The sequence below is a fragment of the Gossypium hirsutum genome, chromosome A06 (assembly GCF_007990345.1).
Source record: "Gossypium hirsutum isolate 1008001.06 chromosome A06, Gossypium_hirsutum_v2.1, whole genome shotgun sequence".
Lineage (NCBI taxonomy): Eukaryota > Viridiplantae > Streptophyta > Magnoliopsida > Malvales > Malvaceae > Gossypium > Gossypium hirsutum.
In genome coordinates this window covers 10,082,188-10,154,276 of record NC_053429.1, presented here as the reverse complement: position 1 = coordinate 10,154,276, position 72,089 = coordinate 10,082,188, and the positions used below count along the sequence as shown (strand labels likewise).

Here is a 72,089-nt window from a genome sequence, read left to right as displayed (position 1 = left end):
TTTTATATAATTTGGGATTCTTTTTATATTTAGTGGTTATAGATTTTTTTTAAAGTATTTGTGCGTATAAAGAAGTTTTATAATAATGTCTTTAGTCATGAATATAAATTTGAGTTTACATGGAATATGTAAGGCAAACCAGTATTATTTTATATTATTATAATTGTGTGTAAATATTATGTGTGTGTGTATATTATATGCATATCAATGATTTTGAGGATTAATACATGATTATAGTTTGTGTGAATAGGTGTTTATAACCATTATTCAATAAGATATATTTTATAGTTTTATTGGTGAAATTATGTTTTGATGGATATCCTTGAAGTTGTTTCTTTTTCTTTTTTCTTTTTTGTTATGGTTATATATTCAACTTTATGGGTGCTTTGGTGCAAATTCATGTCAACTATATACATATTTAAATATTTTGGTTTTAAGTTTGGTTCTATAATTTTAGGTTTTGGCATCTTATGGTTCCAAATATTTGGTTAAATTATGATGATATGGTTTATTGTATGAATTGTGGGATATGCCAACTATTATGATTTTTTTTTTAGATTTATTGGCTTGAAAATAATTTTCAAGTATTCATGTGAATATCTGTTTAATCAGAAATACAACTTCGAATTTACATGGTAAATTTAGGGTAAGTTTTTCTATTTGATTATGAATACATATATATGTATGAATTGCTTTGGTGTTTTTATCCATGCCAAAATTATGAATACATGTACTTGTTAATTATTTGGCTTTGAACCACTATATTATTTTTGTTTGGTTTTAATATATATGGTTTTGGAACAAAAAAGAAATAGTCAAAAATTAAGGTTTTTGGTTTTTTATTGCATTATTAAGACAACCTTATTTTGAGTTATTTTGGAGTCTATAAAGCAATAAAAAATAGTTTTGACATTTGACTATTGGGGAAATTTTAAATATGAATATTGGTATGTTTATATATATTTTAAAATAACTTATTTGAAGCAAAAAGTCACTAAAATGTTTTTTTTTGTATAAATTATTTTGTTTTAAAATATAAAATGTTGTGTGCATGTAACTTAAGTTATGTTAATATTGATTGACCCAAATGAAAGTTAATAATATTACATGTGCAACTATGGTAATAAACATGTGACAATTATTCAGTTTTACATGTGAGTAATAAATTGGTCGAAAGGAACATTTATTGTTCGATATGTTCTTATTATCAATGTTTGATTACTATACCAAGATATCACTTACAAAGTTAATATTTTGTCCAAAAATAAAATATTAATAGAGTGTCTGATATCTTGAGATGAGGTTTACCTTTATTCAAATTATTTTGGTTTAAATTTAAAGCCTTATGTGAGGTTGTTTATGGTTTATGATTTATTCAACTATTATTATATTTGTCAACATCATTGTATGTTGTTTTGGGATAAATATATATACATATATATACTATTATCTTTTAATTTGATTGAAAGATGAAATTAAGAAAAATATTTAGAAACAAATAAATTCAGATTTTGGCTTTGGATTTTAATTAAGGATGTCTAATATTTTAAATAGATTAGTTGAAACAAAATGCCGTCAAAGTGACCTCTTTTGCGTAGATTAGTTTGTTTAAAATATTAAGATGATTACATGTTTTTGTGATTCATGCGTTTATTAATGGACCCAAAGGTAAGTTAATATTTGGTAGAATTTCAACAACAATTTGTGGTGATAAATGTGTGACAATTATAAGGTAATTTATGTGAGCAATATGTTAGTCCAAAGATTATTTCATTGTTTGTTATAATTTATTATTAATGTTTGATCGCTATAACAAGAGTACCGCTTACTGTTAATATTACTGTCCAAAGACTTGATATTAATGTTGTGTTTGGTATCTTGATATGGGATTAGCAATTATCTTGATATTATTGTTTACTTATGAATATTGATGTGAGCTTATTTTTTGTTCTATATTCAACTAATTCATCTTCTACTGCCACAATATCTGCTAATATAAATTCTATACCCATGCTTAATGGGTATAATTTCAATAAATGGAAAAGGCACTTACTTATAGTGTTTGGTTGTATGAACATAGACATTGCACTAAGGGAAGAACAACCCGCACCTTTCAATGCGGAAAACACCCCTTATGTTAAAAGGGATTTTGAGAGGTGGGATCGTTCAAATTGCATGAGTCTAATTATCATGAAGCACAACATTTTAGAAGCCTTTAGGGGCATAGAATCTGAAAAGATTACTCAGGCCAAGGTTCACTTAACGAAATTGAGAAACATTTTGCTAAATATAATAAGGTTAAAATGACATCATTTCTAACTTCTTTGATGTCTATAAAGTATAAAGGTCAAGAAAATACTGAGTGATCTAAGGGCTATGAGTTTTATGATCCCACAATTAGGAATATTTTTTAAAGGGGAATTGCAATATTCTTTTAGGATGTTGAGTTTGGAGGGAGAAATAAAGTTAGAGACATTGCTTTTAATGAGGAATTGAATTCTAACTCATTTCCTACTATCACTTTTGATGATGTTTATGCTCTCATACCTATTATTGATTAAGAAGTGAATCTAGAACCTCAATAAAACAATGTTGAACAACTCCTTATTCAAGATGAGGTAATTGTTCCAAAAGAACAAATTCGACAACCTCAAGAATGAATGTCATTAAAAAGGTCCACTAGAGAAATGGTTCTAATAGCTTTAGTAGAATATTTTGAAATTAAGCTACATCAGATGAATATTAAGTTAATGGTTTCTCAATGGTAACATTGATCATACATTTATATGGTGCAATTAGAAAGCTTTGTGTCAATGATGCAAAGTTAATGATTTGCAAATAACTTCATCTATGGGCTTAAGCAAACTTCTTGTCAATAATATTACAAATTTTACCAAATGATTATCTCATTCGGTTTAGAGATGAATTTTATTGATAATCGTATATACCATAAGTTTAGTGGGAGTAAGGTTCTATATTTGGTTTTATATGTAATGACATACTGCTTGTCAATAATAAATATACCCTCAATCAATGCCCTAAAAATGATTTTGAAATTACAAAAATGCATTAGATTTTTTATATTTTAGTAGTGGAAAGTCTAATGTACGTTCAGGTTTGTATACATTGGAATATTGTGTACACTATTGGGATGTTAGGCAGATACTTTAAGCAAACCTGATTTGAACCATTGGATAGCATCCAAGAGGGTTATAAGGTATTTTTAGAGAACAAAAGATTACATGATCACATATCAGAGGTCTAATCAATTAGAGATCATCAGGTATATAAACTTCGATTTTGATGGAATATGGATACAAAATTTTGTCACTAAGGTTCAAATTGTGAAAACAAATTGTAATATTTTATTCCAATAGCAACAGGAGTGCATCAAAGTCAAAACACATAGACTTTAAGTTCCTGGTTGTTCAAATAAAAGTTTAGAGTGGCTAGGTGCCTATAAATCATATTAGGACAAACTCCATGATTGCGGATCCGCTTACTAAGGAACTACACCTAAGGTTTTATAAGAGCACATTGCTCATATGGGTGTAATGTCATTTAAAGGATATTTGGTTTTAGTGGGAGTTTGTATTTTTAAATGCTTTTATGTTATAGACATGTTTTCAGTTATTTCAGTTTAAAGATATTAAGTTTATTTTCTACAGAAATAAAGTTTATTTGGTTTATTCACACTCTGATTTTGGTAAGGTTTGATCTCACTAAGGAGGACCAGTTGGAAATAGACATGTTTAGATCATATTGCATATAATTTCCATGCTACACATCCATACTTGATCTATGTCATTTGATTGTGTTAATATACATGATTAGGGATGGATTTAGTTACGATATATGTAACGAAAGTCACCTTGGTTCTATGTTAACATAAATAATGGACGAGATTGTTCAGAATACCTTTTGGATATTGTAACACCCCAAACCTGGCCTAGACATTATGGCTATATCTAGCAATGTCACATGATAGTGTTTGTGAAACCTCGTTGTTACGATGAAACTTTCCATGTTAGTGTCTTTAGTAAACCTTTGTTATAACTTAGGAAGTCATCTTTATTCATTTAAAACATTTGTTTTGAAACATCCCTTGTTGCAGAAGCTTTAATAAAACAGTCGAAGTGATCATGTGTTTAGAAAATACTTTAACTTTTTGAAAATCGAATTTCTTACGACCAGCAAGTATAAATCCATAAAGTAAAATAAGTAAATAAAAACCCAAATTTAAAACCAAAGTCCCAGAGGGTCCTTAAATTACAACCCAAATAAATTGCAATCATGGTAAAATCTTGGTTTATTTAATCATCAGGGACTCCCAAGCGCACAAATTATCTCGAACTAGATAATTGAAATTTATTTGAAAGGAGAAAAAGAAAGGTAATATCTATCCCTAAATATTAATTTCTATTGCCCATTTATGCGCTGGAGAGACCGTTTCTTATTTTGTGTTGAAGCAATTTATAAATCATAGGCTGAAACAAAATTATAAATCATAAATTGAAAACCCTGAAGTCCAAAAATTACTGTGGTCACCGCTGAGTCCTCCGTCACACCAATCCGTTTAAGTCTGGGGATTACCTGTGCACATTAAACAAAAAAGGGTGAGTTTACGTAAACTCGGTGTGTAATCCCGCAGAAACAAACAAACAATTAGTATTCACAGTGCATAGTTGAACACTCTTGGGCCTAAGCCCTTTTCAATATCAGTGACAGTTTGGGCCTTGGCCCATCTCAGTACAGTGTCAAAAATGCAGTAGGGCCTTAGCCTATCACAATATCAGTAACAGTAACAGTTATGCAATAGCAAAATCCTACCCAACCAGCCTCTACACACCATCTTCGTCCAACCCTAAACTCTATGTGGGGAATCAACCCACCCATCCCTACACTCCAAGTAGTACCGAATGCGGCACAAAACAGTAGTTTGTAGCTGAGCTGCAAGTAAATTAGGCTTAAAGCCTCCGAATAACAACCCCCAACCGAATACAATGCAACATACAATGGATGATATGCTATTATGCAATTTCAGTACATATATTCAGTTTAGATATTAACATGCTTAGAACAAATATCATTCAGTCAATTTCATACATATAAGGGTCTAAGTAGCGCTTACCGACCTTACAGTAGGTTCATAGTCGACTTGGGCGACCCGTGCAACCTTAGAAACATTTTGATAAAAATGGGCTCACACGCCCATGTGATCTGCCCATGTGGGCCCACACACTCATGTGGCCCACTCGGCCCAAATTGGCCTTGGCCGTGTGATCCATTTTTAATGTAACCCATGCTAGCTAAATATTCATATATGTTTTTACTATTTACTTATATGTTCATTCAGAGCTGTCTACTTGAGTCATTGTCACTAAATTATTTATATCTCGAGCTACAGAATTCCAAATTAAGATCTTCTTTTTGAAACTAAACTCAAATATATTTTTACCATAAAATTTTCAAATTTTATAGTTTATCAAATAAGTACAGTAAAATCTTTAAATTTATCTCTATTCTACTGTTTGGCAACTTCAACCTTTCCTTACTAAAAATTATTTATCTCTTAGTACGGAATTTGGATGATGTTTCCGTTTGTTTTTCTTGAAAATAGACTCACTAAGGATTTAAAGATATAAACTTTAATTTTATATTTTATTCAACCTCTACCTCAATTTGCACTATTTTTTATCATTTTTTAAAATTAGACTACTGCTGCTATCCAAAACTATTTTAGTGCAAAATGTTGATTTCCAAGTTTATAACACCCTTATTTCATTTCTCTACAATTTTTTTCGCATTATTTTCTCTTATTTCTCTTATTTCTCGATAGAAAGCAATTTCGGGTTTTCGCTGAATCATGTTTTCTACGTTTCGGGTACACACCTGGTATCGTTTTTGATGCGTCAACACTTCTAAGCCTCCAGAACCTAAAAATTGACCAACATATCTCCAGATTAATCACTTAATTCATTTTTAATCAACTAATTTCGGAAGGAACTCAACTAGAAACCTAACAAAACCCTTACCTCGCTTGAGTAACCACGACTTCGCGCAATCACAGTGTCGATTCAAAACCACCAGCCCCTTGATTAACTCCTAAACACCAAAAAGGAATCCCCCTTTTAGAGATTAACCAAGAACGATTAACAATAGGCAAAACCGTTACTTACCGAACAAGTGCAACCAACGATGAACAACTGAATCAATTGGGAAAAAAAGAAAGAAACGGAAGGGGAAAAATAATGGAAATTTCGGCAACAACTAGGGGAAAGAATCTACAGAGGAGAGAAAAGAAAATGTCAGAAAAAGTTTGGGGAATTAGAGAGAAAACCGAAACTCTATTTTTTTTTGCAACAAAAAGATAATCAGATTATTTTCTGATAATATCTCCCCAATTATCTCTTAAAATCACTCCCTATTAACCCACTAAAACACAACTACTCAGAATTTTGCCCCAAATATTGTCTCCACGCCATCATAGAGAATTGAACACAGGATCTCCAACACTCCAATACTCCACTTAACCACCAGACCAGCAAGCCCATTCTAATATAAACTTACCAACAATTAAACTTAAACCATTTGCACAATGTTAAGACTTTATTTATAAAAATACCAAAATTTTCCCAAGTAGGGCTTGAACTTGAGACCTCACACACACACCCAGAACACTTAACCACTAAAGCAAATACACACTTATGTGTCACACATACACTAAATCAAAAAATTAAAATTTTGGGGCGTTACAGATATGATAGTTAAATTTTGAGCTCATAAGGTTATATAATGACATGTAATTATAGAGTAATTAGTATATATATGTGGTCCAAGTGGGAGATTGTTGGAAAATATGAACATCACATATATAATAAGGGTAATTACACTTATTATTTACTATCATGATAGGTTAGCCAAAATTAAAAGTGATCTAATTTAGTTAAAGTTTTATTGGGCTTTAATTATTAAATAAAGTATGAGTCAAATATGTGTAGATACTCTAGTAATTGAGGTTATAAATATGCCAAGGTTATAAATATTAAGGCTATGGTCCCCAAATTACACATAAGATATCTTTTCTAATATCCCATTAGTAGGAAAGAGAGAGCAAATATTCTCTAAATTTCTTGTGTACTAAATTGGAAGATCAAATCCCCAAGATTCGGTAAAACTTCAAGGAATTCACGGATTCAGGTACGCTTTTGCATCTAGTTTTGTTCTTGATTTATTCTTAATGATTTGACATGATAGGTCTTGGTTTATTCAGTTTTATTTTTAGATTTATTTTACAAATCTAACATTAATCACTATTATAACCTTTGTTTAATTATCATTTAAGGCACTTATTAATTTTAAAATTGATTTCTCTTCACTTTAATCACTAATCAATTTAGTCCACGTGCTATTTTATTAACTGGTTTAACTTTATACTAATTAATAACTCCTTCAATTTTGTATCTGACACATAATTATTTATTTTAATTTTGGTTAACTCAATTTAATAAATCCAGTCCTTAAACCAAATTTTCCGGCAATGCTAAAACCTGATCGTTACACTTAATTCGTTCAAGTAATTTGGATAATATATGTTTATGTTAGCCAATTAGCTTGCGTATTACGGTTTTCATCAAATGGCTATAAACTCGATGCCCATATCGTGTCCCTCCAATACACCATTTATCTCTCCAACACGCTAAAGCACCTAAGTGCCAAACTCAATATAGCATCCCTCCAAAATACCGTGTCAACTAAATGTTAGGCCCTAAGGCATGATTCATTTCTAATTTGTATATGTGTGTGTATATATCATACATGAATCTCATTACATTATTGAACTTGAAAATTACATCATATTCTAACATTTACGTTATTTAAAATTTTTCGAAAATCATATTTCAACCATAGTTCTCATACTCAATAACATACCAATAGTCCACACATGGTCATCAAGAATATATCATTGTTTTCTTTCATGTTTAACATTATCAATTCCATCAGATATTTCATCTCAACCAACATATACAAAACAACTATTAACACATCAAACATTTCCAAGTTATTAAACATAATATTTCATTTTATATTATTAATAATCTTGACATAAAGCTTAATTACTTAATAAATCGTGTAAAGAAAATGAATTAGATAGCAAAAACTAGAATATTGCTAACCATTAACGGCTTTAGCTTTTCCTTTGTTTCTCAACATACTGATGTTGTCTTTAGCTACGTACGATAAATTCGAAAACGAATAATTTAGTTCCACACCTCAACCATTGAAACATATCATTTAAACATGAAATTCAATTTAGTCCTTCAAGATCCAAAAATCTAAAAGAATCATATCTTACGATTTACCCAATCGAATCTAATTTTGACTACATAAATATAGTTCAGGAACCTCATATTACTAATATTTTCTATTAAGTCTTAAAGTTTTTATCCTTAAAATTAAATCCCCAACAACATGCAATCAATCACATAATCTAAACTTAATTCACCACTTCTTATTATAATCTCAAGATGTGCTTACACAAGGTAACTTAATATTCAAATTTCTTGAGTTTCAACTCCAATTCTACTAAAACTCTCAACTACCTTAATTAAATTCTTAATAATATCAAGATTCAAATGTTGGGACATACTTATCTACTAGCATATATTAAGAATCCATAAAAAAATTAAAGGAAAATTCCTTCTTGCCTTGTGAATTATGCACGGCAATGAAAGAAAAAAACTCAAAGAATTTTGTAACACCCCAAACTCAGCCTAGACGTTATGGCTAAATCTGGGAGTGTTACGAAGAAGGTTTTAAAATCACATCTTTTAAGTTAACCCGAATCGTATTATTTGTTTGCCAAACGGAGTCTTAATATCAGGAAAAAAATTTTTGTTTATAATCTTATTTGAAACCATTATAAGTTATCAATAATTTGCAATAGAAGTTTGAAAATTGTTTTATTCAAAAACCAAGCTTGTGTTTCCGAAAAAACCATTTGTTTATGTAAAATGTTTTTGTCAAACATTGAGGGAAAGAAAGCAAAACCAAAATCCAAATCCAAAAGTTAAAACCCTACAGTCTAAAGAGTCCCAAAAATTATAAACTCTCAAGAAAAATCAGAATTTAAAATAAAACCATTATTACTAATAAAAATAGTTTTTCGACGAGTGGTCATCGTTGAGCTTCCATCGCACTAACCCGCCTATACCTGAGGATTACCTCAACAAAACAGAGAAACGGATGTGATTTTTCGTAAACTCAATGTGTAACCCGACAGATATAGCCATGCAAATATATACAGAATTCTCATATGCAGAACAGATACAGATACAGACTTAAGTCCTTAACAAAAATATATGCCAGAATCAGATAATCAAATTAGATATACAAAATCCTACCCCCATCCTCTACACACCATCTCTGACCATCCCATCACACCATGTGGGGTATAAAATGCCCACCCAACCCTACACACCATATAGTGTCTATACGACACATAACAGAAAAATATGCAACCAAGCTGGCAGAATATAAGCGAGAGGTCGCCGTACAGATCATTTCCTCCACATATACAAATCCCACCCCAAATACAGATACATAATACAAATTACAGATATAGCAGAATTAACATATATCGCATGTCATATACAGATATCATACATGCTTATACAATCAATCAGACATACATATCAGTTTTAACTCTCATCAGTCTATCAGAATAACAAATATTATACAACAGGGTTTGGTTAGCCTTTACTGACCTATGGAAGGCCTATAGTCGATCTGAATGACACGTGTGATCTTAGGAAAATTTTTAAAATTTTTAACCCACATGCCTGTGTTGGCCCACACGCCCGTGTGGCCCATATGCCCAGATTGCCCTTGCCCGTGTGGCCTACACGGCCTGACCTAAGACCCACGGCCACACTCTTACCGTCACAGGATCCTGTCTTGCACACAGCCAGTCACACGACTGGGCACATACTCGTGTGGCGTCAACAAGCTACTATTTTTACTTTCGCTGAACTTTGTTTCTCGTGATTCCGTTACACACCTAATTCATTTTTTATGAGAAGGCAATCTTTAGACCTCTGCAACCTAAAAACAGAATACCAGAAACTGATTTAGCAGTTAAATTAACGAATTCATCAACAATAATCTGACAATAACTCGACTTACCGTTGACGAAAACCACAGCCAACTCCGTTCAAGCAAATAGAGTGGAACTCACTATTCCCAGCCTTCTCCTATACAACAAGTTCACAGAAATCAAATTCCCTACAACACCATTATGCCATTACAAAAAAAAAATGAATCAAATCAGCTTAGGGAAACTGTTACCTAAAGACAAAAGTAACCACTCCTACCCAAATCACACGAAGAACACCAAAATCTGAAGTGCAACGCGAAGAACAGAAAAACTGTAAACATACTTGAAGGGAAACGAAAAAAAGAGAGAAGAAAGAAGTAGAGGAGAGACAAAAAGATGAAAACGACAAAAAAATAGAGGAAAGGCAGAAACTGATGTTAGATTTTTGGAAAGAGAGAGAAATTTTTTTAAAAAATAAAATAAATATAACCAATTTTGCAACCTTCTCCTATACAACAAGTTCATAGAAATCAAATTCCCTATAACACCATTATGCCACAACAACGAAAATGAATCAAATCAGCTTATCGAAACCGTTACCTAAAGACAAAAGTAACCACTCTTACCCAAATCACACGAAGAACACCAAAATCCGAAGTGCAACGCGAAGAACAGAAAAAGTGTGAACAGACTTGAAGGGGAATGAAAAAAAGAGAGAAGAAAAAAGTAGAGGAGATGAGAGATAAAAAGATGAAAACGACAGAAAAAAATAGAGGAAAGGTAGAAACTGACGTTAGATTTTTGGGAAGAGAGAGAAAATTTTTTAAAAAATAAAATAAAATAAATATAACCAATTTGATTAATATCCCCAACTCCCCACTAACAATCGCATCCCATAATATCCTCCCCACTAACCACATCTAATTACTTCAGACTCCTAACTCCACCGAACCTTTTAACAGATAACACCTCATGCTTGCTCAAGGATTTGAACACAAGACCTCAAGCAAGCTAATTCTTTACCACTCAAACTAACAAGCTCATTCTGATATAAGTTTACAAACAATACTACATAAGCCCACCCCACAAGGATAAGGTTTGGATAAAAAACAATAGAATTTGTCAAATGTGAGACTTGAACCCAAGACATCATACACACACCCAGAACACTTAACCACAGAAGCAAATACATATTTGTCAAAATTTGCAGAAACAAAGTTAAAAAATTTAGAACGTTACAAAATTTCTTTCTCTCATTTACTAGTTCGACTAAGGAAATTGAAGAGAGGAATTATGGCTTTCTAATTCTCTCTCCCATTAATATATGAATAGAGAAAGGATTGTATGAAATAGGGATATTATCTCTTTTCAATAGTTTAATGCCATACCAGTAATTTCATCCGAAATTAATAGAGTTTTATTTAGATTTGATTTTTTTCAGAACAAAAATCCTAAAATTCATGATGAAAATGTTGATGTGGCATTAAACTATTATGGATATTATCCCTTTCCAATAGTTTAATAGGGATATCAATAATTTCATCCTAAATTTCAAGATTTTTATTTAGATTTGATTTTTTTCAGGACGAAAATCTTGATATGACATTAAACTATTGGAAAAGAGATAGAGATGATGTGGCGACACTATTTCATACAATCCTTTCCCAGATAGAGAATGGATTGTACGAAGTAGGGACACCACATCATCATGTATCCCTTTCCAATCATTTAATGACATTTCAACATGTCATTGATACATAATTTTGGTAATTTTTTTAACCCGAACTCAAAACCTTAAACTCAAACCCTAAACCCAAAACTCGAACCCAAACCTTGAATCATGAATCCTAAACCTCGAACCCCTAAACACTAAACTATGAATCCTAAACTTGGCCTTTTGATTTAGGGTTCAAGGTTTAAAATTTAAGGTTCAGGTTCAAGTTTAAGGTTTAAGATTTTGAGTTTAGGATTTAGGGTTTGGGTTTAGGATTCAAGCTTCAAGATTCGGGTTCAAGATTTAAGGTTCGGATTAAAAAATTGCTAAAAATATACATCAATGACATGAAAAACATTGTTAAAATATCATTAAATAATTAAAAAGGGATATAAGATGGCATGACATCCCTATTTTTTACAATCTTTTATCTTGAATTTATAATTAAAATGGATGATAATTAAAAAAATAAAATAAAATAACGAAATGTAGTAGTAATTTCTTTGACATAAATGCAGAACCAAGAACTAAAATAATAGAATAAAAGTTAAGTTATCTCGTTCTGACAACATGGTGAAAGAAAAGGTTTATGTAAACATATATATTGATAGAAAATTTACTAGTTTTCTTATCTTTTTGGGGTTTGATCTTTGCTCTCTCAATATATTTTTAGTTATTTATTTAAAGTATTTATTCAAGTAAATTGATGCTGAATGGCATTAACCCCATTACCAGCTTTAGGGTTTTTGTTTTTTTTTTCATTTGAGAAATAAAAATGCAAAGAAAAAAATAAAATAGACATCATTTTATTTGACTATTACTGTACATTAACTGTAACAAAGTAAATTACTATATATACATACGGTCGTTCAAAAGGCCTCGAGGATTCTTTTAGGATCCAAAATTAAGGAAGCAGAAACATGGCGGATGATTTTTTATAATTTGACGTGGAACCCAATTGGTACCCTCTGCTTCTAATTAATTTCAGGCATTTTAATGAACGAACGAAGGTCCTGAAACAACAATTTTTTCCCATCATTTTCTATCTAATCAAACAGGAGGAAAGTATCTCAGAGATGAAAGGCCGGGAAAAGGAAAAAAACAATTACCTCCAGGGAACATCTTCAGCAATCAACCAGTCACCTTCTTTGTCCTGATAAGTCAGTTTAAAGCTCCTCCGGTTCTCATCAACTGATCCAAAAATGAAGGGAAAGTGGGAAACTAACAGTTCAATTCATGAAATTAAGCAAGATTTTTCCATTTTGGGTTCTTACAGATATCAAACATTGTCATGAGTGTGGTTGTAAGCGTTTCAAAGGATTGATGGATGCTGATGTCAATTTTCCTGGCAATTACAACTCCTTCCATCTTTACCTTCACGTACGTGGAATTTGAAGCCCTACCCCCGCAGCACCCATTCTCCGCCGCTGTCATGTGGTTGTGAACTTGGCAGCGTAGCTTCTTCCTCCTCCAGGTTTTCACAGGCGGCCACCCCACTAGACCCTTTTCATAGTTCCTGTAAAAAAGAAAAAAAAAGATTTTAAACCCCATAAATGAACGAAAAATTCCCAAACAACAATACACAAGTATTTGCAAAGGGAATCACTTGAAACTGGCAGCGGAAAACTCGTCTTCGAGATATCCATGATCAAAGCCACGTTTTTGCTGTTAACATTAATGTCTTCATATAAACCCAGTTTTAGCAGAGGCCGGCTCCAAGTGTCGGAACCTGGAGGAGCGAGTCCCAGTTGGAGTTCCATGCACATTAACACAACTAAAAACAAAGATAGCCCTTTAAGTACAATAGAATAGAAATCTTAAAAACAAGGAAAGTGCAATTGCTATTATATATATATATGTATATGCTACGGCGTGAGAGAATCAAAGCGAAGACAACAAAAGAAAGAAGGAAATCTGGGTTACTTGGTATCAAAGTTGGGATATTAATTAACAGAAGATGAAATGGTAGCAGATATTGATGGGGGAACATTTAGCAGACAGAAGGTAAACATTTGGTGAAGTGGGTCCAAGCTTTGCTTCACTTTTAGCCGACCATTTGTTCCCTTCTGCTGCTTTCCTTTGATTCTTTCCATTGTTTTCTGCGTCTTTTCTAACTACAACGCTAATCCCTAAGATTTTACGCCCATCAAAACTGGGATTGTTTTTGACGGTGGAGAAGGGGACCAAAGATTTTGCAGGGAATCTATTTATGATTCAGATGTCTATTAAGTTAGGAAAATTGGAATTTTCATACACAACAAATTAATCACTTTAGTATGAAAGTAAATTAATTAAAAAAAACTTGGGTTCAACATCTTTAGTCCTTTTAATTTGCAATGTATACATATTTTAAACATTCTGGATAGAATTTCATATATAAGATCTACAGAGGCATTCTTTTATATTAGAGTATAGTACACTCTTAAATGGTGGAAAATTTTATATAATAAATTTACAAAAAAAAAAGGTTAAATTGACTTTTACTGTTTGTATCTCTCAATTATAAAAGTTTTTATTTTCATCACCAACATTATTGAAATTGAATTTTTTTTGTCACTCATCGATTAACTCAATAATAGAATGTTGATGTGACATTTTTAGATCTTAGCTATATGCAAAACAATCAAGAAGTACTATCTTTGCAGTATAATGTCTTTACTTGAATGAAACAATTCATATTACACTACGAATTGTTTTAACCTAAAATCTAGAGTTGCACTTAAGAAAAAAAGAAAAGTTTTGTAGTGATAAGTTCACTCACAATTTTAATGGAATAAATTCTCACATTCAACTCCAACCAAAGATCTACTTATAATGCACCAATAGGTGTTGATGCATGGGAATAAAAATAAACTTATGATAAATTAATCGAAGGCTTCAAGGTGTGTAACTATGTCATTTCTATTTGCCCCACCTATCTTTTGGTGTGCAAAAGAGTTGTCAAATTAACCTCAATGATACAATAAAGTTCAATTACTATCGATGTTTTGTGATGACGGAAACAACCCACTGAGCATTGAACAAAGCATAGCAAGAGAATCAATTTTTATAAAAAAATTTCTACAATAATTCTTTATAAAATTGTTTAGGGAGGACCGGCCCTTTCGGGGGACGTAGATCCGATCTCTCAACAACAGAAGGTATTGTCCCTCAAAGGAAGGTTTTGCCCCCTCTATGGAGAGTCGTGTACAGTTCATAGAGGGGGCACTTCAGCTCAAGTGGTACCATATACCCTAACAGGTGACCTAATTGAATAGGTTAGGGGTACGAATCCCACCAAGGGTGGACACTCACATTGCCTCTTCGTGAATGGTCATACGTTTACATATGGTCGAGGTGCCTCCTTTCGTGGAGGGGGAAAAACCCTTCCCCGAGGGGCAATACCTTCTATTGTTAACGGTCGAGTCAATATCCTAAAGGATGACACTTTGAAGACTTCTCCTAGAGGAGTCAATTTCGTCGTCAACAATAAAAAGCTAGGCAAAGTGGTACCATATACCACAAGTGACCTATATTCAATAGGTTAGGGGTTTGAATCCCACCAAGTGTGAGACACTTATGTCGCCTCTTGGTGAGTGGTTGTACATCCACATACGATCGAGGCACCTCCCTCCGTGAACCATACATGGCTCTCCGCAAAAGGGACACAAAACCCTCCCCTCAGGAGATAATACCTTTCATTGTTGAAGGGCCAGATCAGCATCCCTAAGGACGAAACTTTGAAGGCTGCTTCCGAAATAGTAAATCAACCCTCAACAAGAACAATCTAGGAATATTGGAATATGGAGGAGAATAGAAAAATACTTTTATTTCTAAGTTTTTGGTTTATCTCTTAGTTTTTTCTAATATGAAATTTCTCTCTTATTTATAGGAGTTCTTGTGTCTCTTCATAGGTGAATAAATATCTTAATGGATAGTCATATCTTTTAATAATATACATAATTATTCAATAGATGTCTACTTAAATAATCAGAATTCTTTATTAATAATCAAGTGGCATAACTTTTGGTAACAAGAGCCTAACTCATCTCTGTGAATAGTGACAACTCTTGGTTAATAATCAAGTGATATAACTTTTGAATCACTTATAACTATTTAATAAAGCATTATAAATATTTGAAAATGTTCCAACAGTAGATACTTATGTGCCTTTATAAATGGAGTGGAACCCATAAATTTGTCATTGAATCAAATTGTGAGAACGACGTTCAATGGGTAAAATATCTTATAAATTTAGTAAAATGTGCTTCTAAACAATGATACATTATCAACCAAATATCAAAATATCGTGTTCTAATCAAATGAATCAAATTGGATAATATAACATATTTGATTACATGCTAAATAATCTTACATATCAATAATCATATTATTAAAGAGAATCTTACATGTTTGGAACCAAATGCCCATTAAAAATATTAATTTATAAAATGAGTGTTGAGCCCAATTTATGCCCAGGCCCACAAATATACAAAATTAAATAAAAAAACAAACCCAAACTACAAGGCCCAAGGCATGAACAAATTTCAGCAAGCAAACAAATTTCAGCAAGCAAAGGAGTTGCTATTTGCAACCGAAGCAGTCCCCAGGTTCCGTACGACGCGCGAATCTCCGCACCGTGCGCCACTCCACCTCGCCACGTCAGAGACGTACACGCCCATGAACCTGCAAACAAGTGAAATAGGTTGTGAATCGGCTATAAAAGCCTTAGAAATGTATTGTAAAGGGGACTTTTTTTTTATTGGGTTTTGTTTTCACTTTCTTTTCTAGAGAAACGAGTTACGTTTTTGAGTACCATAAGCAAACTAAAATCAATCAAGATCAGTCAAGAATACTCCAAAGGTGACTCTTTTTTTTTGTTTTTTTTATTTTATTATTCTGTTTTTATTTCGACACAAATACGAGGCAAAGAGAGAACGAGAGGCTTACCGGAGTTATATCACGTTCGCACCGTCGGTGGGCTTTGTCCCATTCGTCGCGGTCAGATCCTGGGGGGCGGTTGTAGACCAGAATATCAGCCTTTCGGCTGAGGGGAAAAATGGTGAAGCTGAGAAAGTTGTAAGCTTTCAAATTTTTTTTCAAAAAGAAGACAAAAGGTTAAAATGTATTTTAAAATAAAAAATGATTTAAATAATAAAAAGTTGAAACAGCATGGGGAAGGGTAAAGGGATAGCGTGTTTTGACTGGGTCCACACGCATTTTACCCTTAAATGGGTAATTTGCGTGGCCAGTCCTTCATATTTGCGCCATTCTTATTTTGACCCTATTTGGTTTTTCATTTTCGCCCTGAAGTTTTCGCACCTTTCCAATTTAGTCCGCGCATGAGTGTTGCTTTTGGGGCTGGGAATATTTTCTTTTTTAGCCCTTATATCTTTGCACGAATTGCTCTTTAGTCCTTTTCAATTTCAATGTTTTTGTTTGTTGATTGTTTCTATTTCAATTAAGTTTTTTTTCCTCCCTTATTTTGATTTATACAATTAATTATTACTTTAAATTCATTTGGCTTCATTTTTTTATTTTTTTATTTTTTTATATACATACATTTTAAATTACTTTGATGAATTAAGTTGTTTTTGTTTTTTAAATTATAAGTTTCTTTTTTTAAATTTCTTTTATATAATATTATTTTAAAATTTTGTATGATTTTACATTTAAATAGCTCTTATGTGTTATTATACATATAATTTATGATAAAATTAACTCTGTGCCAAATAAATTATTACTTTCATATTATTCTATATAAATGTTCTCTGTATATTTATTTTATTTATATATATATATATATATTTTCCTCTTAAATTTAGTATACGTATTTTTTTTTCCCTCTTTTTTAAGTTGATTCATGTACAATTGGGTCCTTTGGGATCCTATTTTGATTGTATATTTTGTTTGTTAAATACCTCCATATTTTTTTATATTATTTATTTTTAATCTTTTATGCATATATATTATTTTTTTCCCCTTTATTTTTATTTTGATACAATTCAAGCTTTCATTCAAATTATTTACCTTAGAATTTTTTTTTTTAAAAAAATCATTTATATATTACTATATGATATATCATTTCTTTTATTTTTTCCCTATTTATTTTTTTAAAATTCTTATATTTATTACCTATTTAAAATTTTCTTATAGTTTATATAGTTATATTTCCAAATTTTATTTTTCCTATTATTTATTTGATTTTATTTTAAAAAACTTGTTATATTTTATTTGGGTGATTTATTTGAAACTTCTTTTAAAATTGGTTTCTTGTGCATTTCCCTATTATTTTATATTATTCATGAGATGTTATTGTCACGTGTTTTATTCCTTATGTTATCAAGTTTTTTTATAAAAATACATTTAATTTATTTATTACATTTTATTTGAAATTTTAAACAAGTCAATGTTTGGTATTTAAAGAATTTAAAGGATCGTGCCCTAACGTACTGGGTTTCGTTTTCTTTGTTTATTTTGAATATTCGAATATCCTCTTAAAACTAAAACGCACGTTTTAAAGGCAAGATCACATTTGAGGGGCAAAAATGTTGTATCCTAACGTACTGGATGTAATGTTTTACCTCAAAGTGAGATGGTCTTTAATACACATTTGGCTTACCTAAATGTTTTAAAAGCCAATAAAATGATGATTGCATTTTGAACTCTATCTAAGTCTTTAATTTTCGACATTTAAGACACGAATTAGTCGATTAAGTACCAATTTTGGGCATGTCAATGGTGCTAATCCTTCCTTGTACGTAACCGACTCTTGAACCCGTTTTCTTAAAATTCGTGGACCAAAATGTTTTATAAGTTGGCCCAATTGCACCTCAAAAAGGATTGGTAGCGACTCCCAACTTTCGTTTTCAAAAGTCGACTTCCCGTTTTCAAAAAAGGGTTTTGACAATGAGAATTTGGAACTAAAACTTTGGGTAAATGAAATGGAATAAACTTCCAAGTTTCTATTTATGCTATTAGTATCTGTTGAGCTGTAGCTTAATTTGTTGCAAGATATGAATTCAGATACGCAATTTTTTTTTCATTCATAAATAATTCAATGGTACACAACAACATATATAATTTATTAGTAGTACTTAATCCTGACCTAAACTACGATTTTCCTATAATTAATTAATTCATTCAAAAACTTCTCCCCGCCAAATCACGTTTTTCTTTTAAGAGATTCCACTAGCTAAATTTTAAAATTATTATTCAGTGTAGATTTAGAGTGAATGTTGATAGCTACTTTAAATATATATATATTATCTAAATTCGTATTATTTATTCGCGTGATAGATGTAGATTTAAATTCAATTACTTGAATATATAATACAAAATGCATATAATTTTAGTTTTATATGTATAAAATGAATTTTAATAGATTCAAATTTTAGTTTTGGCAAAATTAGATATCAGAAAATTTATTCAAAATTTTGAAATTGTTCTTTTTAAGGATTTGAATATAATAAATAAATTCTAAATTTTAGATAAATTTATAAATTTAAATTCAAAAAATTTAAAAAATTACAAATACTCAACCTGTTGTCAATTCGTAATTTTTTTGTTAAATAAAAAATATTTTTGGTTTTAAAATTATTTTAGCTTGAGAATGTAAAGAATGAAAGAAAAGCATGATGAGAATGCAACCCACAGCAAAACTGCCCATACCATTTACACGTTGTGTAAATTGGTTTTTTTCTTTTTTCTTTTTTTTTTCATTTTTATTTTTTTTTTACCATTTCACCTAAAATGCTAAAAAAATAAATTTATCAACTAAATTTAATTGAAAATATAAAAAAAAATAGAAACACCCAAAAATTCAAGATAATAATTTTTCATCTTTTTTCATTCTTTTAAAATTAACCCTCAATGTCACCAAAAAAAAAGTAAAACTGAAAAAAAAACCAAATTACACGATGTGCAAAAGTTGAGGGTTAATTTCTTTTTAAAATCAAGACTAAATTGGCATAATTTATAAATGTTGAGGTTTGAAGTAGCTATAGTGTAAAATTTAAAATGTCACAGTTAGCCAGTTGGTGATCAAAAAAGATAAAATTAAATAGTTGGCTGATTATTTTATAACTTTTCATACTTTGGTGACCAAAAAAGAAATTTACTAGTAGTTCAGTAACCATTTTGTAGCTTTTTATAGTTGGGTGAAAAAGAAAATACTAATAGTTGAGTGACTATTAGTGTAATTTATCCATAATATTTAATGCTTACTATTTCATTTTTACTAAGGTTCGCTTAAATAATGTGATTATAGACACGAGTTAAAACTTTTTTTTTAATTTATAATCAAGAGGGTAGATGAGATGAAAGGATCTCTCATATCTTAACCTGTAATCAAGGGGGTTAATCATTTCCTTGGATATGGAGCAGCTTTACAATTCATGGCCAGTGTTATCCCTTTATAAACTCACTCTAATGAATATCTTGGGATAAAAAAATATATTTATAATTATTTCCAACTTTTTTTTATTTAGTGCATCATTTCACTAAATTTTTTTAAAATAATACATTAAATACATGTTTATATTATATATTACTTTGACTAATGTCACAAAATATTGATGTAATGTTATATCCATTGAAGTTTATTCATCAGTAAATTAAATGATGGTGCAAGTTGTAAAATAAATCCAAATAAATTTATTTTAAATAAGATTTCATTATTTAATTATTTAAAGTAAATGGTATGGTTCAATACTTGATCTGTAATGCCACTTTTTCAGCTTAAAATTAACGTTTCCAACTGCTTTAATTCATCCCCAATGCTTTCAAACATTCACAAAGTAGTTGTTTGATATAAGCACAAGTCAAAGACGCTTAAAATTACAAGAAAGCAGCATCCAAGCATGAATTTAGAGAAAAACCCTTAGCTCTTCATTTCTTTATTTTTCTCTCCTACATAGTTTTTCTACTTATTATAATTTCTTTTTTTTTAGTCTCATTTCCATTTGTTCGGTCACATAATTTCTTAAAGATTCATTTGTTTACTTCTTCATTTCACTAATTGCATGTTGAAAGGATTTCTAATTGAGCTATAAAAACTAGAGTGGTTTCCAGTTAACCTTGAAATTTTAAAGAGTTTTAGTTGAGCGGGAACAGGTTCTAATTTAATCTTTCAAAGGTTAAGAATTGTAAAAGTTATATTTTCTCCTTGAAATTTACATTTCTAGTAGTGAATTTGAAATTTTTTTTGTTGAATTATACTAAAGTAGTAAAAAATAGGCAATTACAAGACAAACCACTATAAATTAATTTGTCTAAACTGGGATTATACTAAAGTAGTAAAAATAGGCAATTACATGACAATAGAAACTAGTATTATTTAAAATTTTAACTTTTTATTTCATTGTGATAAAACTATATAATATTTAATATTTTATAATCAATTTTTTAATTGTGGGATCAAACCAAGTTGGGATAACAAAAAGTTCTTACTTATCCAAAGCACATTCTAACCCACAGGACTTTTAAATTTGTTTAATCTAATAAATTATTTTTCTAATTTTTAATATATTTTATAAATATGTTTATTTTTAGTTCCAGTTAGGTTTATGAGGAAAAATAATGCAACAACTAAACTTAAAGAAGGCAAAAAATTAGAAGAAAAATGAGAAACGAGAGTGAGTCAATCCTCTAACTTAGCAATGAACAAGATGAAGGGATGACTTGAATTCTTTTGTGCTGTTTGACGCATTTGGTAGGGATACAATAGTATATACATTTTGTTTTCCTTCTTTTTCTCCCAAAGGGCTTCCAGGCTTTAGCAATGAGGACTTTTAAATGTAAACAAGTGATGTGAGGATTATAATTTCATCCCAATGGTGCTAAATTTATACTTCATTCCTTTTCATATCTTCACATATATATATATAATGCCAAATAAACAAATAACATTCAACATCAATATATATATACACAAAAGAATATTATTTGATACACTACAATTTTTTATTTTTTTAAAATTCCACCCAGATATGAAGTTAAGAAACCATGACTTCAAAAAGAATATAAAAAATAAAACACATGATGACATTTTAACCACCAATATACCAAAAATATCTCAGATACAATTAACGTACAACAAATTTTATAAACTTTCAGGTTTGATAAAAGAATAAAAATCCACCAAATAATCAGATATAAGAACAAGACAATTATTTGGAAATCTTAGAAAATAACGAAAAGGTTTACATAAAACATGTTACACTACCTCTGAACGAAAAAGAAATTATATTATGATTCATCCAATCCATTCGCATTAATGTTTTGTTAAAAAAACAGCTAAATACAAGGTCAATGAATCTGTTTCACACTAAAACATAATGGTGAATCAATTCACAGTACTTCATCATCTTGCTGACTATAGAATAAACCATTGTCAACTGGCAATGAACGTGGAGTTCCAGGTGGGATGCAAGCAGCTCCATATCCTCCCGCACATAAACATAAAGCTTCCGCATCCCTGAGGATCGCATCAAGCTCAATCTGCCCACTCAGCTCATTGATGAACTTCAAGAGGGTATCAAAGTCCATTTGCTCTCCCATTATCTTCCCTCGATAGCGCTTCAAGATAGCTACGCACACATACAGTTGGAGGTGCTCCGACAAATAATGCGTCCACAATACTTCCCACAATCGCATTGTTTGCTCGTATTCAAGTTCCCTGGATAAATTCATGTTTGACAGTAATTAATAAGTGCAAGCAAAATATGAAATTTAAGGGGGTTAAAAATCAAAGGACTTTTTTCTGCAGTATCAAGACCAAGATCAAGAAATGCCTCCTTTTTTCTCACTTTTATTTAATTCTAAGCAATCAACATAAACCACTTTCTCCCTCCTCACCAGATACCGATGGACTTAAAATAAGTAATTGCATGTTGGATTATGAGTGTGGAGCAAAAGGTGCCGTGCACACATGGAGAAAAGCGCATATACTAAAAATAATAACAGTGTTCTCAAAAATAGGGATGATTCTAGCAACAGAAAGGACAAATTTTTGTCTCCAATATGACAGGGAAATTTGTAAAATTGTTAATATTTCTCATCTACTCTCCCCATTCTCCGCTCTCCTTAAGTCCTTCCAACTTGGGTGAGAATTCAAACCAGAAGGTTTGCCAAAGAGGTACCCGTTTAACATGTTCCATCCATTTACACCTTCCTCGCAAATTATTTATCTTAGATCCTCCCACTTTTCTCTGCTCTGAACCACATTCTAGTTATCCCACAAACTACTCTACTTTACATGAGCCATTTCAACTGGTACGATAGAAAACAGGAATGTGAGAGCAGGAAATATGTGCAGCGCATTATTAAAGGAAAATGTAGCCTAAAATGAATGTTAGCAAGGAAGGAAATGTAAGGAACTCTCAAGTCCAAGAGCCTGACCTTTTAAACTGTATCAGAATCCAGCGGAAACAAAAGAAATAATTCAAGCAGTCATTCTGCTCGAAATATTTGTGCAGAGGTCTGTCCAGCAACTCCACCAGCTGAAAAAAGTAGTACAGTTCAAAATCAGAGACCAAATCTCTGTTCATGAAATATTGATTTACTTGGTTTAGCCATTTATAAATTCTTCGTCAGAAAATATAGTGTCATGATACCATTTAATCTTCTTTATGCTGTTTATGGGCAAGGGAGAAGTGGGTTAGCTGGTTATAAACTACTTTATGTTGTTTCCTTCCCAGGAACACAAATGACATCCAAAGATCTCCAAGAAGAAACATTAGTTTGATGACTTCTATTCAAGGACTGATAAAACCAAAAGTGGTCATGTTATACCAGTTTCTATATCGTAGTTGTTAACTCAAGAAAAGAATGGGAACTATGATGCTCTATTCTCATCAAAACATGTAATCTTTCACAATAAAACAAAGTTCTGAGGCCAGCTATATCATCTTGTGGAAGTCTCCCAAAAAGCCGCACCACAAACTCTGATTCAGAGTTTGAAGCTTTACAAACTCAGACTGGATCTATATCATATCAATACTACTATTGCTTTTTAACTTTACAACAATGCAAAGGCTGAAATTTCAGGGAGCCGCACAAGATGAAGAAGAACAAAAATTCTAATAATTAAAGAAGTCTCGAAAACAATTGCCAGAAATCTCTGACCAACTGACACACTTACAAAGTTAAACGGTCTTAATTATACAGAAACTTATGGTCAAGAATTCTGAACATAAACACTATTGCCCTTTTCTACAATAGAGGAGGAGAAAATTTAACCCCATGCCAAAGGGGCCAACAGGGGCAGGAGGTTGTTGGAAGTTATAAAAAGCATGAGATTACCATTAAACAGTCATATCCCAAAGTTTAGAACAAGGAAAAAGGTCTTGGTCATTTTGACAAAAACCATAACAAGTCCATCACTTAAGTATGTTTGTGTGTGTGAGTGTGCGTCTGTGAAAGAGAGAGAGAGACCTTAGATAATGCAAAAAGCTGAGAATGCATGCCATTTTGATCACGATTAAAATTGGGCCCAAGGCGTTCCATCAGAGCCACAAAACACCAAAATGATTCTGACTCATCCTCCATCACAAACAAAATTGGAGATAGCAGATCGCTCATCCCCTGTAAGAAAGGAAAAGATGAAGCACACAACCATATAGAAGAAAAGTGCCACAATGTACATAAAACTTCTGAGAAATTCATGCATTAGAAATAAAAACAAGCTATATGCCTAAACATTTACACGCCTGATCAAATTATCTACAACAAAATGTAGAAACTGGAATATGAAAATTGCACTCTTATGTGCATCTCTACGTGTGTATGTGTCTCTATTTTGCTAGAATCATGAAAAGATAAACGGAATGCATTCAAACATACAAACAGCCATCTCTTCGACATGGTAAAATTTAACAGGAGAGAAGAAAATATCAGAATAAATCATCATCAAAGGACAAAAGCCTCACAATATTTTGCAACTAAATTATGGCATGTAATAAAGAAAACAAAATTATAACATGCATGTTCAATTATGATCCACTTTAAATACAGTTTTTGGTGATAAGGACCACTGAAAGGCACTTAAAATATACTAAAATGAAAGAAACTGTTTCAAATCCATTCATTGATTAATGCTCTCAAAGCATGTGACCTGGGACATCATATCTACTGCCTGCTTAGTTGCTTATGAGATCCTTATGTCATATTTCAACAAGCCATGTCACCAGCATGCCTGCAGGTCACCCTGAGATTATATGAAATGACATAGTGAACTTTGAACTTGTATTACCACCAAGACAGTTATTTATTCCGTGCACACAAGCATTTCAATCAGACTAATTCCATTTCTACATGCATGCGCATCCAATTTAAAACACCACTTTCATCGCAATTTTTTAAACACAAGATTTTTTTCATTGAATCAAAAAAAAAAAAACATTCAGCATCAAAATTGTAACTCAGCATGACTGTAATTCTTTTCCCTGCTAGACACCCAACTGATTCTTAAAAACAAAGCTTAACGAAGTAGTTACCTGACAGTAACCAAGATCAAAGTTGTAAAAAGAGTAGGTCAAGAGAATATCATGTAAAAGATTCACATTTGGATTGTCATCCCCATCATAGAAAGAGAGCGATCTGTCTGTCCTTACCTTAAAAACAACAAACATAGTCGTTGCATTGAACTCAGGATTGTGCTTTTACACTTTTCAAAGAATAAAATAAATATATGAATCTCCAAACTGAAACATGTGATGGTTTCATGCATACCACATCTTTCTCTATAAGGCCTTTCCTCTCTCTAAATTTTGTAAATCTTTTTGCCTGTCCAGGAGAGATACTCTGTCCAAATGTTCACCAAAGAAGTACTAAGATACATGGAAAAGTTTTGCCAGCATTTGAAAATTACTCTTTAACAAAGAAAACAGCATGACAACAGACAAAACCTAAAAATAATACTACCAACTCACAAACAACTAACAGCCCCCATTTTAATCAAGCCAATACTTATTGAGATAAAGATAACTAACAAAAACAGTTAGCTCCAGATGTTAGCACCCTGTTGCAGTATTTCTTATTCTAGCATCTATTATCTGTATGCTCCATTGAGTAATCATGCAGCTACATCCAATACTCTTATACAACCCAACTAAGTATCAGTACATAACAAGACTGACAGGAGGAATTGTATTTATACTTTTCTATTAGTCCATTATTACAGAAAATGTCACAAGTTTAACAGCATTAAGCTTTCCAACCTTGAAAAACCCCAAATACATGTCATCTCTAGGGTGAATTCATTTTAGTCATTGGTTTTCTTAGAGCTCCCAACAAGCTATATAAACTGGCCCTTACAAGATAATTGAGTCTGTCTTATAGAAAAACACTTTAGCAGTCACCTCTCCATTCAGAGGCACATCTTGGAGGCATGGAAATTCTGCAACATGCCATACACCTCAAAGAAGACCAGCAATCTTAGCACACAGGCTTGTCAAAGAAACCTTAAAGTCATACACAAGTCTTTGGTTGAACGCCTAGTCTAAGAGAGATACCAGATGACCACATGTCATAGGAGACTTAGATTAAAAGAATGTATTATGTAAATAAAGAACATCCAAAAGTGTCTTTGGTTGAAAACAAAAGTTTTTCTTCTAAAACTCAAAAGTTTAAGCTTTTAATAAAGAGTATTGACCATGGTATTAATATCCAACGCCAACTTGGATTCAACGTAGGGAACGGAAAGAGGGTTGAATGACAAAGAACACAGAGAATAGTGAAAACCTGCCACTGGTTTTTTATTGTTTCATATTCTGTCTTTTTGATAGACTTTTGATACTCCCTCTCTGCATACGTTGATTCATATGAATGATATCCCAACAATATTGCCCAGACCTAAAACCAAAAGTAATAACTCTAAGATTAAGATCATTTTTAATCAAAAGAACCATTCACTCAATGATTCCTTGCCAGGTACTAATACAAACCTCTTTTCGAAATTTGTGTTCAACTCCTCCATAAAATATTCTTTTTCTTAAAGCTTTTGGATCCACCACTCGCCCTTCAAAATCCAAGAATGTGGCCCACTGAAAAATAAATAAATAAATTTAAAAAGAGCAATATACACCAATTACAAAAAAGGGAAATTTGAAGAAACATCTAGCAACTTCAAAGGTCATGCTTAAAGAAGGATTTGATATAAAAATGAAGAAATTTATTAATAATCTATTTCGTTTCATATAGTAAGAGATTGGTGATAGAGACATGCACTGGAGAGGTAGGACATAGGCAGAATGAGATGTGAAATAGATAAGCAAATTGGAAACAACACAGAATAACATAGTTTGCGTATGGTTCCTTACCTCTTCCAACCCCAGAGGTGGTTGTCGGGGTTTTCCCCAAACTAATGAGAGTTTGTCAAACTGCCAAAATAGGAAGAGAAAAATATATATTAGCTTACGATACAAAATCTGTTTCCAAAAGTGAAACAATTCAAAAATGTTATGGAATTTAAATAACATTGAACCACACCAAATACTGGGCCCTCTCCTGCCATCATTATTAAAAAATAGCACAAGTACATATTTAGCACAAGGTTGAAATCATTTTTTATCACCACAAACAAGTAATATAATAAATTACGATTCTGTACCATCCATTTCAACTACTCAAAAGAAGGTTGCATACATACAAATAGACACAAGCAAAATGATTTATTTTCAGTTTTTAGTAGTCTAATTTGATAAAGTACAACCACTTCTTAATAGTCATAGATGTAACAAATTAATGTTCCAAATTTTCTTTGCAGCCCTGTAAAACTTGTAAGAATGTCCAGCTTCCTCCAAACTAGGTTAAAGAAAAGACCCCTACAAATATAAATACAATCAAAATAGCCATGTTGCAGATTTCTCCAACACAGAACCAAAAGATCCATCTCTGGTTCTATCAGTATCCTAATTTATGATTACTTCACCACAACTTTCACAATTGCTCAATCCTACAGGAAGAGAAAAGACCCCAGAACAAGCGCCAAACTCCAATCACATCAACAGAAAAGAAGGAAAGTTGGTTACCAGACACACTCAATCTCAAAGAGCAGAGACTACAGACTACAAAGAAGTTGTATATCTATCTGCTAGATGCAGTCAGAGAAACTAATCTTCTCAACAGGTGGGAGAGTAGCAACAAGTGTTTTGTAAGGCTAAATTGAGGACCAAACATTAATTGATCCATCATCCATCAAACAAAAACTATATAAGGAACGTCAACGTTGCAACATAGTTCTCCTTTTTTATGCTTCACAAACCAATCTTCCCTGTCCATCTAGCCCCACTTGGATTTCCAACTTCATGCATCATTCACTTAAGCTATGCAATCTCATTCAGCAATCATATGCCAAAAGACATATTGGAATATGAAGCAGGTTCTATAAGCCATTTTCATTCACAAGTATCTATATCTAACTCAAGACTGAAGTTGGAAAGGGTAGAAATGTTACCCAACAACTTAAAACGAACTAAGGCTCCTTTCTGTACATTCTTAACCTGATTAGCTCAAAGGCCTCCACATTGATAGCAGTTTTTTCAAAATGATTGTGTTTCCTAAATGGGACTTTCTGTTCAACAAGGATAAGGTTGGTATCAGGCTGCCCTGGTACAGAAGTTGAAAAGTTCCCAGCTAAAATAAAGCAAGCAGCATGAATTAAATAAAGAACTCTGGACCATGCTTAGATTAACAACAATACTTAATTCTCCGAGTAATGTGAAAATATAGAAAGATTCAGACATCATGATGACTTTCCAAGAACAATACCAGATTCAAGCTATTCATCATTTACATCATCAAATGGAACAGTCAAGGTATCTTATTTAGTTTTATATGTAGCACTATCATAAACACCAAGTCGTAAGCAGATCAGTTTTATCATTTTAAAATTTTAAAGGATTTCCATCCTATATCTTAAATATAGGCTTTCTCTGATCTACCATGTCAGCCTTGATCCCCTAAAATTGATAATGACTATATTGAGTTCCGATTGATCCATGAAAATCAAGAGCTTCTGTAGAAATATATGCACTTTCATTTTTATACCTTCAAATAAGTAAGTGCAAGTATTGAAGTGTGTAAGAGCAAGTGAAAATAATTGACGAAGGGAACAAACTGCTACCTCAAGAGGATCTGGATCAACAGGGCTTTGAACAGGAACATCCTCTTTATACTCAGATGATTTGTGACTGTAATCAAGGGCAGACTGGTTAGAGTTTCTCCTCTCTAAAGGGCCAAAACCATTGCTATGAGTCTCACGGAAAAGCTGTGAAGTTGTTTCGCGGGCAAACTTTGTTACAAGAGAAAATTTCTCCAAAACTTGAATGGAAATATCTCGAGCAGGATCATGACCTTTCTGCCTCTGCGTTCCATTATATTGAGGAATACTAGCCCTTACATCGGTCCTCTCTTCATTTTGTTGTGAAGAAGACTCCCCAACTGAAACAGGTGTTGATGGCACACTAGCAATGGAAACTGCCCTAGGTAGTTCCAACGAAGACAAAGTTCGCTGCAACAAGCATTATAATATTCAGAACAAATTATCAGTATACAACACAATTTACACTATCCCCTATAGAAGTAAATTATTCCGCAATTTAAGTGTTCCTTATTTCCCATGTTGGATATATGTTATTGGAAGCATTGCTGCTGAAGAGAATTTTGATTAAAAATACCTGTGGTAAAATAAATTCTGGGATAAAAACAAACCAAACAGGTAATTAGCATTATACAAACCTGCAGAGGATTTTGAAAGTCATTAACAAGAAATACATTAGCATCTTCAGCTGACCTGAAAATAAGATGCAAAATAAGGACATCTACAAATTGTGAGCTAAAGACATACATAACACAAAAAATATAGAACAAACACACATAATTGCAGTGTGATACTGATTGTTTCTGGAGAAACTTCCTAATTAAGAAGATCTGGAAGCGAAAGAACCAATACGTTATTATATGCTAAGTATCAATAAATATAGTAAATCATTAATTATGGCACATTCAACAAAAGAAAAAATCCTTGTGGTAGCAAATTCTCTTAAAGAAAAACCTGTACCATAAACAAATAAGACATAAGACATTCTTTACCCAAATCAAGGAAAAATCATACATTAGAGATTCCAACAATCTACCAAAGCTCCTGAATTTCAGAATAAATGTGATCACAGAAAATAAAGCTCATAATACTAACAAAAAAACCAAATTATAAATGAATAAATTAACAAAACTCCACAATCTCCCAAAAAGATTAATACCATTGATTATGCAAGAACAAAATGAAAATGCTTTTCTTACAAATTTTTTCCTTCAAAAGTCTTTATCTATTTCCTATTTGTTCCAATAAACATATGATAGACAAGACCTGGTTAATTCAAGATTTAGTCTTGGTCAAAATGCTATAGCAAGTACATTCAAACTCTTGAAGATGAATTCAAATCAGTTATCACACAAATACCATTGAACTGGAACTTAAAATGCACAAAACCAACCTCACGAGTAAAACATGTTGCTTTACTGTAGCAAGGAACTCTCGAACTCCTCCATTATAGAAGTAAAGTGGAGGAAATGCAAGTCCTGCAAAACAAAGTTTTTCATTAATTTAAATACAAGGATAGTCACAGAGTAGAAATAGAAATCTTCATTAAAACAAAATTGAAATAAATCCAAGAGATTAGACCATTTACATCATCTTTTAACAACTATCACAAGGAATTTCAAAGACTTGCAAGCAGAAAAAATCAACTATTAATTAGTAATCTGACACCATTCCAGCTAGTCAATAAGTGGTTCTTCAAGACAAACCATAAACTTGTAAACGAACAAACAAGATGCAGGAAGTAGCACAAAGATGGAACAGTCGAACTGAGAGGTTTATATGCCTAGTAGTCTTTTCAACTGCCAGTTAAAGTAACCATGCAAATCAGCATGCTTAGGAAAAAGCTTTTTTAAAATTCAAGGGAAAGAAATGGCTGTCAATACCTAGTAAAGGCTTTAAAGCAACAATTTCCATACATGAATCATCTTACAGAAATTTAGATGATACCAGGTTTCTCTAAGCTTCAGCTCTGTAAGATGTTGAATATCTATTATATAATGCTTCAGAGTCAAGTTTAACTGGTTTCATTACATAATTAATGATTCGAGGTTATGGAATCTATAATCTCCTTTTGGTTAATTTAATTGAGTTATAAAGTTGTCTGATGATTTAACCTCTTAACTTTCTACTGTTCATCTCAGGCAGCCAACTCTAGGAGGGAAATCAAACAAGAAAGAGATGGAAAACATAAATTGATTAACACCAAATCTCCAAAGACTTTGCTCATTATCAATTTTAAAAAACACAATAAAAAGGAAAATTAAGAGATTATCAGCTTCTATGATCAGTGGTTTTATACACAAGTTTCCAAAACCAAAGTTACCACAAGTGTGGTAGGGAAACCTACCATCTTCCTTTGAGAGCGTTCTAAGCATATATTGACACACAATTGATATCACACCACCTTTATTACCGTCTCTATGTTTGCACAGAATTAAGTATGAATTAAACGATATATGCCAATAAAGAAATAGCCCATGTCCATGGAGCCAAATTTTAATTTAGTAACTCTAAGAGATTTTGATAAAACATATCTCCACTAACTTTGGCCTTAAATATATGAAATAGTTTTCATTTTTAATACTTATTTTCTTATTTTTGTCCCTCACAGGAGGGTGAAAATTCGCTTGAAGACAACCAAAAATCGTAAAAGCAGTACAGTCTAAAATTTCCTTACCAAATGACAGAACAACAATAATGTACTGCCACCCAAGAGCTGGAGTGTGTCTCCGGATGGATCTCACATCAGCAAATGGCACTGCCCTAATGGTATAAAGATTCCTATCTGCATAATAAAAGCATGCATGCAAGAAAAGTTTCAGCAAATCATATAATCTATACATGCCTTATGAATTGATAAGTACATAAAATACATTCAAATCACAAGTCTGAAGCTGAAAACCTTTCTCAGATAGTCTTGCATTTGTACTTTGTCCTTTGTATGGAATCCATGTCTACAATCAAATACAATAAAAGAACATTTATTTCATGCGTAGATAACACAAACAAAAATTATATTTGCCACAATACTTTTGTACATCCTATTTGCCTCCCTTGACTTTTATCGTGTCCATGAACTAACTAGCACAAATTAGGTAATAAAGGATCGTATGAAACACTTCATAATATATGCTTTCCACTCAAACCATGTCACATAATCAGTTTTTTTTTTTTTGGGGGGGGGGAGTCAACCATCAAATAGTTAAATGGTAAATAATTATTTCAGCAATTCATTAATGATTACATAAATAGTCGACTTTTTTCTTTAATTCTGATAACCAGGTAAGGCTAACAGCAACTATACATATAAGTAAACAAAGTGCAACTAATTACCATGAAGAGAGAAGAGCCTTGCTTAATTAACTTCAATCTTCCACTAATCCGTTCAGAGGCAAACTGAGTAGGATGAATTGTAACATTATCCTTCAAATAAACAATCTGGGCTCCCTCGGGTTCACTTGACGAGCTTTTTTTCCCACTGTCGCACCGCATTATACTCGCTGATCCCTAAAAAGATAAAGAATATAAAAGAAGAAAGAGGGAATTAAATTCAAGGAATCTGATAAAAATAACAAATAATTAGGAGAGGGAATCGAGCAGAAAGAATGATTAAAATCAATTCAATTAAAGAAAACTTAAGGGAAGAAAAGGGAAAAAAAGAAAAAACATAGAATGCGATATTCATTTTTTGCTTACTTGTTGTTGAGACGCTGCGTAATCGGCGTCGTCTGATAAATCGTGAAGCTCTGCTTCTTGCATCGTTTAGGGATTTTCTTTTTCGATTTAATAGTGATTTTTAGAGAGAACGCTGAGTATTGGTTTTATTAGTTTCTTTCTCTTAGTTTACCTTCGAGACGAAGAAAAGGGAAAGGAGACGAGAGTGGGAAAGAGTAGGAAGAAACTAGAAAAAAGGAAGTCGTGGTGGGACCCGTGTGAACCTGATTTCTGTACCCGATCCTCTGTGGATAGTTTTGACATCATTTTTGAATTTTCTTTTTAGAACTTTGAATTCCCCCAATACCTTAAATCAATATCCATTGAAGTTTTAAATCCACACATAAATACTCTTATTATTTACCTTTTTCTTACGCATAGATTTACATTCTTATCTCAATTGGTATTTAAAAATCCAAATTGATTTAAGGTCAAATATACCTTTAACTTTTACATTTCCAATTGCCTAAATTTTACTTATATGTTGATTTTAGTGATTTTTAAGGAAATCGGTAATTTTTTGAAATAGAAATAAAAAATGCGTCTAGGAAGACGTATTTTATACTGAGGTTGTTGAAATTGTGCTTTGCTAGACGTGTTTTTTTATTTCTCTCTCCTAAATTGTGTGTGTTGGAAAGTTGGGGGTGAGATTTATTTGTGTTCGTATTTGAAGTAGACATTATGATATTTTTAAGGTATATTTGAGTTCACCATGATGCGATAGAGATCAAAGACCCACACATTTTATCTGTCGTGTCGGGATGGAACCATTGCCTTAGAAGCCCATCACATTGCAAATCAAGCTCCGAGTTCACGGTGTTTATAGGGTCACACGTTGAAATATAATTAGGGCTTCTAGTTGACGGTGGTTATGCGGTCACGGATTGGAGTATAACTCGGGAGCCCATTTGACATTGGTTATGCAATCACATGTTGGAGTATAACTCGAGAGCCCAGTTGACAGTAGTTATGTGGTCACATGTTCAACTTTCATAATACCGGAAGAGAATGCTTTATAAACCACATACATAAAGTTGAGACCATAATAATAGGGAAAAATTATAGGGTTTTCCAGTCTAATCAATTTAATATTTTTTTTATCTCCACTAAAAGCAGTATCCTTAACCTCCCTATTGTCTGAAACCTACAACAAAGTTGGATACAATAGGACTCTTAGGGGGCGAGCGATGGTGGCGATGGAAAGAAGCTAAAGCTTGAGTTGATGAGGCAACAGTTGTAGTTATTAATAAGTTATTTAATCACAACAATCATTGTCGACCCGAAAGGACCTTCAGCTTTTCTCATCTGTCACAATCGCTCCACCTTGAGAGTCCTTTTGCATCCAACTCGATTACCGGTTTTGGATAAGAGAGAGGTTGACAATACTGTCTTTGATGGAGATGGAGAAAAAGAATAAGTTAATCATACTGAAAAGCCCCTTAGTTTTCCCTATGATTATGATCTTAAACTTATGTGCCAGGATTATAAAGCAGCCTTTTCAAGTATCACGAAACTCAAACCGTGACCGTATAGCCACCCTTAATTGGATCCTGAGTTATACTTCAACCCGTGACCGCATGACCACTATCAACTAGGAGCCTTAATTATACTTCAACTCGTGACCGTATAACCACCATGAATTTGGAGCCTGAGTTGCAATGTGATAGGCTTCTTAGGCGATGGTTCCATCTTGACACAGAAAATGAAATGTGTGGGTCTCCGAGTGCCACTGCATCATCGTGAACTCAAGCAAACCTTAAAACTATCACACTGTCTCCCTCAAACACAAACACAATTTAATCATTCCATCCAAAAATTTCAACACTAAAAAAAACAATTTATGAGAGAATTTTTCATTTTGTAATAAGAAAAAAGTTTTTGGCCGAGAGAATTGATGGAATTGGGGGAGCAAAACCCCCTCTATATAGGCAACTAGAGAGGAGCGAACTGAAAAAAAAAACAATGTTGGCCCGAGATGTCTGAAAATTATCCCGGGATTTGCAAAATGTCTGAAATTTATCCTGGATTCTGAATTTTTTTCACAAGTTAAGGATAGGGTTGAAAATGGGAAGGAAGAAAATGCACCTTATAAGATGCGTTTTCAGCTGAGGTGGCTATGATAATTTTCAAACATCTCATGAATCCTGAGATATTTTGAAACATCCCAGGCCCAAAAACTTTTTAAAACGCTTCTAGGAAGACGCAGTTTTTAAAAACTACTCAGACTTGTTATGTCCAATCTTTTCCAACATTTTGAAGTTATATTTGATATTCGGGGGTAGTCTTTGTTATAAAATGAGTCACCGTTCTGTTGGAGAATTTCCATGCTAAAATTCCATATAGAGATTTATATAATGAAAAGATTGTTTATATTAAAGACTTGAATTTCAAAAATTGACTCAACAAACTAAATTAGTTGAAGTAAATTTGATTGTTATTGTTATTCAATAATTCGTACTCTTTTTTTCTATATAATATTTTCGTTTTAAACATATGAAATAGATGATTTGATGGAAGATGGATCAACGAGTTAAAGTCGTTATTAGAAGCAGACTGTAGCAATCGAGTTCCACGTCAAATTATCAAAAGTCATTCACCATGTTTCTGTTTCTTTAATTTTGGATCCTAAAAGAATCATCGAGGCCTTTTGAGGGACTGTATGTAACACTTCTAACCCGTATCCGTTGTCGGAATAAGGTTATGAGGTATTACTTGACTGAACAAAACTTCTATAAGGTCAAAGATACTTACCAGACGTAAATAATCAACAATGCAAACATTCCATAAGAGCTCTTATAAATTTCCAAAATGACTCACTATCAAAACATAACCGAATATCTAATAACAAATTAACTACTGTCAAGTTATAACTAAAACATTTCACCACATTAGTTCAATTATAAGGCTTCTCTAAACAAAATGAGCAAGCCATCTTCGCATGGCTATAATGTATACAAAGTCGAAATATCATTCTACCTATAGTCTATCCTATACATGCCTTAAACCATGATGATATACAATCTTCTCAACTCACATAATGACTCGATAGTGTGATGATATCTCCGACCCTTCCAACTCGAGCTAAAGTATAAACCTATAAGAAATGGAAAAGAGAACATGGAGTAAGCTTCAATGCTTCGTAAGTTTTAAGCAATGCAAACAATTAATTTATTTATAGATCGATTATTTCAAATTTTCAAGAAATCATTCCTAGATAATTGCCATTTTGGCCAAGTATCCATGAACATAATACATATTTAGCAAATTCACCTCACTTGAATCTGAACTCAATTTAAACCAAATATTGAAATCACAAATAAGATCATAAGAACTCGAAAAGCATGTCATTAACAAGTTTTAACCATTTTTGCAACAAAATCACAAATTCGCTACAAGCTGTCTTCCTAAGCAACAGTCACTAAATTATTTATAACTGGAGATAAGAAACTCCAAATCAAGTGCCGTTAATTTTCCCTGAAAATAGACTCATATATCTTCCATCCATAAAATTTTAAGAATTTTTAGTTTGACCAATCAATACCAGATTTTTATTGAAGTTTCCCCTGTTTCACTGTTTGACTATTCTGACCACTCTTCACTACGAATCAAATTTCTCATTATACAGAATTTGAAATATGTTATCGTTTATTTCATTTGAAACTAAACTCATTTAGGAGTCTAAGAATATAAATTTTATCTTATAACCATTTTTGTACCATTTATAATGATTTTCTGAAAACAGAATTGGGGACCTCGAAGTCATTTTGACTCTATTCCACGCCACTTCAAATATCTCATTATTGGAAATTCTTTTGCTCACACGGTTTCTTTTATACGAAACTAGACTCATTAAGATTTCATGACATAATTTGTTCAGCTTCTAACTCAACTCCCACAATTTATGGTGATTTTTCGAATTCACATTACTGCTGCTGTCCCAAGCGGATTTATTACCCATTCTTGCATTCATATTATTTAGCATGTATATCACCGAATCAATCTCATATAACCTTTCACCATAACCGAATACACACATACACATATGAGATTTTTACATATACTTCTCATTTCGCATTCATGATTCAATTCCGATCAATCTAACATATAAAAGTATATAATACATACCTGACCAACTTAATGTATTGAACACATTCAATGGTAGTTTACTACGAACATTCGAAATCAAAATCTTACTCCAATCATCTGCATTAAGTCTGCTAGGTTTAAAACCCAAATTCAATCACCACCACAAAGCATGCGGGACTTTAAGCCCGGATATAATACCAGCACAAAGCCTTCGGGACTTAGCCCAGATATAACACCAGCATGAATGCATTCGGGACTTAGCCCGGATATAACACCAGCACAAATGCCTTCGGGACTTAGCCCGGATATAACACCAGTACAAACGCCTTCGGGAATTAGCCCGGATATATATTTCACACAAGGCCTGCAGGTCTTAGCCCGGTTAAAATCCTCAATTATCGTTCACATATATATGTATCATAATACATTAGCATTTCATTTACCTTGCTAGAACACAAGCACAACATGCTTATCAATAATTTCACTTTCGGCTCAATAGCCACATACAAAGAACCCGATTTCGTTTCACTATCCAACATGATTTCTATAACCATTCGGATACAAGTCATATGTACAAATTACTTATCTCACTACTTAATTCAAGTAGAAACATTAGGTCACAATTTATATATTATCCTTATATATCATGATTTTATCAAATCATAAGCTAAGTTCCATTACTCAAAGACTTACCTCGGATATATTTGAACGGTTATGGATAGACTACTCGATTGCTTTCTCTTTTCCCTTATCTGATTTTGACCCTTTTTGCTTTTGAGCTTGATTTAAAACAAATAGATTTATTCAATTACTTATCAATTAAGCAATTTAATTTAATACATGTATATCACATATTTTAAGGTACAAATGACCTTACTAACTAGCTATTTAAACATCATACATGTGCCCTACTCATACACAATCGAACATATTACTAGGTTATAATCAACAACTACATTTATCCCCATATAATAGATGAAAACTATCAAGGAACATTTTATTAACTTATTACCTTGCATATTCGAATTTCATAAGCTAATTTACTAAATCAATGAATAATAAATTTTAACTTAACAATTCCATAACCACACATGATTATCATATCTACCTATTTGGCTGAATACTTATAAGATTAGCATTTTGCAAGTTTTCAAACCACTTCCAAAGCCAAATATCATTATAAATATACTTTCACACATCTATACAAGCTTACAAAACCACATTTAACTTCATATACCATCATCACTTATTTAGCCGAATATGCAAGATCAAACATATCTTTACAAATATATATTTATATCTATATAAATACCTATGTGGTCGAAATTACAAGTTCAATTGGAACACTCCATAAATACTAACCTATATAACCGGATATACCAAATTCATTATATCATTACATATGGCCGAATATTACTAAACTCAAGCCACCATATTTTTATCCCTTAAGTGACACCCAAAAATCACATTCGGCACTTCTCATCCACAATTTTCCAAATCTTCAAATTCACTTACAATCTCATTTATATAACATATGAAGCATTTAACAATTTTTTTTTCAAGAATATAGCATGACCGATTACCTATATTTTTTTTCTCCCTAAATCCACATTCGGCATATTTAACAAACCAAGTACTAACCTCAACCTTTAAGTTAAAATAACAAGTAACTTAACACATCCAACATAATATTCCTATCTAATGACATCAAAGCTTCAACTAAAATTTCAAGCTTCTAGCCGAATTTCAAACCTCCAAATAGACTAAATTTAATCCATGGAATAGGTAGAATTCAACTAATCATCTCAATTATGCATAAATTTTCAAGAATGGCATAATACTTACCTCATTCAAACCATCATCTAAGCTGAACAATCAAATAAAAATCCTTTCTTCTTCCTTGCTTCAAGCTACGGCAATGGAGGGCAAAATGAACCTACTTTGGTTTCTCCTCCCACTAACCCCATGATATTATTCTTTATTCATTATTTCATTTTGTGAATTAAATTGTTATTATAAAAATTACATAATATATATATTAATCATATCATGGCCGGCCACTAACCAAAAAAAATGAGTAATTGACATGCAAGTCCACCTTTTTGACATTATGCATTAATAGATCACTTTAAAATTTACCTATTACTTTTGACAAATATCTCACATAAGTCCCTTATTAAAATTTCACATACAAATGACAAAATCAAAGCATGAGACTTTCACAAATGCATTTACACATATAATTAGCATAGAATATAACGGTTAATTATTTTTATAACTCGGTTTTGTGGTCCTGAAACCACTTTCCGACTAGGGTCAAATTAGGGCTGTCACACCGTATGTATAGATAGTAATTTAACACTTTGTTACAGATAATGCATAGTAATATTCAAATAAGAATGATGTCTATTTTACTATTTCTTTGCATTTTTATTTCTCAAATGGAACTAAAAAAAACCCAAAGCTGCTAATGGGGTTAATGCCATTCAGCATCAATTTACTTGAATAAATACTTTAAATAAATAACTAAGAATATATTGAGAGAGCAAAGATCAAACCCCAAAAAGATAAGAAAACTAGTAAAATTTCTATCAATATATATGTTTACATAAACCTTTTCTTTCACCATGTTGTTAGAACGAGATTGTAGGACCAAATTTCTGCCCGGGCCCAATCAAACCAGCCCAAATTAAACACCCCACTAAACCGAACACTAACTCCATCACCTTACTAAACCATCCACTACCTCCATCACCCCCACACCCTACTAAACCGTCCACTACCTCTATCACCCCCACTACCTCCATCACCCTACTTGTTATAAGTTGTAAAATTTGGCTATAAAAGCCAAGGAAAAACTATTGTATGAGGGGGGATTTTGGAGAGGATTTTTAGAGGATTTTTGGAGGAATTTTTTAGAGAACACACATACGAAATCAAAGAGAATACAAATCAAAATTTTAAGGTAACTTTTTATATTATTCAATTTTGTTTACTTTGGCGTTTACATTTTTTCTTTACACAAACGAAAGAAGGGAAAAGAGAGGGAGTTTACCTTTGATTTTATTTCCTGTCTGATTTGGCCCCAAAGTTTTCATTTTTAATTCAATTTAACCCTTTTTTATTTTTGTTATTTTACTGTTAAATTAATTAATTTGAGCTTTATTCTCATTATTTCTATATTTGTTTTTTTTATTTTCTATTAATTTAATTAATTTGAGTTATGTTTCATATTATTATATTATTTATTTATTATTATATATTTATTATGTAAATATATATATATTTTTAAGCGAAGTTAATTATTTTAAATATAAATTTCTATTATACATAGACTTATTATATTATTTTTTATACCATTGTTTATTATCGGTTACCATTTTTATATCAAATTATTATTATTTACTATTTCTCACTATTACTAATTTAACATTGTTATTCCAATTTTATTTTTTTTTACTATTATCCCCCATATTTAATGTTGTCGTCAACATATTTTTTGTTATTATCATTATGTTTTTAATATTATTATTAATACTATTAGCACAATGTTTATTACATTATTGTATTTACTATTATTGTTGTTTTATTAATTATTTCTATTAATTACTATTATTATTATTATTTATTATTTATATATGGTTGGCATTATTCTCATATTATTATTTTCATGTTGTCTATTATCATCATTTTTAAAAAAATTTATGTCCTTAATTCATTTATCCATTGATCTTCTGTCAAAATTTTTCAAAATAAAGATAATGTTCGGTATTTAAAGAATTCGAAGAATCGTTCCTTAACGTACTGGGTTTCGCTTTCTTTGTTTGTCTTGAATATTCGAATATCCTTTTACCAGTTCACTCTCAAAAAATTTTCAAAATAAGGGCAATGTTCGGTATTTAAAGAATTCGAAGAATCGTGCCCTAACGTACTGGGTTTCGCTTTCTTTGTTTGTCTTGAATATTCGAATATCCTCTTAAGGCTAAAGCGCACGTTTTAAAGGTAAGCTCACAATTGAGGGTCAAAAATGTTGTGTCCTAACGTACTGGATGTAATGTTTTACCTTGAGGTGAGATGGTCTTTAATACACATTTGACTTACCTAAATGTTTTAAAAGCCAATAAAAGGAGGATCGCGTTTTAAACTCTGTCCAAATCTTTAATTTTTGACGTTAAGACACTAAATAATCAATCAAGTACCAATTTTGGGCATGTCGAGGGTGCTAATCCTTCCTCGTACGTAACTGACTCCCGAACCGGTTTTCTATTTTCGCAGACCAAAATCGTTGTTTTGAAAAATTTATTTATTTATTAAAAACGACTGTGTTTTGAGGTGATCCAATCACACCCTATTAAAAACGATTGGTGGCGACTCCCAACTTTTTGTTTTCAAAAGTTGATTTCCTGTTTTTAAAAAAATGGTTTCAACAGAGATAATTTAACTTTTATTCTATTATTTTAGTTCTTGATTATTTTACATTTATGTCACAGAAATCACTGCTTCATTCCATGATAGTGCTTATTTTATTTGTTTTTCTATTGTCATCCATTCTAATTATAAATTCAAGAGAAAGGATGGTAAAAAATAGGGATGTTACTCTTTTTAATTATTTAATAGTATTTTAATAATATTTTTCTTGTCATTATTATATAATTTTAGTAATATTTTTAACCCGAACTCTAAACATTGAACCCAAACATTGAAACTTGAACTCTAAATCTTAAACTTAAAATTTTAAACTTTCAACTTGAACTCGACCCCTGAATCTTAAACCTTGAATCCTTAATCAAAAGGCCAAGTTCAATATTAGAGTTCAAAGTTTAGGGTTTAGGACCCAAAGTTTGGGTTTGAGTTCAAGGTTCCGAGTTTGGTTTAAAAAAATTATCAAAATGATGTATTAATGACATGCTGAAATGTCATTAAATAATTGAAAAGGAATATATGAAGACGTGGCGTCCCTATCTTATATAATTGATACATAATTTTGGTAATTTTGTAATCTAAACCTTGAACTCAAAACTTGAATCTTAACCTTGAACCTTGAATTTTAACCCTAAACTCTAAACTCCAAACATTAAACTTTAAACTCAAAACCCTAAATATTGAATTAAAAGGCCAAGTTTAGGGTTCAGAATTCAAAATTTATAGTTTGGGTTTGAGTTCAAGTTAAAAAAATTACTAAAAATGCTAAAAGATAAAACATTAAAAAATTAAAATATTATCCTAAACATAAATTAAAAGTAAAATTTCATTTACAAAGAAATCCCAAAATAAAGTTCTCAAAATTATATCATGGTCCTTCAACTGATTTTTTGATCCAAAACTTTTACGTCAGCCCAATTTCTAACAGTTTTTACTTTTTTGACTTTCTTTTACAACTAATTAAAAATTAAATAATAAACTTAAAATTAATGACATTTTATTTAAGAATTTATCAAAATTAAACGCAATAAGCAGGTAAAATTTTTTAATTATTTGTAATAATAAAAAGCTGGCCAGAGGAGCGTGAATATTTAAATATTAATATTTGGTCTTTGGAGGTTGCTGAAAAAAATGGAGAAATTGATTAATAATCCAATTTTATTTTTATTTTGTTTTTAAGTTGATAATTAATTAAAAATTAAACCAATTTTCATAAACTTTAAAATTCGGATCAGTCAAGGTCTAATTACGGTCCAAGAAGGCCCAAATCAAGTTAGGTGCAATGGTTGATGCTGAAATCAAAACCAGTACAGGCGTCAAAATGTGAGGTCCAGTTTACAATTCTAGTGCTAAAACCGAATTCAAGGCCCAAGGATACGAGCCCTTCTCAGTTTATGTTTTTTTGAACTCTATATGTGCCCAGTGATAGGCTCAAAATGTATTTAATGCAATTAGTACGAATTATTTACTACATTTATTGTTTTCTATATTTATATTTATAATTTCAACGAAGAAGAAGAAGAAGTGAAGAATCGAAATTCACAAGGGAAAGGAGATTTTGTATTGGAAAAAAAAATTCCAATAATCGAATTTATATGGATTCACAAATTAATCAATCTTTTTCACTTTTTAAATTGACACTTTTGTTGGTTTTCAATCTAAAAAACTGATTTAAATAACACTAAATAAATCAAAGATATTTATAAAAATAACAATAAAAAAAGATGCATGAATAGATGAACACCCAAAACCCTTCTAAAACATCATATATATATACACTATAACAATACGAGGTTAATAAATAGTCACGTTTATAGTATTTTTTTTGACATATGGTACCTTCCATTTGAAGCATTTATTTATAATTTAGATGAATTACTCTTTTACTCTTAACCTTTTAATTTTTTAAAGTTATTCCATGCTTTTTGTTTAAATTTTTTATATATTAAATATAAATTTGATTTTAATTTAATATGTTACTTAATTGAAAGCTTTAATCTAACAAAAGCTAATAAATCACTAGGTAAATAAGGAGTATGTAAGGGGAAGGTAGTCATAATCATGTAACGACTCGAAAATTAATGGTGTCGAGAAATATAGTTTCGAGATCTCGTTTTCATAAACTGAACTTATAAATATTAAATAGTAATATTTACAAGGTTAATATAGAAATATATTAAAATTTGGTCCAATAAATCGCTATAAATTTTTAAATTGTTAAAGGACTAAAATAGAAAATAAACCATTATATAATGAATGGCGGTGGATGATGTGACATCCTCCATCAATTTTGATTAATAATATGATTATATTAGTTATGTTAATGTTTAAATTAATTAAAACATATTTAACTAATCATTAATCTAATTATATAAGAAAAAAATAAGAAAAAAATTGTAATATTTTATTCATCTTCTACCTTGGGCGAAACTTTAAGAGAAGAAAATCCTTGGAAAACTTTTGCCATTTGGTTCTAAATTTTTAAGGTAATTCAAGTCTGTTTCTTATAAATTTTATAGTTCTTAGATCACGAGAGCTTGATTTAGCTAGCTCGTATAGTATTTTGCAAAACTGTTAAAATTTTCAAAAGTTGTTATTGTTGATTTATTGAAGTTTTGGTGTTAAATTGTTAAATTTTGAGCTCAGATGTGAGAAATGACTACTTTGTAAATTTTAAATGTTAGTTTTGTAACATAGGAACTAAAGTGAATAAATTGAAAAATTGAAAAAATTGTTATAAAAGTTTGATAGAAATTGATAGTAGAGGGATTATAATCGATGAGATTGAAATCAGAGCTGAAATTTGAAAGTTATGGTTATTTCAGTTTTAAGGACTAAATTGAATAATTTGAAAAATATGTATGACTTTGTAATTGAATGTGATTTGGATAGAATTTGTTATTGTACTATTACTGAATTATCACTCGTAACTAAAAAAGATAAGAGTCGATAACGAGTGATGTAGGACAGTCGAAAGAGAAAGAAAATGCGAGAGTCGACAATGAGTTATGCGAGCTTTTGGTTTGTATATCTATAATTTAAATCACTTCAATTGTTGCATGTATAGATTCTGTTTTGCATGGTAAGATTATGAGGTGAGCTTAATTTCATAAATCGAGTCGAATTGATATGAGTTGGTTGTTATTTGAGATAAAAGACTAAATTGAATAGATTTGAAAAATATTGTATCTTAGTGTAAACGTAAAATTGACTTCATATTGGGATGATTTATGCTGATAGTTATATATATTGATGATTGGTTGATGAAATGAAAATTTTGAATTTGAAATTGAGTTATGTTCGGAATTGTCCGATGAGGTACTAGGTGCCAAATTGGTATGTTGGTTGGATTTGTGTATCCATTCTAGTCCAAGTTAGGTTGATAGGGAATTAAAATGTGAAATGAATTTGATATACAAAATGATTGCTATTGTGAAAGATTATGTACACTGGATTCATAAATCTGGAAGATAGGAATGGAATTATGTTAAAGTAACCGAATTTGATTCGGAATATGCAGTATTAATGCGTTATACTCATATACTAGTAGTTAAACATGAATGGAATGATTCAAATGGTATAATGATGTATCTATATATGTATATTTATTATGACATGTTATTTAATGCTTGTTTTAAATAACATATCATTTATATATTGTACTAGATTTTAATGTGCATTTTATTGATTGGATTATAGAAATTGCACTGAGTTTATTACTCAGCGTACGATTTTGTTTTCCGTGCGCAGGTTAGGTCATGTTCATGATTTCGTATATCGGCTTATGATGGTCTCTAAACTAACTAAAAAATTTGACTAAGGCAAGCGCACCCGTCGAACAGTAGTATAGTTATCGTGAGACCGAAAATATCGTATCCACAAGGACTAAAAGTACTAGTAATTACTATCTTTTTATTATTTAGCCTAAGAATTAAAGGATGTTTTTTTAACTAAAACTAATTATCTAATTAACTAAGATTACGACAGAGATTAAAGTTGGAAAATACTTTTTAAAAAACCGATGGAGAAAACAATACCCGAGGAAGAATCCGCCTAGACTTCACTTATTACTTCTGAATTAGACGATTTATTCATTTGACTTAATCCGTAGAAATCCCTGATTTATGTTAATATCTCTCTCGAGACTAAAAACAACTGAATCTAGGTTGATTAATCGAAATCTCTTTCTAATTAAAACCCCTATTGTCGCATTAACTCGATCTATGGATTCCCTTATTAGATTTGACTTTAATCCGACAGACTTATGTTGTCCTATCTCTAGGATTGCATGCAACTTTACTTAATTATGAATGATCTACTCTTAAACATGGACTTTTGCTCCACTGAATAAGCACATAAAAAACCTAAATTAATATCCTGGAATATTAAAGTAGGGATTAAAACTCACAATTAAGAACAAGAACAAGTATTTATCATATAATTCGAATACTAATAAGATTCATCTTAGGTTTCATCTCCCTTAGGTATTTAGGGAGTTTAGTTCATAATAATGGAAAAATCTCAAAATTGGGAAAACAACAAAACATAAAAAAACCCAAAGAACTTCTAAGGAAATTGAATGGAGATCTTTAGTTTTGAAGTAAATCCTGCTTTCGAGCTGATTTCGATGGCTATCCTTGAGTCTTTTCTGCCTTCTACTCTCCATCCCTTCTTTAATCCTCTTCTAGGGTGTTTATATAGACTTTGGAATTCTTTAAAACCCTCAAAATTAGCCTTTTTCGAGTAGAATCAGACTTGGCTCGATAGGGACACGGCCGTGTGACACTTCCGTGTGAAGGTGCTCAGGTCATGTGTAATTCTGAGTTGGGTTTTAGTCGACATAGCCATGACACACGAGCGTGTATCCTGACCGTGTGCCTCACACGAGCATGTGATTTACCCGTGTGGAAGTACCTAGACCTTTGTGGAATACTGAGATAAGCCCAAATTTTCCGTTTTTGGCTCGTTTCTTGCTATTTTCGCCTTTCTATGCTCACCTAAGTATAAAACATGAACTTAAAGGATTAGGAGCATCAAATTCACTAAAACTTATGATAATCATCCAAAAATATACCAAGTATGGGATAAAAATATGTATGTATTATGGTTTATCATCTTAGCATCCAATCATCAATCCCGAACTCAACAAAGATCATATCAATTTTATTTTGTGATAAAGGGCATGTACTTAGGTCGAGTAATTTTGGTACAAGTTATTTTTGTACAAACTATGTTATGTGCTTTTATATGTTATTATGATGATATATGCTTTTGGTCAAATGAGGGAAACTTGTAAATAGGCTTGAAAGTTGCTTAGTATGGAAGGAAATGTTATAAAGGCGATTGAATTTAGTGAATTAGATGAGTATGCTAAATGATTTGAATGATTGAATTAGATATGCATACATGTATAAATGTGTGTGGATGAAATTGGAGTGAGGTACTTAAGTTGGTTAGGTTATAATGATAAAATAATAATTTAGTTAGTCAAAAAGTGAATGTTTTAAAATATGAGATTGAGATATGTTTTGGTAAAGGAAATGGTGTAAGAGGATGTATAAGGTTAATTGCATATGTTTTGCATATACTTTTGGTATGTATCATGTTGATACAAAGTTGGTGTTTGATTGTGGTTTTTAGTAGGTAAAAATGGTATGTTTAACGAGTGCTTGAATTGGTGAATGTTTGAAGGATAAATGTGAACAATTGTGTATGTTTAGGTATGAGTTGGAAATGAATTGGTTATGTCTTGGTATGGCTTGATAATGGTTGGAAATGAAGTAGGTACTAAATGCAAATTCTGGAAATTTTCCAAAAAGTATCGATACCTTAAGGAGTGTATTGGTACTTAGTGATTTTTCTTTAATTTTTCAAACATCGAATCTTAAAATGGCATCAATATCACAATAAAGTATTGATACTTTGAGAAAGGTATCGATACTTTATGTGAAGTATCGATACTATTGATTTTTATTCATTTCCTCTAAACATCAAAGTTCAAATCGGTATCAGTACTTGGTTAGGGTATCAATACCTATTCTAAAATTTTGGAAACCTTGCAATTTGGTCTTATTTCATGCTCGAATAAAAAAAAAGCTTTAGTAAGCTCGACTAAGGCTTGGATTTAATTGTGTATCCTGATATGCATGTGTTTTGACATGATTGAATGTTTAATGATTAATTTGTGGTCTATTCATTGGTAATTGCTCCGGAAACAAATGTGACATCTCGTAATTCGGACCCAATGATCAGGTTGGGTATTAGGATGTTATAGACCAACTCATATGGTCATGTACGTATGGAGGAGTGGTTTAAGGTCTTGTACCAATATTCAACTAATGGTAACCATTTATACCATTTTCAAGGCTTCTCTCTTATCATACACCTCAAATAAGTTTCTAAGTAACGACTTACTTCTTCAGATTGACCATCAATCTTGAGGATGATACAAAGTTGAAAGCTTCAGTCCCAAAATAATTGAGGAGATCTTGCCAAAAGTGACTAATGAAAACATTGTCCTTGTCTGAAACAATGCTCTATGACATTCCATGTAGTTTGAAAATCTAATCGAGAAGTAAATGTATCATGCATAGTTCAAGCTATATATGGGTGGGATAAGGCAATGGAGTATGCATACTTTAAGAATTTGCTTACTAGCACCATAATGCATACTTTAAGAGTTTGCTTACTAGCACCATAATAGTATCAAAATCGATAGATTTGGTTACACCATTACGAATTCTATGCTAATTTTCTGCATACCTTTTTCGAAATAGGTAAAGGTTTCAAAAAGTTGGAACTAGTAGCTATGTCATGCTTTTGTTGTTGGCAAACTAAACCTTCTAAATTCTCCTCGTAACATCCTTTCTTATCCTCTTCCAATAAAAGTTAGAAGATAAGCCTTTGTATAGTTGGTGTTACTCTTGAATGTCCTTTTTGGGCAAGCAGGGAAGTAATCAATAGGTTAATGCTTCAAGTCGTGTTGGTTACCAAGCATGATTTTTCCTTTCCTTCTCAACAACCCATAGCTTCAAGTGTATTTCAAAGTAGTACTAGAGTTGTTACTTAAGTCAATGGTCAACTTTTGCAAATAAGGATTAAGTTGTTATAAATCTTGAATTTTTTTTAGAAAGTCAATATGCATCACAGAAATAGCCATAAGAATAGGTTGATTTTCAAGATTCCTTGTCAATGCATCAAATATATATTGGAAACCCTCTTTTTATACTTCACCTCAAATTTGTAACCTATCATTTTTGCCACCCATAATTGTTGTACTGGCGTGATATCTTATTGATTCAACAAGATTTCTTTCTTGTATAATGAAGTGCCTTTTTACAATGTAAGAGTGTTATTTTTTACTTTTATAAGAACAACCAACATTTCTTTCCTTTATATCGACATAGCTTGATGTTTTGGTGATAAACCTTTATAGAAATATGTGACAAGCCTCGTATTTTGTGTGAGTACTACTCTAACTCCAACACCCAATGCATTCGTATCTACTAGAATTGTAGAAGAGAAATTCAACATTGCTAAGATCAGAGCAAATGTCACTATCATTTTAAGATTATCAAAAGCTTCCATGGATACATGAGACCATATCCTTTTCTTCAAAAAGTTGGTTAGAGGGGTTTTTCAAGAAAACCATACCTTTTAGTAAATCTATAAAAGTGCCATGTATAGGTGTTTGTGGGTTAGGCCGAGTTAAGTTTGGGTTGAGCCATAACAAAATGTTATGCCTGATTGATATGTTCGGGTCGAAAAATTAGCCTAAAATTTTGCTTAAGCCCGGGCACAACTCGTATTAATTTAAAAAAAATCTATTAGATAATTTTTTAAAATATAATATATTAAATACAATAAAAACATTAAAACAAATGTTTCTTAACAAATTGAAAATACATTAAAAAGTCTTTATACTAAAAAAATTAAAACAAATGTTTCCCAACAAATTAAAAAATTATCTCATTTTATAGACTTTGAATATTCACGATATAATGTTATTTAATTTGAATTTTTTAATATAAAATTCTGGCATTCCTGAAAAAGAAAAAAAAACATAATTGAGGCAAAATTTTAACACAAACATAATTGAGGCAAAAGTAAATATGATGTAAAATTAAACTTCTCAGAAATATGATGTAAAGTTAAACTTATCTGAAACCAAAACATAAAGAAAAATGAAAAATTCTAACACAACATGAGGCAAAAGTAATTTTTTAAACTTCTTATACCAGGAAACAAAACCAGCAAACTCAAATGAAACCACTTGTTTTCCTCAATGGCATCTTAGACCATAATAATATAAATTTATTATTTAAAAAATAGTAAATTTATTCAGGTTGTGCCGGGCCTGAGCTGAAAAACTTTTACCTGGGGCCTAACCCATTTAAAAGATAAGTATCATTTTTTGCCCAAGCCTATTTTTGGGCCTATATTTTTGCTTAAACCTTCTCACTTTTCGAGCTGGGTGGCTCAACTCATGAACACCTCTAGTGCCCTTATAGGCCCCAAAAGGTCCTAAGTTGCTTTATCGAAATAGATGGTCGCCAATTCACCATACATTGAACTTTACCTGTATCCATAAAGGTCCTTTTGGCACTAATAATGTGACCAAGATACTTAACCTCTTGAGCAAGAAATACACATTTACTAAGTTTAACAAATAGTTTATGGGATCTTAATAACTCAAACACAATTTCCAAATGCATTAAGTGAGTAGTAAGAGAGTGCAAATAGTCAAGAATATCATCAAAGAAAACTAATACAAACTTTTAGAGAAATGGTTTAAAAATTTTGTTTATCAAGCATTTGAAAGTAGATGGAGCATTGATAAGGTTAGCATTGCCAAGTACTTGTAGTGACTTTCATGAATTTAGAATGATGTTTTAGCACATCACCCTTATGCATTCTTATCTGATGATAACCAACCCATAAATCGAGTTTAAAAATATACACTATGTGTGCCAATTCATCCAACAAGTCTTCAATAAAAGGAATTGAGAATTTGTCTTTTATAGTGACTTGATTCAATTGGCAATAGTCAACACAAAGTCACTAGTTACAATCTTTATTTTTCAACATAACTATAGGGGACGTGAAAACACTTATTCTATCTCTGATGATCCTAACATCTAACATCTCATTTACCAATTTTCAATGTCATTTTTTTTGAACTGTAGATACTAATAGGGTCCTAATCTCACTACTTGATTCTTATATTTCAAATACCATGTACTAGCCTACAAAAAAGAGGCTTAGGTAACCTATTTTGAATCGTTGAATGAAGAAATTATCTTTTATCACTTTGAAAAATGTTTTTTTTAGTTAGGAGAGATTCTTTACTTGTTTTTAGAGTCTGAGTTCTTTTTTTTTTCAATTAGAGGTTTCATAGGAAGTTCACTCGTTGAATGATGTTTTTGAATAGAAGTGGTTCAAGGGTTCCACAAAGCTTTTCTTATCTATTTTAATTTATTTTCTACTTTTAATATTTTTGTTTATCTTTATGACTTGTTATTATCTTCACTCATTATTTTTCAAATTCAAATTTGAAGTTAGATAAGTTTCAAAATTTGGCAGCATCCATTCAACTCCTAAGCCCAAATTTTTTCCATATGCTCACTTTCTTCCATTATTAAGTTTTTCATAGATTTTTTACTCTCTTTTTTTGAACTTCTCCCTTTTATTATTTTTATATTATTGACTTATTGTTTGTTCAATTTAGAAATTGATCTTTGGTTCCATATTAAATAGAATCTTCGATACCCATTACTTTATTAGTCTGTTATCTTTGATATACATAATCATGAAAAAAATAATGTTCTAACCTCTTTGTTTAAGGTAATTAGCGTGTGCTTGTTATTCCCGGTACATTTCCTCTTTCTTCACCTCCAAACTCAATTCCAACTTTGCATCAATGATTGGAAATCATCCTCTATCCATGTCATTTTATTCAAATTTGCAAGTTTCTAATACAATTCCTTATTATGTTGAGTTTGGGAATTTTTCAAATCCAAGCTCCACTTTAAAAGGCCTCTAACTATAGTCTTATTCTTGGATGGTACATCTGAAGAATCTTCAGCCCACAACGATGGATTTTGACCTCAAAATGAATCTTCCAAAACCTAAGTAAATTCAAAATGAAATGTTTGACTTGTACCTACCTTGTGTCCTAAAAAATCATGAAAATTTTTAGCTAAATTGGTTAATGATCTAAAATCACATTAGGTAGGTGCTTAACAAAATGTTGAGGGAAAAGATCCACCATGCTAGGTTTACCATGCATTTGTTTGACCTTTCTTTCACATTTGGCTCGGGTAATCTTCCACACTCTTAAGTACACCATTGACCTTTAGATCCTAAATGTTTTATATATAATCATTAAGTGTGGTTTGAAAAGCCTCCATTCTATTATCATTCGTAGCCATTGACCTTACTTCCAAAAGAGTACATTCTTTCATTGAAATCTCTAAATCCTAACCACGAATCTGGATTATTCCGACTAAGTTGTCTTAATGCATCTCACAACTTAACTTGCAAACTTTCAACCAGAATAATATAGAAACATGTCAACCTCTAACTATTACTATCATAATCATCCCAAATTTCCATATCGATATGATTTAAAGAGAAGTTACAAAGATTTATAGTGCACATTGAATACAAAAACATCGATAAACCACCATTAGTACCAACAAAACTAACACTTGACTCTTAAGCTTTCACCTAATTAACTCCATATAAATCGTATGTAGTTTCATTTCAATTAGAAAAACTACATGAGAATCTTGCTCTTTCTGCATGTGTTGAATTTGTTAGATTGTCCCTAGGTTCCCAAGCCCATGAAAGTTCCATTTTATTAGCCTTATTTCTCCTCGACAGACCTGCATTACAAGTCTCGTTGAAGTCACAAAAGAGTGAATATTTACTTGCCTGTTTTTAGTTTCTATTGGATCAAAATAATTAGAAACACTAGAAGTAATAAAAATCTAGATTAATATGCTTTTCTTCCCATCTAGTAATTCGATTGGGTTATCTTTATTGTCCAAGCCTATTAAAGTACCATTTAGCCTAAGATCTTGGCCCGCCTCACCATTCCTTCATAATTTCCAGCTAGATTAATCCCAAGATTGGTGCTAATTTGATATAAGAAATTTAAATTTGACAAATCCTCCCTAGATTTCTTTGATTCCATTATTATCCCCCAAATAATGGAAATCTAGATTAACATTCCTCCTTTAGAAAACAACTTGCTGTTGATGCTTCTCTCCAATTGGTCGCATTCAACGGTAATCCCCATTCCCGGGAAAATTCCATTTTACCATGAATTACTTATGGTGGATGAAAACTCTCAGCATAACCAAGACAACCACATAAGAAACAAGAGAGAAAGTCGTTGAAATTTTCATTTGTATGACACACCCAAAAATATAAAAATAAAGTTTCCTTTTATTCTCCCACAATCTATTATATTTTTAGATTTTTCTATAAAAAAACTATTGTAGAATTTTTTATTATTATAGAAATTGATATCCTTATTATGCTTCGCTCTATGTTCAGTGGATTATTTCCGTCAATACAAAATGTAGATAGTCATTAAGCTTCATTTTATCATCGAGGTTCATTTGTTGGTAACTCTTTTGCATACCATAATATATGTGAGGTCGAATAGAACCTTAAAGAAAGTGACATTGATACACACTTTAAAGCTTTAATTAATTTCTCATAAATTTATTTTTACCACCATGCATAAGCCCTTACCATCACCCGCATTATAGCTAAAAATGATCTGAAAACATTACCAAATCGCATCGCTTGATTCTAACATTAATCCACTTCGTAAACCTCGGATTTGTAATAAAAAATTAGCAAAACACATACATATGAAGGAACTTGAATAGGATCTTCCACGTTTGCTAATCTATGTATAAAAATAAAATAAAATAAAATAAAGAACACACATATTTTACGTGGAAACCCTTTCGGGAAAAAAATCACGGGCAGAGGAGAAGAAAATTCACTATGTCGAATTCGAATAATTACAAGAGGAATAGACTATGTCTATTTATAGGCTTGTAAAGCCATATTCTAATAAGACTGAAACACCTTATTTTAATCAATATAAAATAGATGGAGTTTAATAAGATTTAAAAAACCTTATTCTAAAATAAAATAAAAGAAGTGTAGTTCTATATAGATTTTACTTTTATTTTATTTTAGCACTGCATTTTATTTAAATAAGGATTCGGGTCATTTAATTCTAACAATCTCCACCTTGACACGAATTCTCAATTAACAAGTTCTTCATCATGAACTCTTAATGAACAAGTTCTCCACCTCTTCCATAAAACCCCTTAAGGGTTTAACTTCAACAATTAACACCAACCAAGTTTTAGCAATACTCAAATTTGGTTATTGGAAGTGATTTAGTCATCATATCTGCAGGGTTTTCATGAGTACTAATTTTGCTCACAACAATATCACCACGAGCAATAATATCACGAACAAAATGATATCGAACATCAATGTGTTTTGTTCTCTCATGAAAAATTTGATCTTTTGTAAGGAATATTGCACTCTGACTGTCATAAAATATTATACTGATTTGAAGGTCTTCATTGAGTTCATTAAAGAGTCCCTTCAACCAAATAGCTTCTTTACAAGCCTCAGTAATCTCCATGTATTCAGCTTCAGTAGTAGACAAAGCAACTGTAGTTTGCAAAGTGGCTTTCCAACTAATTGCACAACCTCCGATTGTAAAGAAATAAAATGTGAGAGATCTTCTTTTATCAAGGTCTCCAGTAAAATCAGCATCAACATAGCCAATGAATCCATCTCTAGTTCTTCCAAACTGTAAGCAGACATCAGTAGTACATCGTAAGTATCTTAAAATCCACTGAACTGCATATGATAAATCTGGATGCGAACAAATCATAGCATACATGAGAGATCCCACTGCACTAGAGTATGGAACATGTGGCATGTACTCAATCTCATTATCTAATTGTGGAGACAAAATCGATGAAAGCCTAAAACGGCCTACTAAAGGAGTACTAACAGGCTTAGCACTCTACATATTGAACCTGCAAAGAAATTTCTCAATGTACCCCTTCTGACTTAGGTACAATTTACTTACTTTTCTATCTCTGAGAATCTCCATACCAAGTATCTTCTTTGTTGGTCCTGAATCTTTCATCTCAAATTCTTCACTTAGTTGGGCTTTGACCTTTCTTATTTCTCATTTATCTTTTGCTGTTATCAACATATCATCAACATAAAAAAGTAGATACACAAAAGAACCATCAATGTTTTTCTTAAAGTAAACACAACTATCAAAACTATTTCTTTTGAAATCATGAGAAGTCATAAAGGAATCAAACCTCTTGTACCGTTGTCTTAGTGACTGTTTCAAACCGTAAAGGGGCATTTTCAACAAAAAAACATAGTCCTCTTTTTCTGAGATTGTAAAACTCGATCTCGTTGTTGCATGCAAATATCCTCCTCAAGTTCTCCATGCAAAAATGTAGTTTTTACATCTAACTGCTTAAGCTCTAAATCATGTATGGCCACAATACCAAGCAAAGCTCGAATCGAACTATGCTTAACAACTGGGGAGAACACATCTGTGAAGTCCACTTCTGGAATTTGACTGTAATCTTTTGCAACAAGCTTTGCTTTATATCTGGGTTCTTCAAGTCCTAGAGTCCCTTCCTTCTCTTTAAACACCCATTTACAACGAACAACCTTTTTACCTTTAAGAAGTTTCACAAGATCCCATATTCTGTTTTTGTGGAGTGATTCCATCTCCTTTTGCATAGCAAACATCCACTTTTCTGAGTTTTCACAGCTAACCGCCTCAGAATAATTAAATGGCTCTTGATTCGCATCTATATCTTCGACCACATTTAAAGCATAAGTAACTAGATCAGCCTCGGCATACTTCTTTGGAGGTTTAATTTCTTTTCTAGTTCTGTTTTTGGTGATAGAATATTGCTGTGAAGAAGTAACTCTATTCTTAATTTTTGTACTGGCTTGAGGAGTCGACTCTGTATTAATCTGATGCTCCACCTGCTTTTGATTTTCTTTATTGGAAGAGTCTTTAAGAGATAAGTTAGGTAGCATAGTAGTTTCATCAAACACGACATCTCTGCTAATCACAACTTTTCTATTTTCAGGACACCATAACTTATACCCTTTTACACCGGCTTTATAACCAAGAAAAACATATTTAATGGATCTCAGTTCCAATTTTCCATTATCAACATGAGCATACGTAGAACATCCAAAGATCTTTAAGTTAGAATAATTAGCAGGATTACCAAACCATACCTCTTTTGGAGTCTTTTTCTCAATGGCAATGGATGAAGATCGGTTGATCAAAAAAATGCAGTAGAGGCTGCTTCTGCCCAAAACGACTTCGGTAAATTGGTATTTAACAACATACATCGAACCTTCTCCATGATCATTCTGTTCATTCGTTCTGCAACGCCGTTTTGCTGTAGAGTATGACGAACTGTCAAGTGTCTCACGATCCCTTCTGACTTGCACAGTCTATTAAACTCATCAGAACAGAACTCTAACCCATTGTCTGTGTGGAGGCATTTTATTTATTTTTCTGTCTATTTTTCAATCATAATTTTCCAAGATTAAATATGAAAAACACATAACTTTTCTGCTTCAAGAAGAACGCCTAAACTTTTCTAGACAAAATCATCAATAAAAGTTAGCATATAATTAGCTCTACCTCTTGAAGGCACTCTGGATGGCCCCCACAGATCAGAATGAATATACTCCAACGTTTCCTTTGTGTTATGGATTCCTTTGGTGAATCAAACTCTCTTTTACTTCCCAAAAACACAGTACTCACAGAACTTCAGTTTGCAAATTCCTTGCCCATCAAGAAGTCCTCTTTTGCTCAATTCTGTCATGCCATTCTCACTCATATGCCCTAGGCGCATATGCCAAAGTTTAGTAATATCATCATCTAACAAGGAAGAGGAAGCGACAACTGTATCACCAGTAACAGTAGAACCCTGCAAAACATATAACTTGGTAGTCTTTCTCTGCCCTTTCATCACAACAAGGGAACCTTTGGAAATCTTTAAAACTCCACTTTTAGCTGTGTATCTGTACCCTTTTGAATCAAGAGTACTTAATGAAATTAAATTTCTCTTCAATTTTGGAACATGTCGTATGTCCCTAAGTGTTCTAACAATTCCATCAAACATCTTAACTTTAATTGTTCCAACACCTATGATTTTACATGAAACATTATTTCCCATTAAAACAACACCTTCAAACGCTATTTCGTAAGTTGTAAACCAAACCCTATTGGAACTCATGTGGAAGGTGCAGCCTGAATCAAGTATCCACTCCTCGCTCACTTTAGAATTGTTGACAGAAGCGACTAGAAGTTCACCATCGCTGTAGTCTTCTACAACATCAGCTTTACTGGAATTTTCTGGTTGTTTTCCCTTTTGATTCGTAGCCTCCCTTTTAATCTTATTCTGCAGCTTATAGCACTCAGATTTAATTTGCCATTTCTTCTTGCAGAAGTTACAAGTTTTACCTCTGTTTGAAGACTTCGATCTACCCTTAGATTTACTGCGAGGATTTCGTTCCTCTGTCCTTCCACGATCATCATCAGCATTCTGATCTTGTCTCCCACGAACAATGAGACCCTCTCTCTGAGAGTTAGGTTTAACTACAAGATGCTTCATTTGATCATATACGAGGTCAAAGAATCATAAACCTCATCAACTGTGAGAGGCTCGCAGCTATATAAAATCGTGTCTCTAAAGGTTGAATAAGACGGGGGCAACGAACAAAGTAGAATCAATCCTAGATCTTCCTTATCATACTGAACTTCCATGGCCTTCAAGTTTGAGAGAATTTCTTTAAACATTGTTAAGTGTTCGTGTACTGACCCACCTTCCTCCAAACGATGAGCATAAAGACGTTGCTTCATATGCAACTTGCTTGTTAGAGTTTTCGACATACATATTTGTTCCAATCTCTTCCATAATGCAATGGCGGTCTTCTCCTTTATCACATCCTGCAAAATTTCGTTGGACAAATGCAGATGTAATTGTGTTAACGCCTTTCAATCCTTACGCTTCTTCTCTTCATCTGTTAACGTCGAAGGAATCTTATCTATTCCTAATAGGGCAACCTCTAGATCCATCTGCGCAAGAACTGTTTGTATCTTAATCTGCCACAATGCAAATCTAGTGTTGCGATCCAACAGCGGAATTTCATACTTCAAAGACACCATTACTGTGATCGAGATTAACTACCCGAAAGCTCAGATACCAATTTTTGAAAATAAAATAAAATAAAATAAAATAAAGAACATACAGATTTTACGTGAAAACCCTTTCGAGAAAAAAACCACGGGCAGATAAGAAGAAAATTCACTATGTCGAATTCGAATAATTACAAGAGGAATAGACTATGTCTATTTATAGGCTTGTAAAGCCATTTTCTAGTAAGACTGAAACACCTTATTCTAATCAATATAAAATAGATGGAGTTTAATAAGGTTTAAAAAACCTTATTCTAAAATAAAATAAAAAAGTGTAGTTCTATATAGATTTTACTTTTATTTTATTTTACCACTATATTTTATTTTAATAATGATACGGGTCATTTAATTCTAACACTATAAATTAACCGTCAAATAAATGGTTATTGAAGGTACACGGTCCTCCATCAATGACTCTAAATCAATTTTTGTCCAGATATGTGATTGTAACTCTTCTAGGACGCCAAATGTTCGCATCGGTGTTCCTTATAGACTAAAAATGGACAATACTAGTCATAAGGAAATACCCAACCAAACATTATCATAGGTTGCCGTTGTAGACTCCTCCACCAAATTTATTTTCCAAGGTTCCTCTTCATCATCATCATCAATAGTAAGACTTACTAGAATGTCCTCCGTAGAATGTCCTCCGTAGATCTAGTTGAAAAGGAAGGAAAGAAAAATAAAAGAAAAGATGACATGTGGTACAAGAGCAAACATCTAGATTATATGTACTTTACCTAACATTTTCCATAAATGAATTGTCTTGCATAAATCTAGTTTAAAAAGAAACAAAGAAAGAAACGAAAAGGTGACAAACGTGCTATCTAGATTATATGTATTTTACCTAACATTGCCCGTAAATTGATTATATATATCAATGCAGTTGTTAAAAGTCCTATTCACCAATTCTAATGCATTAGATGATAATACTTAATACTATACTAATCTTTATAAACCAACAAAGTGAGAGAGTATTGGTTAAGCCACCATAGTTCAAACCCTGTTGTTCTTACTCTTGCTCGATTAAAAAAACAAAACAAAAAGTAACCTTAATAGAAACAAGATTTCCTCTATGGTAATAGATTTTCCTCCTGAAAATCAACACCATTTCCAGCAAGCTATAAGGATCAAAGCATTGAAGCACAAAAGATAATCCAAAGATTCCAAGTCAATCCCCTAAAATTTGTGTACCTTTTTGAACGAAAGCTGCATTTGGAAGTGCTTGGTTTTCAGAAGAAGCTTGGTGGGATTCTCCCTCTTCAAGTTTTTCTCTTACTGTGAAGAATCCCCTTCGAACTAACATGGTGTGAATGCCCCAGCCACGTCCATGGGCTACCTTAAATTCAATGTGGACGGCTCCTCGAGTGGTAATCCAAGACGTGCAGGTTAGGGAGGTATTCTGAAGGGCGATACTGGTAAGCTAATTGCTATTCTCTCGGGTCCCTTAAAAAATTTTGATTCTGATCTTACAGAACTCACTGCTATCAGAATTGCATTGGAAGTTTTTGTTAAGTCTGAATGGGAAAATAATAGAGATTTGGCTGTTGAGAAGGACTCAATGGCGATTATATCGTGGTGCTTCAATCCAGTGCTTCGTCAATGGAGATTTGCTGAAACGTTTAAGATTATTGATCATTGTATTATCCTCGTGCAGGATGTTAAGATTGTTTATGTTTGTAGAGAAGTGAATAATTGTGCTAAGACTAGTAAGAGCTCAATGCTTTTAGCTTGATTCGAGGTTGCGGTGAACATTACTTTTCTCGCTGTACTGAACTTTACCTTTTTATATATTAAGCTTAGAAAAACTCGGTAGGCATTATTAGAAAAAAAAAATAATAATACGAAAAAAAAGTGATCCATAATTAAAGTGAGGGAAGTTAAAAGAAGGGTTAGAAGAATCTCACCTAATAGATAACCCCAAAAGAAAGAAGGAAAAGGGAAAAACATAATTAAGGTGTAATCAAGATGGAAAAAGAAGGGAAAATGGACCATTAGAGAGTAAAAGAATTGGTGATAGGGAATCTTTCTCTAAAAGAAGGAAAAAAAGCTTGGAAACATGCATGATTTTGAATAATGATGATGATGTTAGACTATACTAATTAGACCTGTTATTTCATCTAGCTTTCCTGTACTGGGGGCACTTTTTAAAAAAAAAAATAAAAAAAATCAGAGTGAACCCAATTATTGACAAAGCATGGGACAATAATTAAAAAGAAAACTTTTTAATTTTGAATGTTTTCTTCAAATGAAATAAATCTAAGATGGTAAAAGAAACAACTAATTTGGATAGGATTAATAAACTTAAATTTAATTCATTTAGCTCATGTAGCTAACTTTTTTTTCAAACTATTTATACACAACAAAATGTGTAACTTTGGTTTTCTTCTTGTATATGTCGCGCGCTTATACATCAGTAGTAGTTTCAGCTTCCATGTTCAGTGCCCTACTGTCTTAATCAACTAAAACCTTAGTGGATTTCAAAAAACTAGTGAAACATAAATATTAATTAGAGTGTAAAATAAAAAAAACTTCGGAGGGGAGGTAACCCAATAGCTATGGACAAATTAAGTGAAAGGGAAATGGCAAGGCAAAGCAATAATTTTCCGCCCCCATGTGTTGGGGAAAATGGTTCAGTCACGTCGCTTTTGAGGCATAACTCTTTGTTCGAACCAGTAGATATGGGTAATATTCTTGGCACTAAATGAAGCTTCATGAGGGGAGGGGCCTGCCCTTTTATCTCAATGTAAAAGTTCGCCCAACAACGATAAATGGCAACTTTGTTGACCCTCAAGATCAAAAGCCATTTATATGCAAGAAAGTTCTGTACAACCCAAAGTGAGCCATCATTATGACAGTATCTCTAACCCTTCAATCCTGTTTCTTGGCTGCAAAATATTATCAATTGTGTATGACAATATTTTAAGGTTTTTGTGTTTGATTCCTTTAATAAACAAGCTTATTATTTATTTAACTTAATAAATGAACATAAACTAATAAAAATCTCTTTAAAATCTTATGTTTATTTATTTAATTAGTAAATCAACATAAACGAATAAAAATCTAACTGTTCATAATTTACAGCCCTATACAGACATTAGTAATGTAGAAGAAAATGCTGCATGTATGCACATGTGTAAAGGAAATTACTTCAAAGCACCAGTTTAATTCTCTTGGTTTCTAGAACTACCCTTAAAGAGGTGGCATCCAATTATCTTGTTCTTTGAAGTGGAAGAGTTTGAGATTAATTAGTATTATTTAATAGAGGCTGTGAGACAGAATGTTGCAACACGGTTACAGTAGTAGCTCTTAAGATTACCGAGATTCAAGTAGACATTCACAAAACACAAGGCAGTCACAGCTTTTCAGCTCTGGTCTATTTTCCCTTCCAAAAAGCAAATAGCTATAACACGTAGTATATAAATTAAATCCATATAATATATAAATACCCAAAAAGGACCAATGGTGTATACATATATATGAGCTAGATTAGTTGGCTGCATTAATACAATATATGAATGAATGGATCAAATAATTAAAGTAGCTAGATCAAATGATCTATGCAGCTTCATAAACGAACAAAAGAGTTGGCCTTAAAACCATGAATTCAATTTTCTAGTGAACATCTCCCAATACAGCAAAAGTTAGATAAATAGACACACATATACACATAAGAACTGTTTGTTAAGCTGCATATTGTACTTTATTATCGGATTTGTTTTATGGCTATGAATATTTGTCCTATAATCTGTCCCTGCCTTAATATATACACTTATCTAGTTTGGCTAGGTAGATCCACTTGCATATTAAAAAAACACTCCATATTTCTACTAGTCTACTACCTAAGCAAGGTAGGCACGAACATTCAGATCTGATATTGAAACGGTCTCAATACCATTGGTACAAGACAATAAATTTTGGCATAATCTAAAAGCCCTTTTCTTAGGAATTGTTGGAAAAAGGCATATGTGCCTATGTGCGCGTGTGTGTATATTTAAAGAGAAAGAGAAACCCTAATCTTAATGAAATGTAAAGAAAGCACTCTTAACATGAACCATCCAGGTATCTTATGTTATACCGATTCTATTTTGATAAAAGCTTCATTTACCTACCCAATTGAGTGAAATTTAAGCTTGGTTCAAACTAAACTTGATCAACTGGTGAGGATATCAAATAAGGGAGGGTAGGTTAAAGCCTAATTCCAGTGGTCCTTGTATAGTCTGGAATTTTAATGCTTCATAAGTCCGTAGTAACCCTATCATAATTAAAAAGAAAAAAGAAAAAAAATTGAAAGCAATGGAATATTTGGGTGGGGTTAGGAAATGTATAAAAATGACTGAAGTTAACATTTTACCAATGGAAGTATAAGTGCTGATATCTGCTGGAATTTTATCTACAAATATCAAGTAAGAGCTTTTTGAACCTCAAGACCAGAAGCGTGGAACCTACAAATGGGGGGGCACACTTTACTACAATAAAACAAAGTCAAAACAATTAAGATAAAAGGATCCAAAACAAAATCTCATAAAAATTCAGCAAAGACAAGAATCTATACCTATAGAAAATTCCAAGTACCAAAACAACAGTTATATCATCCACTTTCTGTCTCTCTCTCTCTCTCTTCTTACAGTGTTACGGCAAATTTGGAGTAACTTTTTTTTCTAAATATTCTTTGAGGTAAAAAGAAGCAGTTTGCAGCAGAATTATAGCAATGGAAGCCTGCAACCACGAGAAAGATAGACCAGATACAGAAAAGGGTTGTGAAATAATGGTTGTAGTTATAATTAGAAAATAATCAAGATACATCCAATGATAATTCAAGCTTGAACATCTCTCCATATGATTGAGAGAACAAAAATGCAATAATAAAAAAAAAGCCATTTAGGGTTAAGAAAAATCTTTGTTATTTAAATAAAAAAAGAAAGGAAACAATTTATCTCCCTTTCAGAGGCAAATCATGTCAAAGAAAAACTTAAACTCAGTGCATCAAAAACTCTTAAAGTGGATTAGAAAGACAAGAGAGAGAGAGAGAGAGAGAGAGAGAGAGAGAGAGAGAGAGAAAGGGTAAGATGAAATCAGAAAAACAAATAATCAAGCACACAAAGTAGCATTTTCAAATCCCAGAACAGATGGATCTTGAAAATTTTCTCTTTGACCCTGTCCGTATCTTCCCACAGCTTTATTGAACCGCAACGACATACATACATACTCACATACCGCCTATATAAGCAACACAAAATAACAAGGAAAGGTGTAAGACGAAGTTGCAGTTCAAGAAAGCTGTGGAAGAATACAAAGAGGGCCATGTTCCTTTTGTTTATCTTTAATGGTCGTCAGCCATTATAATGATAAAACCCTAAAAGCTCCAAAGACAGCCATGTCTGTCTAAACAAAAAGAAAAAAGGGTAAGAGAAAGAAGAAAAGGGGGAGATAATAGGATGTAAAGGGATGAGAGAAGATTGGGTATTTATAGCAGAAACGAGGGGGACTTTTTTTTTTTACCACCAATCCCAAGAAGAATATTGGGAGGGATTGAGGGAGGCTCATTAAGATTTACTGAACCCTAGCTTTTTACTATTTCTTTTATTATTCCAACTTATTTTTTATGTTATAAATTAAAAAGCTGACTACGTTTGTTTCGTTTTGATCCCATTAACCCTAACAGCGGGAGATTTATTATTTCTTTATTAATTAACGTGTGGCTTGGATGCATATCGCCGGATCTGACGGTGCCTGTTACCCTAGTGGGGGCAAACATGTGGGCCCCCTGTTTAGATCTGTCCATACATTTGCAACAATTTAACCCGCCCACTCGCTCTGACGGCAACTGCATTTTACGGATTTCTGTTCCAAAATACACATTCATTATATTAACCAAAAATAATTTATTTATCAGCCATTAATATTTTTTGAAAATTTAATAAAAACTCTTTATAAATAAAATAAATCTTTAGGTCAAATCAAGCAAATATTATTATATAAATAATAAATTTTAAATTCTAAAAAATATTAAATGTAATATCTTAATATAAAATTATTTACAATTTTAATTCAAAAAATAATTCCATCATAGTTTAATAAATTGTTAGCATTCATCTTAAATTTTTTTATTCAACATTGTTAGGAAGGTTTTATTTAAATATTACTTCTAGTTTTAAATATGACTACACAACACCTAAAATAAGTAAGAATGCTTATGATTATAAAAAAAAAAAACAAATTACTAGAAAGAATAAGAGATAAGAGAATTCATCAATATTATTAATTGCAAATTTTATTAAGGTTTGATGTAATGAAGGAGTGCTTGTTTATACCCATTAGAAAATTTTGTGCGAGGAAAATAAGAAAGGCTAGCAAAAGTTCAATATAATAAATAAATATGATTTTGATTGAAATAATAAGTTGAGTTATTAAGGATAATTATGTTTTGGGTTCGAATCCCATTATTTACTAAAAAAAATAAAAATAAAACTGACCTCAAAATAATGAGCTTTTGGTAATTTTTACACTGAGTTAGGATTCGGTTGATAGATGATATTAACTCAGTAAGAGTATTAAATGTTATAAAGTATTTTTATTGAAAGTAGTGAAAATTTTTTCAATAATTTCTAATTTTTATATATTTTCATTTTTTAAAAATTAATTTATAAAAATTTCAATCATCACATTTATTAATGTTTCCCATCTAAAAAAAATGAAAATGACATTTGAAAACAAACAAACCCCCTATGTATTAATATTTAAAGAACAATGTTATAAATAAGTCGAATAAATCTTATTACTACTTATAATAGAATATAAATATTAGGAAAACACTAATAATAATAAGAAAACTTAAAAATATATTTTATTCACAAATGTTATAAATCTTATTAATAATAACAATATTGACAAATGAAAAACTAATAATATAATAAACAATTGACGATATTTTGGTTAGCTTAAAATATTCTCCACATTTTTTAAAGAATATATTTTACTAATTGAATTAGGATTAATCTAATTTATAGTAAAAATCAATTAATTTTAAAAAAATAATTGAAATAAAATTTTTAAAAATGAACTAAAACAAAAAAAAAATAAAAAAATAAATTATTTAGTGATTGGATAAAATATAAAATTAATTTAGAAAAATAAAATAATTAAAATTTTAAATATACAAAATAATTAATTACTTTACAATGATAATTTCTTTTTTTCATATCATGCTTTCATTTTTTAAATTCAACAAAATTTGGTTTGCTATTAATAACCTTACTAATAATATCATGGCATAATAGAGATGGTGGATGAGTAAAATGAAGCATACCTTTATTCTGGGGATATATACCCTCAAATTCTCAACAATAAGTAATAAGATATCAAGATATCAGCCGATTTAGAAATTCAAATAATAACAACATAAAATTTAAAAATTTAAAAAATTTACAATCTAAAAATGAATAACATAATCCGTGGAGACTATTTCACTATTGAAGACCATTGTTATCTTTGTTATGCCCCCACTAGTTGGTGGTGGTGTCAACAATAACCAACTTGGGAAATAAATGATCAAATGGAGTACTGTGGTTTGGTGACTATATCAGCTACTTGATCTGCGAAATAAAGATGTTTGACCTCAATCTTTACGTTTTGCACTTGATAACGCATAAAATAAAAATAAATGGCAATACGTCTCATTAGCTTGGCAATATGTAGTGCTAGTACTATCACAAAGAATTCGAGGAAAAAACGAAGAGGAAAGCAAAGTTCTCGAAGAAGATGGGTGATCCAATTTATCTCATCAAGAGCAATAGCAAACAAAGAGGCGAGAGTGGTTCATGAGGTAATTGTTGGATTTGGTAATCTGAGTGTAATATATACATTTGTAAGCTTGTAATTTTTTTGAACAGATTGATTAATAAAACAAATTCATTGATTACATTAATATACTTTGTATAATTGTCCCTACATGGTTTTTGCATGCAAAGAAAAATGGAAGCAAATGTTACTCATTGGTTGTCTAAATGTTTAACTATTACCAATTGGTATTATATGGTCGAATCGTAGTACGAAAAGATAACTTGTATTAGTAGACGGACCTAAACATGTCCTTAGTCTAAACGGAATTGAGAAAACCAATTAAAAGGCTAATATCTTGCCTATCAAGTCCAATTAGGAAGATGCCTTGCCTTGGGCATTGGAGTGGATGACTCCCAGAAGATAGAAACATAGATGTGACTGACTGGACTGATAGTACATCGGACAGGCCCCAAGCAGAATAGATCCTGAATCTATTTATAGATTTATTCACTTGTGATATTCATAGTGCGACATACTTAAATCTTGAGTGGATGGCGAGCTATGTATGCGTGACTCGTACACTTTGATGTAAGTAAAAGCCTAAGTTTAAATAGATAAGGAACCAAAAGCTGGTGCATTGGGTGTATGACTTCTGTAGTATATAGCGTCATTCACAACATTGGAATTCATAGCCCAAAAAATGGGTAAATGATATCCTCTCATTGGCATTACATGGTTGGTGAAATTAAACGTGGCCACGAGTCGTCTTCTTTGTGATGGATGACTTGATCATTATTTGACAGTGGTTAACTTTTCATGAAGGAAGATGTAATGGTTACCATGAAATAAAATAGGATCATATTGAGAGAATGAATATTATCCCAAAGAGATCAAGAATATCCTATGAGGGTAACACACTTATGACAAGGTCATTGGACAAGTATCGAATAGTTGCTTTTGTAATGGTATATCGTTGGGGAGAGCTCAGTCACGATACTATAGTGGAATGAATTTGTTACTAAATGAGTTTATAATTAATAAGCAAAAATTCGAAACTTAATTATAAATAATTTGAGCCTTAACTACATATGTCCAAATTAACCCATTCACTAGCTTGTTAAAACCAAAAATGAATTGCATGTTTAAATAGAAATGAATGGAATGAATAGGAAAAGAGAAATGAGAAACATTTGGTTTTCTCCAAAATAGAGAAATGAAATCATTTGGAAATGAATGTAGGTTTCTAAAAATGGAAATTGAAATAAAAATGAAAATGGAAATGATTCATTTGCAATCCTATATGGACTACTTAAATAATGATTGGAAGAATGCGTTTATGTTTTTGGACTGTTTTTAAGCCCGGAAATGAAAATAAACCATTCGTTCATAGTGAACATGTTGAGTTGTGAAATATTGAACATATTTTCTCGAAATTTTACTAAGGGCAAAATCATCAAAATTTTACTAGGGGTAAAATTAAAAATTTGCTGAAGGTAAAATAGGATGAGAAAGTTGTTTATATATAAATATTAAAGTCTATTTTGAAAAATAGAAAAACTGAATCGGGTTGGATCACATTATAGAGTACTGGGTCAAAAGGGCTCAAAAAGTACTCATAATTGGAACCAATGTGAGGAGGTTCAAAAACCCCTCATGGACATGAATGGGGCGACAACCCTAGTAGGAATACGAGGGTGTGCCATCCACCCTAGTCCTATTCTAAGTAGGATGTTGTTTTTCTATTTGAAATAAACCACTATAAATAGATGGAGCCAGCAGAGCTATTAACACAACTTTGAGAGATTGTTATTCTGTCGAAAAATAGAGAGAATTTATTCTCAACTATTACATATATATTTTACAAGAAACAATTCCACCAGTTTCTATTAAGAAGAGAGAATTTTCATTTTCACCCCCAAAAGAGAGAAAACTTTTTCTAGTTCTGTGTTTTGATTCAATTGGTTTGAGCCCACACTCAAAGCAGTTCGTGGTACGAGAATAGTAGAGAAGATCATTTGGTTGAAATTTGAGAACAACAAACTTCTGCTAAGCCGAAAACATAGGTACGAATTCGGTTAATGTTTATTGCTACAAATATAACAAACCGGGTCAGTTTTCAAATTTTTAATTTTCTGCTGTACAAGAAAATAATTTTCAAACTAAGATTTTTCCAATAGCAATGACACAATGGGATTGGGAAGCTCGAGATTCAAGTTTTGATTGTCAAAGAATTGGTTTTTCTATCGGCCATTGTCAGCGAGATCCTAAAACTGTATTTGAAAATTGAATTTCAAGTGAGAAAATTTATTTCCAAATGAAAAATTATTTTTAAAAAATGTAACATCACGTCAAAAATACAATTTGAAAGAAATTGGGTCAAAACATTAGGGGTAGTAATATTGTTTATAAAAGCCCAAGTAGACACATATAGTAGATCATGCTTAAGTTGATTTTTGGTGTAGGTCGAATCCATAGATAGTATAAATAACCAAATTTTTTTATGTTCTTAAATGTAAAGGGTTCTTTGAGTAGTATTTCATGAGGGCATTGATATTGTAAGATAGGTGTGGGTAATTTATTAATAAGATGAATCTCTTGTTAATAAATAAACTCCAAAAATGTAAAGGTATTGAGGCTAGATGCATTAAGGTTTTAGTGGTTTTGACAACATGTTTGTGTTGTTGTTCAACTAGTGCAACATGTTGAGGTGTATAATAGGGTGACACCAAATGTTCAATTTCATGTTCTTTTATAATTGGATAGACCTTGAAATTCATCACCACCATCTATGTAAATTGAAAGAATTTTAGTATTAAAACGTCGTTAAAGTAAAGGATGTACAATTTTAAAAATATTTCGAACTTCAATTTTAGTTTTCAATGTATATAACCACATATACTTTGAAAACTAATCAACAAAAAAGAATATAGTAGCGCTTCTAACCAATAGACACAATAGGAGATGAACCCCATTGGTCACTATAAATGATTTGTAGTGGTTGACGATTCGTCAAAAAGATTTATAGAATTACAAAATGGATTTGAAGATTTATTTAAAAACTTATGTAAAACACAATAATTCAAATAACCTAATCATTGATGCCATAAATTAAGTGAGTGACTAAGAACGACCAAATGAGATTTAGGTTTTGATATATGTGTGTTGCCTTGTGGCCATTCATACAACTCACGTTTATTCAACCAGCACACTAGAGGCACCCCCATCTTTAGATTCTTTACAAGAAAAATGAAAGAAAAGAATTCAATAGAAGTGTTGCTATCTTAGGAAAACTTAGAAATATATATATATATATATATGATTTTGTTTGATGACTAGTGCACACAAAGTATTTGTTAACATAAGTTGTGATTTGATGTACATAAATGAGTAATACCAGTTTGAGAAATTGGTACTATATTACCATTAGCCATTGAGATCCTTTTTGAACCATATTAGTCTTGGGGAGTGGTCCGATTTTGAGCATCACTGATAATGTGGTGACTTGCTATTGATTCGATAACCCAAGGATCATAGTGCAGATATCCAAAAAAGTTAGCACATGCATGAAAGTGATTATGATAATGAGATTTGCAGACTTTGGCTATATGTCTAGGATGGTCATAAAGTTGGCATTGAACAACATTTTTAGATGTTTGTTGCTATTGATTTTTCCTTGGAAATTTTTTATTATTGTTTTAGGGCTCTAAGAGAAATCAAATGTGCTAGGTAGTTGACCTACACGCGCTTGTGCACAGAAAAACAAATGATTTTATGAAACAATTTAAAGAACGGGTTTTAACTCTAAGCGGACAGTGTCAATTGTAATATTTATAGTTCCGATGGAAGACAAAGTATTCTAATGGGTTGACCCAAAGGATTGCCAAGTGGGTAAATGTGTTTATCAAGTTAATTACAAGTTAAGAAATCACTAATCTAGTCGAGTTGAAATTTATTAGTGCGAGTCCAAATATAATTGTTTATAAACTAAAATTAAACTAATTAAAGTAAACTTTCTTTCTAATGTTTTAGATAATGTAAATGATTAAACGATGGTCAATTGATTAGTTGAGTGCTAATTAAACTAATGAACCTATACTGATTATATTAGTTCCCACTCTTAGTTAGAAATTTTCTCTCGCTCTCATTCTAGACTAAAAGTTATCACCTAAGATCACCTCACGATCTTACCTAGGCATATAGATTACCTTTCGGTCTCACTAGTCAATATAATCATATTCAACTATCTAAGGATAAACTCTCTTCTATGTCTCGTTTATCAAGGTTTACCGCTAGAGGCTTCAATTCTAACGTATTAAGCATTTCGATATAATCGAACAACCAATTAATCAAGTATAGACATTAACTTAAGCTAACAAACAAACAACCAATCAACCAACCATCCAACAATTTAACACATGATAAAGCTTAACATCCAAATAAATATTTCATCGAATAGTAATAATAATGATAAGAAATGCTCATTTTGATGTAGAACCAATGACACCCAAAAGCTTCATCCATATTCATTTACAAAGTCTTTTACAAGAAAGAAGAAAGAAAACTACAAGAATAAAATTTAACCTAAAAAGAAAAGAGAAAACCTAAACTAAAAATGAAAAGAAAAAGAAAAAAAAGAGAAGGAAAAGAGAAAGAAAACCTAACCTAAAAACTATAAACCTTAAAGAAACTATTCAGCCACCAAAAATCTGAAATGAAAGGCTTATAAAATTATATTTGTAGCCTACTAACATTTAACCTAACATTGACCATTTTTCCCTTAAGTAAAAAGAAGACACAAGTTTGTTTGGACACAAAATTGTCCTTGCAGTTTTTTTCACTTGTTAGGCTTAGGTATCAAAATACCTAGGCTAGGGTATCACCTTACCCACAATAGTCTTGAGATTGGGAGTCTTGAAAGTCTCGGTATCACAATACCCATGGTTTGGTATCACGATACCATTATAGATGACTTTTATTCTCTTCATTTCAGCACAGTCAGGGGTATCATGACTTCCATACTTTGATATCGCTATACCCCTTTCTAGGTAATGTTTTCTTCACGTTCGAGCCGTCTTCGTATCCCTAAAACACTCAATAAACTTGTTAGGTTTCCTATGGAATGATTGGCCAATTTGGGTCTCAAAAATGGCTTAAAACTAATAAAAACAATTTATTAATGACAAAACAAAAAATTGACAAAAAAAAAATAAAATACACTTAAATTACTTGAGAATAAGCTTCTTAAGTGTAATGAAGAGCCTAATTTGGGTATCAATGTACAGTAGATCAAACTCCCACAAACTTAAATCTTTTTTTATCCTCAAGAAAACACACAAAACATTCAAAAAAAAAAAAACAACCTTTGGGCTAAATCTGACAATTAGGTCACATAGTAGCAAAACATCGAACATGTATGAGAACTACCTTACATGCAACTTAAGAGTGATATCTAGTTAACTCAATTCTTAATGCAAACACAATTAGTTAAATGCTAATAAATATAGAGGTAATTAAAACAAATGTATATACAAGTGTTGTCCATCAAAATGAATTACATGGATAGCTTATAAATATAAAAAATGAATTGGTCATGTTCATCAGGACAAATGCAATCATTTCAAGAATTAGTGTGTTAGTGAATTATTTAGGTCCCAAAGGTCTTTTAGGCTTGTAAATTTCTAATGCTTAAGATGGTTCGGAGTTGAAACAATAAATAGCTCAAAACGGTTTTAAACACTAGAAATGGTTAAGCACATGACATTGTTTCCTATTTGCCTCCAAATTATTCATAAGTTCATCTCCTTATTTCTCATTCTTTCGTCTTCTTTCCAAAATTTTAGAAGATACTTGTAATAGCCCATTTTTGCCTGGCCCATTCCAGTATTTAAAATAATAAACCCCCAAAAAATAAAAATAAAACAAAGTCCAAGTCCAGTACAAAATTACAAACATATAATTTGGCCCAATCGGAATGGCCCATTACTTGAAAAGATTTAAGGTCCATCTATAAGCTTGACTCATATGGAAATATAATCTTTAAGGATATGCAATCTTAGATATGATATGCAATCTTAGATATGATACAATCTTAGATATGATATACAATCTTAGATATGATATGCAATCTTGAAGATATGATCTTGTAATCTTGGAGATTTAATTTGTAGATATCCTTTAATCTTAATTGTTGATGTAATTTATCTGTACCGTTGGATTTGGGGAGGCTCAACTATAAATAGAGGCCTCTCCCTTTATTGTAACACACTTGAGTTTTGGGAAGCAATAAGAATTCTTGAGAGCATTCACTCAAGTTTCTCTCCCTCTTGCGTTCTTACTCTCTGTGGTTTGTTCTTATTTTATTCTTCGTCTATCTTAGTTTTTCAACCCTTTTTTTTATTTTAATTTCTTCATTTTTCAAATATGTATATTTATTCCTATCTTTTATACATTTGATTATGTATTTTATATATTATAATATTTAACCTTTTTATATAGTTTATTTTCAAATATATATTTTCTATGCATGTATATATATTATATTATCATTTCATGTATTTTGAGCTATTGCATTATATTTTTATAATTTGTAAATGTTCTATTTATTCATTTTTTTAGTGTATGTCATTTATCTTATTTGTGCATAGTTTCATTTTTTTATATGCTATGTTTAATTATTTCTTTTATGTGATATTTTATGATATATATTGTTGTATAATTTTTGCATGTATTATGTTTTTCTTTTAGTTTACTCATGTTTTTATTTGTTTATTATCTTATATTTACCCTAGTATGATTTTTTCATTAAACGTATGTTCATGTTATTTAGTTTTGTCTTAATGATATTATTAATGTTTGTATGGAAATGTTAGAATATTTTGTACATCTATGC

At 31.6% G+C, this 72,089-nt stretch overlaps 2 protein-coding genes and 2 long non-coding RNA genes across 7 annotated transcripts; all 4 read right to left on the bottom strand.

The window, feature by feature from the left end:
• Window positions 1-12,598: 12,598 nt before the first annotated feature.
• Window positions 12,599-13,764, bottom strand: LOC107962595 (auxin-responsive protein IAA29). The gene is made up of 4 exons (XM_016899043.2): window positions 13,417-13,764; window positions 13,085-13,326; window positions 12,920-13,001; window positions 12,599-12,823 (listed from the first exon to the last, which is right to left on the bottom strand). The coding sequence occupies exons 2-4, from the start codon at window positions 13,242-13,244 to the stop codon at window positions 12,715-12,717; spliced, it is 351 nt and encodes a 116-aa protein (XP_016754532.1). The 5' UTR covers window positions 13,245-13,326; window positions 13,417-13,764; the 3' UTR covers window positions 12,599-12,714.
• A 2,379-nt stretch (window positions 13,765-16,143) lies between these two features.
• On the bottom strand, window positions 16,144-17,328 carry LOC107962594 (uncharacterized). Its single transcript, XR_001701691.2, has 2 exons — window positions 16,740-17,328; window positions 16,144-16,475 (listed from the first exon to the last, which is right to left on the bottom strand). It is a non-coding gene; the product is annotated as an uncharacterized lncRNA (long non-coding RNA).
• Window positions 17,329-22,017: 4,689 nt separating this feature from the next.
• On the bottom strand, window positions 22,018-32,852 carry LOC107951815 (TBC1 domain family member 17). 3 transcript variants are annotated; one of them, XM_016886959.2, is made up of 15 exons: window positions 32,587-32,852; window positions 32,224-32,397; window positions 31,793-31,844; window positions 31,568-31,675; window positions 30,284-30,368; window positions 29,529-29,583; window positions 28,915-29,301; window positions 27,110-27,169; window positions 26,735-26,833; window positions 26,532-26,642; window positions 25,521-25,592; window positions 25,286-25,402; window positions 24,225-24,374; window positions 23,190-23,290; window positions 22,018-22,467 (listed from the first exon to the last, which is right to left on the bottom strand). In XM_016886959.2, the coding sequence occupies exons 1-15, from the start codon at window positions 32,647-32,649 to the stop codon at window positions 22,140-22,142; spliced, it is 1,962 nt and encodes a 653-aa protein (XP_016742448.1). In that variant the 5' UTR covers window positions 32,650-32,852; the 3' UTR covers window positions 22,018-22,139. The 3 variants fall into 3 exon arrangements, with proteins under 3 accessions (XP_016742448.1, XP_040971042.1, XP_016742449.1); XM_041115108.1 differs by lacking the exon at window positions 25,521-25,592 and having other exon boundaries at window positions 32,587-32,834; XM_016886960.2 differs by lacking the exons at window positions 25,286-25,402; window positions 25,521-25,592 and having other exon boundaries at window positions 32,587-32,834.
• A 26,861-nt stretch (window positions 32,853-59,713) lies between these two features.
• Window positions 59,714-62,892, bottom strand: LOC107951814 (uncharacterized). 2 transcript variants are annotated; one of them, XR_005928387.1, is made up of 2 exons: window positions 61,974-62,892; window positions 59,714-61,887 (listed from the first exon to the last, which is right to left on the bottom strand). It is a non-coding gene; the product is annotated as an uncharacterized lncRNA (long non-coding RNA). The 2 variants fall into 2 exon arrangements; XR_001698626.2 differs by having other exon boundaries at window positions 59,714-61,863.
• Window positions 62,893-72,089: the final 9,197 nt, after the last annotated feature.

Coding starts and splice junctions, on each gene's coding strand:
- LOC107962595 (XM_016899043.2), bottom strand. CDS start 13,244: ATGACAGCGGCGGAGAATGGGTGCTGCGGGGGTAGGGCTTCAAATTCC. Junction 13,002..13,084: donor CATGACAATGTTTGATATCT/GTAAGAACCCAA, acceptor TTTTTGGATCAG/TTGATGAGAACCGGAGGAGC. Junction 12,824..12,919: donor GCTGAAGATGTTCCCTGGAG/GTAATTGTTTTT, acceptor TTGTTGTTTCAG/GACCTTCGTTCGTTCATTAA.
- LOC107951815 (XM_016886959.2), bottom strand. CDS start 32,649: ATGCAAGAAGCAGAGCTTCACGATTTATCAGACGACGCCGATTACGCA. Junction 26,643..26,734: donor AACACAAATTTCGAAAAGAG/GTTTGTATTAGT, acceptor TTTTGGTTTTAG/GTCTGGGCAATATTGTTGGG. Junction 24,375..25,285: donor TTGATCTTGGTTACTGTCAG/GTAACTACTTCG, acceptor CCTTTCTTACAG/GGGATGAGCGATCTGCTATC.